General features: G+C 43.4%; 1 protein-coding gene and 1 pseudogene across 2 annotated transcripts; one reads left to right on the top strand and one right to left on the bottom strand.

Moving 5' to 3' along the window:
• Positions 1-4,507: 4,507 nt before the first annotated feature.
• Positions 4,508-43,105, bottom strand: IL36G (interleukin 36 gamma). Of its 2 annotated transcripts, none has more exons than XM_039231745.1 (5): positions 43,039-43,105; positions 39,416-39,478; positions 9,718-9,822; positions 8,900-9,039; positions 4,508-5,283 (listed from the first exon to the last, which is right to left on the bottom strand). In XM_039231745.1, exons 2-5 carry the CDS (start codon positions 39,447-39,449, stop codon positions 5,074-5,076), a joined length of 489 nt encoding a protein of 162 aa, XP_039087676.1. In that variant the 5' UTR covers positions 39,450-39,478; positions 43,039-43,105; the 3' UTR covers positions 4,508-5,073. The 2 variants fall into 2 exon arrangements, with proteins under 2 accessions (XP_039087676.1, XP_039087675.1); XM_039231744.1 differs by lacking the exons at positions 39,416-39,478; positions 43,039-43,105 and adding exons at positions 10,280-10,347; positions 10,867-10,926.
• Positions 43,106-50,850: 7,745 nt separating this feature from the next.
• LOC120231613 lies at positions 50,851-50,967 on the top strand (annotated as a pseudogene).
• Positions 50,968-65,103: the final 14,136 nt, after the last annotated feature.

The raw sequence follows: 65,103 nt of genomic DNA, 5'->3' as shown, positions 1-65,103 counted from the left end.
GCTTTCCCTTCCAAAGCCAGCCTGCAAAGATTGAAAGAAGTGCCTACTTCCTTAAAGGCACAGTCACCAAGAAAGGCCACAAGGATCACAAAGAATCCAAGAAACATGACATCACCAAAGAAAGTTAATATAGTTCCAATGACTGACCCTAAAGAAATGGAGAAAAATGAACTGACAAAGAAGTCTGAATAATCCTCTTAAAGAAATTCAGTGAACTGCAAGAACACACAAGTAGACAAAACAAAATACAAAATGTCCCCAAAAAACAAAACAAAACAACACAAAATGTCCCTAAAGAACAATACCTATAGACTCTTGGGCAATGGTCATGCATGACTCGCTGATCAGAAGACTAAAAGATAAGGAGATATGGAGTACAGACATGTGGTTGGACATATGGGAAGGGCACAAAATGCGAAGATGTGTATTTTTTGTTAAAATCCACCAGGAAACATCAATCACAGAAGAGTCCCTGGATACTCAAGCTAATAAAACCGCTCTGCTAGGTGACATTAGTCAGGTTTTGCCTTCAGTTGCCCTATAGGCAGGTGAACAGTGGGAGTGCATTCTATTCCCTAAGGTCATTAGTAAAATATTGATTCTTGGGCTCTAAACCTACTAAGTTGGAATTTTGCAGGGAATGGGTTTTAATTTACTAGGTCCAGAGTGAGCCCAAACACCTGACTTCTAGCTCAGACCCGCAGATGATTCTGATATTCCTTCAAGTTTGAGAAATATAGGTACCCAATCTATTTCAGCACTTACACCATTACATAACAATGTTTAAGTGGCCAAGAATGTTCCGCCCTGGGTGGGTCATCTGCTAACATCCTAGGTAAGGATGGCCCCAGTGATGGGAACGAGGTGGATCATGCCTTGCTCTGCTGTCTTGCTTGCTCTGGGTAATTGTTGCTGATTTTTCAAACAGTGCTTCATCACACTCCAACACCAGGAGACGGAAATTGAAATCAAGAGTATCACATTTCCAAACCTACTACTAAATGTCAGTGCAAGTCACATCCACTCCATGTAGTTACCCCCGCTTTCCTTACCCCTAAAAAGAAAAGGCTGAAGGAAAATGATATCATTCAGAGAAGTTACCCAAATCCTGAGAAAGGCAAAAGGATTATGGTGTGCTATTCCAATGTCATACTAGACAATGGTCTAAGAGGACCACCCAAAGGTCATTTGACTCTCTATAAATATAATTTTGTTTGACTTGCTACTTCTATTAACTTGTAGCAATAGATAAAGAGCACATAATTTTCGTACAGTAGGGATACAAATGCCATCTGTTAGAATGGCATCTGATAGAAAAGATATTGTCTCAGGGTGCCTGGGTGGCTCAGTTGGTTGAGCATCTGACTTTGACTCAGGTCATGATCTCTCATTTCAGGGCCTCAAGCCCTTCATTGGGCTCTGTGCTGACAGCTCAGAGCCTGGAGCCTGCTTTGGGTACTGTGTCTCTCTCCCTCTCTGCTCTTCTCCCACTTGTGCTCGCTGTCTCTCTCAAAAATAAATAAAAACTTAAAAAAAAAAAAAGATAATGTCTAAATTTGGTAGTTCAAGAAATAGCAGTAAAACATATACTTAGACACATGGAGGAAAAAGAGCTGAAAATGTTAGCAGTTGCCTCATGGAAATATGATCAGGGCAGAAGAATACCGCTTTCAATCATAGACATGTATTGCTTTGGTAAGAATCTTCTTTTTAACAACTCTTTAAAGGCTAGAAATAAGAAGTAATGTTTTATTGACATGAAGGATTATTAATTACAGCCACTGTTCTCAGCATTCCGGGGACAGCATATTTAGTCCCCGTGCCCAATCATTCATGAGTTCAGGGACAATATCTTCAAGTCCAGCTTCAGGAAGTGGTCTTTGCCCTTCAGCCATCCTGGCCTTGGAAGATGCCCCAAAGCAGCTCAACAGAAAAGCATCCCACTCAACTGTTTTCACTGCAATTGTGATTTAGGTGGCAAGATTCTTAATTCCTTCCTGGAATCCAAAAATCCCCTCTCTCAGTGAAGTCTCTTAGATTGCCTTTTCAGAAGCTTTCCCGTGTAATCTGAAATCAGTCCTCATATGTGGAGGTCAGGATTGAGACCAAAGAAAAAGACAATTCACCCCAAATCAGTAGGTGGCAAGTTTAATAAGCAAGGAAACATATATGATGCTTGTTTGGGGCAGCTGCAAGACAAGTACATTTCCATACCCGCCCACTAGAATATTAAAAATTTATAAAGAGGGTTTAACTGGGTTCAGCCACACATACTGTCCAGATGTCTCAACATCACATCGCTACCTCAGGGCTATGTCCTCAGGGCAGCTTCTGGGAGCTGGGAAGGTAAGCAGAGCACACACTGCAAGGACAGGGGAGGGGGTGAGGATCCTCTAGCTGCCAGAGTCCAGCTCATGGGTCAGCTGGTGGTCACATCCTCTCCATCACCTCCCCCAACACAGTGTATCAAGCCCTTTATACCAATGATAAAGAAAACCAAATCCTTCAGTGAGTGTTGGCCTGGAGCTCATGGAACTCAAATGCAAGAGCAGTGGATATTCAGATGTGTGAAACCCACGTGTTCACTTAAAAATGAGGACATCAGAACTCACAGGAGTCTTCCATGATTTCACATGCTGGGGTCTTTCTCAAACGTGATGGATAGGCTGGGGGGGTGGGGTCTGGAGGTCTGCTCTCCAGGCTCCCCAAGCTAGAGATTGCTATATTTTCATTTTGATTCCACTCTAAATGTTATCAGAACCTCCTCTGGACCATCAGGATAACCAGTTACATGACACCAGGACTCATATTTGAGCTTGTTTGAGCTCAAATCTGTGCCAAGTGACAACACAAAGTGTCATAGTGCTTGCATGCACAGTTTCGTGGTAAAGAGAGGGGACAATGGAATCACCACACAGCCTGTTGTAGAAGGGAGATGCTGTAACTCAGACCATAATCGTGTCACAAGCAAATGTGTTATTGGGTCCCAGTTGTCAGATGTAATAACTGACAATGTAACAATGTAAACTGTCAGGTATAAGAAGCTGTCACCACTTATGAGCAGTGTGTATAGTGGTAAATATTCAATAACCAATTCTCCAATTTAATATCACAGAACCAATTAGCTCAGTGCCCATTTTAATGTTTTTTAATAAAGCTGCAATGCTAAAACTACATTTAATAGAGGAAGAAAACTTTAAAGAATCAAGAGATGTTACATTAAGTCGGGGCTTACTGATTGCTTACTGGCCTGCTTAGTAGAGTATGTGGTCTGATTGTCCAAAAGTAGGAAAAAAAAATGTAAGGGACTGGTGCTATTTTGGAAGTTGTATTTAAGAATTTTCTGTGTTTGTAGTATCAGAGCCAAAATAAGAAATCTATAATATACAGAACCAGATCTTAGCTGCATCTTTCTACAATTATACCCACAGTGATTTAATGTCATCAGAATACATCATCTGAAGCCTGGCTGGTGGGAAAGCTAGGCTCTCTGTTCCAAGAAAAGGTACCTTCGATGAAGTTTCAGGGTGATGGTGGGGTTTGGAGGGTTTGGAGCTGACAGCCAAAAAGAATTCTTGAAGACGCCTTTGATGCAGAAAGGTGATATTATTACAGCACATACGGGGACAGGACCATGGGCAGGAAGAACTGCACTAGGGTTGTGAAGAGTGGGTGGTTATACACCGTGGAATTGGGGGAGGCAAAGACAAAAGCCTCCAGAGGGGCTCTGATATGCTAAAAAGAACTCCTAAGTTACCTGAAGCCTTGCTAAGGAGAAGCTAAGGGTGTTTTCCCTCTAGTAAGGCATTAGCATTAGGATGGTAGGGGGTTCCTAGAACAATGTTGTACTCAGTATTTGCCTCCAGTATTTGTCATTGGGCTGCAGGTTATAAGGAAATGTAATTTTCCCTGCCATTTCCTCGTTGCCTTTGTTCCTCACATCATTACAGAGGGGTGATGCTGGGGCACCAGGAAACTGAGTCTACAGATTTCTGGAGATTAGGCTGTTGTTAAGATTGCCCTTTTCTTGTAATTTACTAAGATATTTGCAAGCTGATGGAGACTCTTGTCCTGCATGACTGTTGATCTCTATAAGTTAGCCTTTTGTTTTCTTTCCCATCCTTTGTCCCTGGGCAGCCGGGAGTGCCTGAGGAATGTCACACAAAGCCCACCTGGGGGAGAGGGACAGTGTGCTAGCTTGTAGTTCGCCTCAGCCTGCCTTAGGCTCTCTTATCACATTTACTTGTGGAAGGTGAATATGCCTAAAAGGAAAAGTCTAGAAGAGGCAAAGAAATCAAGGCTGTGAGACTGTACAGAAAGTAGTCCTATAGTAGTACTCTTTTACATGCATTATCTCCACCCTGGCCTGTCACCGCTGATGGGGGTCCTCTCCCCAGCTAAACCCGTGTGCTATCCTCAGTCAATAGTGCACGGGGGTCAATCCTCTTGCTAATTTCAGTTTACTATGTTTTCTATTTCATTTTATAGTTTAGTTTTAGCCTTTCAATTGTGTAAACACATGAAGTTTATATTTGGTTTTGTGTTTATATATTAGAACTAGGAAAAAAAACATAGTTTAAGAACTATTTACCTTTAAACGTTCGTTAACCCTTAAAAGGATACATTATACAACTTGAAATATACTGGCAACAAACAAAGCATGTGGAAAATGTAGTCCAAATAGGAAAGAAAACAAAGCGAAACAAAGCGATCAGTTCCACAGTAGTCACTGGATCCTGGGTAAGATTAATGACCTGTAAGTCTTCTCCGTATCCACCCACAGAGAAGGCGCTAATGTCTTGGGGTCAGGACACCCTCATACAGAAGGCTGTGGGATGGACAAGTTCAGCTTGACAAGAGAGTGTTACATGAGCCCTCCTCCCTGTGTCTGAGCTTACATTTTATGCCTTGGTTGCCATGAAGTCATTCACAAAGTGTGACGATAACAGGGTCCCAGCCACCTCTCTCTCAGCACAGAGGTGAAATGACACGGAGATAATATAAATGAAAGCACACTGGGAACTAGGAACTGTAACAAAGACCTCTGACCAAGCTGCCCCCTCCAGGCTGAGTTCAAGCATTGATATTTAAATTGAAGTTAACATTGTTCTTCCCCCCCAGGTCTGAAGTGAGGAAGAGCGGGTGGCGGATCTCAGAGGAGGCGATGAACCAGCCAGGGAAGGCCACGGACTCGAAGGTGGAGGTCCTGCCATCCTTTGAGTGGTAGAAGAGGAAGGGCTCCACGGGCCGCAATTCATTGTATAGATCCAGTATCTCCTCTTTCTGGAATGTGACAGAGAACGCCCAGCAGGAGAAGCAGAGGCTGTTAGCGGTTCAGAGGTACTTGCACACAATCAATAAATGTCCCAAAGTTCGAGAAAGCCTTTCTTCTGTTAAAGCAGGGCTAGAAAAACTACATTTCAAAGGAACAGCACAGTGAGCATGGAATCTTATGTAGGAATGACACAGAGGAAAGGCTAATGAACAAGTGGGCACTCTCGACTGATGCACTGGAACTCTCCTCACACAAGAGGCCGATGGGCCGGGGTGGGGGGTGGGGTAAGGAAGGAGCTGCAGATTTGCAGCAATAAACCAAGGACTTCCCTTACCAAAGCCACAGCAGTCTGGGCCGCCAGCCTGCAAAACTAGACCTCTAACGAAAGTTCTGGTATTAGCCTCTGACCAACTGCCAACATGTGAGGAAGGTCAGTGCCACGAAAAAGATACAAGAGGGTCTAACAAACCAAAGGATTTATATTTAAACAAACAAAGTAAACAGAGCAATCAGAAAATGCCTTCTATATCGTATATAGATGTATATTTTGTGTATTTATATACCGTGCATTTAAGTAAAATTAGTATTTCTTTTTTTTTTAAATTTTTTATATATAGTTTATTTATTTTTGAGACAGAGAGAGACAGAGCATGAGTGGGGGAGGGGCAGAGAGAGAGGGAGACACAGAATCTGAAACAGGCTCCAGGCTCTGAGCTGTCAGCACAGAGCCCGATGTGGCACTCGAACCCATGAACCATGAGATCTGACCTGAGCCGAAGTCGGACGCTTAACCGACTGAGCCACCCAGGCGCCCCTAAAATTAGTATTTCTAACTAAATTACGCACACACAAGATCTGCAGAGAGACACCACACAGAGTGGTCCATAATTTGTCCTCATAGGAGCTCCTCCCTAGGTCATTACCAGGCTATTTTCTTCATTAGTTCTGATGACCATCTGAACTTAGAATGTTTATCCATCAGTCATATAATTATTGCTAGACTTGTTCATCACTGAATTCCCTAACGCACAGAAAGTCAATAGAGACGCGTTGGCTGTTTAAGACATAAAAAGACACTGTCTCGTTTCAAACTCCAACCCCTCCTCCTCCATCCGCCCTTTCAACCTCCTGCCTGGGAAGGACTGGGGGCAAGTCCCACCTGCCCTCCCCAGTTTCCGGCTGTTCCTCTTCCAGCCACTCATTTTTGTGTTCCCTCCGTCATTCCCATTAGCATATTTGCTGTCATTCTGCCATCTTAAAAAATAACGATCTCACTTGCCCACCACCATTCCCAGCTCCCCTTTGCAGAAAACTCCCTGTAAACAGTTGTCTATACAGGCTGCCTCTAGTTTCTCTCCTCCTATTCCACTCTTAAACCCCCTGGGTCTGGGCATTCACTTCCAGCACTGCAGGAACACTGCTGTCCCCAGGGTCCCTAAGGACCCACATGTGGCAGAATGAAATGGTCAGTTCTCAATCCATCTAAAGCCACAGTAGGCAAAACCACAGTAGAAGCATGGCGTAGCGGATAGGACATAAGTGAAAATGTAATTCTCACTCCTCCTGCATCCTACCCGGCATTCACTCTGTCAGCAAGTCCTGTTGCCTCCATTTAAATGAACTATTTCCAGAGTCTGACTGGCTTCTCCCTACCTCCACGGCTACGCTCTCATCCACATCCGTCAAATCTCCCCAGGATCACCTCGAAGTCCCCCCACAGGACTTTTACCCTTGGCCCCCACAGTCTGCTTTCAACTGGCAGCCAAAATAATTATTTTCAAACCTATGTTCATGCATGTCACTCTTCTATTCAAAACGTTCTAATAACGCCCCATCTTACTCAGATGGAAAGGCAAAGTCCTTACAAATGCTGGCAAGGCCCTTTGTGATCTCTCTGAACTCCTCTCCACTTAGTTCACTCCTATCACACTGTTTTCTCCACTAACACCTGAACTTGCTCCCACTGACATCCTGTTGGCTAACTCGCTTGATGCCATGTACCGTCTGCTAAAATCTTATGATGCTGATTGTACTATTTTCTATGGCAGCCCAACTCCACCTGGGGCTGGCACTGCCAGCCCCTTTATTCTGCTCTAACTGTGCTTTCCCTGGGGACATCACACCCTTAAAGACATGACAAACTTACCTATTATACTTATTGTTTACCATTTCTCTCTTCCCGCTAGCATCCACACCTTCTGAGGGCAGAGCTCTGTGCCATTCTGGGCACCGATGTATCTCAAATGGCCACAACGGTGCTGTGCCCACTATAAACCTACACATTTTGGGGCACCTGGGTGTCTCAGTCAGTTAAGCATCCAATTCTTGGTTTTGGCTTGGGTCATGATCTCGTGAGTTCATGAGTTCGATCCCCACATCGGGCTACGTGCTAACAGTGCAGAGCCTGCTTAGGATCTTCTCTCTCCTTCTCTCTCTGCCCCTCCCCACTCATGCTGTCTCTGTCTCTCTCAAAAATAAGTAACTTTAAAAATATATTTTAAAAAACTTACGTATTTACTGAGCTGAATTGGATTTGATTAAATGAAAGTGAGTTGAATTAAACTGAAGTTTAAGAAACAAGAGGAAAGACTGAAATTTCAAGAAGCAGAATAGGAGAACGAGTAAGCAGACAGGACACACTTAAAATGTAATCATGACCTGGAAGATTGAACCAAGAAATTCTCCCAGGATGCAACAAGAAAAAAAACAAAAAACCAAAAACAGTGAAGGGATAGAAAGTAAGGAAAATGAGATGAGATACTGAAGAGAGATCTAGATGCTCCAATGACCAAGGAATATGAATTCCAAAAGGAAAGAGAAGGCAGAATGAAGGAGAGAATATACTTGAAACAATGGTAGACAATATCTTAAAATACAAGAATGACAAAGATCCTCGGGGGCCCCTGATGGCTCAGTTGGTTAAGCGTCCAACTTTGGCTCAGGTCATGATTTCGCGGTTCTGGGTTCAAGCCCCGCATCGGGCTCTGTGCTGACGGCAAGCTCAGAGTCTGGAGCCTGTTTCAGATTCTATATCTCCCTCTCTCTGACCCTCCCCTGTTCATTCTCTCTCTCTCTCTCTCTCTCTCTCTCTCTCTCTCAGAAAGAAATAAAACATTAAAAAGAATTAAAAAAAGATCCTCAACTAGTAATATGCATAACTCAACTGCATGCAGATAACTCAAAAATATCTAGGAATAAATATGTTTAAGAATGAAGAATATTTCTTTTTTTAATTCTGAAACTAGATTATCTACCAAATAAATATCTCATATAAGAAACTGGCCTTTTGGAGCACCTGGGTGGCTCAGTTGGTTAAGCGTCTGACTCCTGATTTTGGCTCAGGTCATGATCTCACAGCTCATGGGGTCAAGAGCCCCATGTCAGGCTCCTCACTGACCGCACAGAGCATGCTTGGATTCTCTCTCCCTCTCTCTCTGCCCCTCCCTGCTCTCTCTCTCTAAGAAAAGAAGAAAAGAAGGAAGGGAGGGAGGGAGGGAGGAAGAAAGGAAGGGAGGGGGAGGGAGGGAGGGAGGGAAGGAGGAAGGAAGGAAGGAAGGAAGGAAGGAAGGAAGGAAGGAAGAAGTTGGTATTTTTTTTAAAAAAACATTATTTTTGCTTACTCACCTTCAGTTGCAATGTGGGTTGCCCTCCAATGTCTTCACAAGAGAGACACATTTCTGGATTCTCTATCCCCATATAAATGGGAATCCCTCTGCCTTGCTCAAGATACTCTGGATACTTGCATGGGACAACAGTGACAGTGACTAAGAAGGACAAAAGGGGAGATGGTGTCAGTTTCCTCTTGAATCAGGACAAGACCAGCATCGTTCAGGTGGGGCAGGAAGAAACCTTGAATGTAATTCCTGCTACCCCAGGCCCACCAAAAGGCCAACCACCATACTTGTTCGTTCATTTATTCATTCATTCATTCATTCACACTATGTACCAGTCACTGCCCTAGGAAATGGAACAAACACAGAGTTAAACAAATGGCAGACCCTGCCTGACCACCTGGGGTTGGGAAGCTCCAACCCCAAGCAGCCCTTCTGCCCCTCTGCTCCTTGAAGAGTTCTGTCCATCAGCAAGTTTGGCCTCATGCAATGTTGAAATCTCCCTTCCTATGGTAGCCTTCCATTTAGTCCTTTTAGGACACCCGGAAGTCAGGCAGAATAAGATACTCCTCTTCCAAGTGACAGGCCATCAGGTCACTGAAAGCAGCTCTCCCACTCCCCAGGAGGCTGCTTTACTCTCTGCTTTCTTTATCCTGGTCCAGGCCAACTTCTCCCTGACACCCCTTCCCAGGCAGGTGTGACAGTCTCCTCCTTCCAGGTGGGCCCTGTTGTAAAGCCACCCTTGAAACTAAGGTCAGTGCCAGCATCCCTGGTGAGCTGACGTGACCCCTCCCTTGCCTCCAGGGCAGCAGCTGCAGGATGACCACTCACCTGGAGTTACACTGTCAGTCCGTGGAACTGTCACAATGGTCTGATCCTGCAGGATCCACACCTGCTGATTCAAATCAGAGACCTCCCCAGTCTGAGGTGTTCTCACTACGGTTTAAAAAGAAAAAAATAATGAGGAAACGTTATAATTAGGCCACTTTACTAGATGCTAGGCCCTTCAGGAAGGCAGGCTCAGAGTTTTCACACCAAAACTGACAGCACTGTCATGACCCTCAGCCCTTCTTTCCAGGAAAGCCATGGGTGGCGGTGAGGAGGGCCAGGCTGTGGCTGGTGTAAGAGGATAAGCTGTCCCACAGTACACGTGCATCAAGGCCCAGGTACTCCTTCTGATGTCTACTCTGTGTTTGGCTCGGTGCTGAGTCTGGAGCTAGGGCAGAGAATACACACCACTCCCCACCCTGTGGAAGCCCCACCGTCAGGGGAAGACGGACAACACTGGCTGGGAAGGGCCTTGCACAAAGAGGGGCAGAGAATGCTGGGGCACCCAGAAGAGACAGGCATGGTACAGGTGTGCCAGGCCTCCAGAGCCCCATCTCAACATCACCTGCTGAATAGGATTCTCCAGAGTTAGGGACTCCTCGAATGCATGTCATAATGGGGTTGTCTCAACACCTGCGGGGACAGCAATAGTAAATAGGAGTGTCAGTAGACATTTCCAAGACCCTTCCAGGACACTAGTTACTGAGGCCCCCGTTCTGGACAAGGAGCTGGGAAGCCTGGCCTGACACAAAGCCCTGGTCAGAAAATCTGAGCTATCTCCTGAGACAAAAACTTCAAGGTAGTGTCAGGGAGGGGATCATGGGCAGACTTTACTCCACCCAAAGATCCAGCCAGTGACCGTATCTCTCCCTACAAATCCTAAGTCAGGCATGACTTTTGACCTTAAATACCCACAGCCACCTGATGCCTGCATCTCCTCCTCCTTCCTCCCACTGGTGTCTGCTTCTGCCTGGGAGCAGAGGGGCGGCCCTAGGTCAGGGCAGCTCTGCCAAGGTCCTAGTAATTTCCTGGTAAGTGAGAAGTGAGAAACCGCTAGCCCTGCGCTGTACAAAACACAGAGCCTGGCATGGCCCCATGTCTTCCTTGAGCCCTAAAGCACAAAAAAAAAAAAAAAAAAGCTGGAGGACTTGCCCTCTATTAGCTGGCAAGGAAGGACTTTTGGCAGGGGACTGAATTGCAGCTCCAAAAGCTCCCAAGAGCAGTGACAGGCTCTGACTGAGACTGTCATTTATTTGGGAAGTATGGAGAGGCCCCACCTACCTGATTGGGGGTGGCAATCATATGCCACAAGATCCTGTGAGACTCAGATGAAGAAATCACAGCATCAGCATGAGTATGAACAGTCCGAGCTCCCTGAGAAGGAGGTACCGAACCACGCCCACAGGAAAATAGAGCTGATGACAGACCCCAGCCTGCTCAGCAAGGGGAGACTGTGGGATTTCCCCAGAGCTCAATTCTCCTGCCTTGTCACTTGGGCTACAACTGGAAATGCCAGGCCGTCCACAAGGAAGTCCATTCGCTGGGGCAGTCAAGCTTGCCCTCTGCAGTTTCACTAAGGGAGTCTTGTAATTGCAAAATTCGCTGTGTGTACTTTAGGGAGGGTCCTCACATGGCATTCCTGACCATCCAACCAGCCCTGAACCACCTCAGGCCACTCCTGAAAAAGGAAGGGTAAGCTGAAAGCATACTCTACTCTTTCAGCCCTTAAGAGATGCACTTCCTTTCCTTGGGAAGTCACAGGTACTGAGTGGTGTACCCGTAACTGAGGTAAGCCTGGTCCCTGGTGCCCCCAAAATGCGGTGGACTCCAGAACTGCCTAAGGACTAAAATGGTTGGCACTACTTTCTCTAACGACAGAGCCCAGATCGCAACTTCTGTCTTACCCTCTCTGTTCTAGAAATGCAGGACATTTGTAGGTTCTCAACTAATGGTAACAACTGTTATTGTTATTATTATCATCATCATGTTTTTTATGCCTCTACTCCCACCTCCACACCCCATCTGCTGAGATCAAGCATGAAAACTTTCTGAGGCACAAGTTAATTGAGGTGAATTTCAAAAGATAGAAAGGAAACAACTTCATATTTACCTGTCTAGCTACAGGGGGGTTGGGGGAAGGACTAAATAGAACCTTCTAGGCAAGCATTTCCATGAGCCCCTCTTCCCAGCCCTGAAAGGAGTCTTCTTGCTCAACCTCTCATACTTTTCACCCCCATATCCCCGTTGGCTTTGGAGGAACATGATCCTTTCCTTTTGAGGCATCAATCCCATCACTTTTGGCTTCCAGTGTATCTGTCACCCCAGGAGAGAGTGTGACAATGAATTCAGACACACTTGTGTTCAAAGCCAGGCTCAGCCAGTGTCACCTCTCATGGGTCCCCTCTGCCCAATTGAAGAGCCTCTCCATTATGCATCAGTCAACATACCTTTATGGGGAGGCTCACCACAAAATGGCATCTAAATAGTCCTATTATCTGAGCCCCAAATTCTTTAGGCTTCTGTTTCAATCAAGATCTATTGTGGAAAGCAGAATCCACACCAGGAATTTCAAACAAAGGGAATTGGTTAGAAAATATGTTAGAAGGCTAAAGAGTAACAAGGAGGTACTGAGGTATCCCAGATAGTTAATTGCAGGAAAGAAACCAGAGAGAACAAAAGAACCTAAGAGTTCAAAGGAAGGACCTTGTAGGACTGATGCCCAGACCTCAGGAGATGACCTTTTGCCAAACTGATGCTCAGACCCCTGAAAAGAGAGTGTAATCTGTTGGGTGCATGAGCCACAAATATGGAGAGGAGGCATGAACCCAAGAGATCCTCAGAGGGCCCAAGAGACACAACCCAGAAAGCTGTATTTTCAGTGATTCAAAAGCCATTGGATCTAGCTTGAATTTTCCATGCCCAAAAGAAGGTTGCAAAAATCTATGTCTTATGATGACATATGTCCTCCTTATTCCACTTGATCCTGACCTTTCCCTCACTTCTCAATATTCAGAGAATCCAGTACTTTCCAGAATTCCCAGCAATCAGTATTTATTATGAAGTTCCTGGTTTAAACTTTAGTATGAATGAGTATCAGAGAAATTAGAATAGGAGTGATGGTGATAATAGAGAAGAACGGAACCACTGGGGTAGATAATTGAGGAACAGAGACCCCATCTACTGAAGAAATGGACCAGAACTTTTGTCTTAGAGTAGAAGGGATGGATAATAAGATTACATGTTATCCTAGGTGTATTTGAGAGGACTATCAATATTTATGCTGGTTATAAAAAGTAAAGAATATGATTCTGTTATGTAAACATAACCCAGCTTGCCAGATTCTTTCTATTGATGTTTTGTTGTCACTTGCGACAATGAAAATTATGCACACCATTCACTGTGGCTTGAATTGAATTCAAGTAAGTACTCATAAAGCCAAAGATCCTAGACATGGAAATAATTTTTTGAGTTTACTAAGTCCAGATTCCAGTTTTTAAGCTCTAAGATATTATCATCCATGCTTGTTTGGTAACAAGCAAGCCCTGCTAGTTTGTTCACTTAACATGCCCATGATCTTTTTTGTATCTTAAATTCCACATGTGGTGAAATTATATGATATTTGTTTTTTTCTGACTAATTTCACTTAGCATAATACACTCTAGTTCCATCAATGTTGTTGCAAACAGCAAGATTTCATTCTTTTTGATTGCTAACTAATATTCTGTGTATGTGTGTGTATGTATGTATATATATATGTATATGTATATATATACACACACCACATCTTCTTTTTTTTTTTTTTACAAATAGTTTATTGTCAAATTAGTTTCCACATAACACCCAGTGCTCATTCCCACAAGTGTCCTCCTCCATGCCCATCCCCCCTCCCCCCCACATCCATCAGTCCTCAGTTTTTGTCAGCATTCAAGAGTCTCTCATGGTTTGCCTCTCTCCCTTTCCCCCACCATTTCCCCCCTTCTTCTCCCCCTTGTTCCTCAGTTAAGTTCCTCCTAATCCTTCTATACATGCAAACATAGGACATATGTCCTTCTCTGCCTGACTTATTTCGCTCAGCATAACACCCTCAAGGTCCATCCATGTTGCTACACATGGCCAGATTTCATTGTTTCTCATTGCCATGTAGTATTCCATGGTATAGATAAACCACATCTTCTTGATCCATTCATCCGTTGATGGACACTTAGGCTCTTTCCATGTTTTAGCTATTGTTGAGAGTGCTGCTATGAACATTGGGGTACATGTGCTCCTATGCCTCAGCATTTCTGTATCCCTTGGGTAAATTCCTAGCAGTGCTACTGCTGGGTCATAGGGGAGTTCTATTGTTAGTTTCCTGAGGAACCTCCACACTGTTTTCCAGAGGGGCTGTACCAGTTTACATTCCCACCAACAGTGTAGGAGGGTGCCCGTTTCTCCACATCCTCGCCAGCATCTTTTGTTCTCTGATTTGCTCATTTTAGCCACTCTGACTGGCGTGAGGTGGTATCTCAGTGTGGTTTTGATTTGTATTTCCTTCATGAGGAGGGATGCTGAGCATCGTTTCATGTGTCTGTTGGCCATCTGGATGTCCTCTTTGGAGAAGTGTCTGTTCATATCTTCTGCCCATTTCTTCACTGGGTTGTTTGTTTTTCGGGTGTGGAGTACACCACATCTTCTTTATCCATTCATCAGTTGATGGACATTTGACATTTGAGCTCTTTCCATACTTTGGCTATTGTCAATAGCACTGCTATAAACATTGGGGAGCATGTGCCTCTTCGAAATAGCACACCTGTTTATCCTTTGGATAAATACCTAGGAGTGCAATTTCTGGGTTGTAGGGAAGGCCTATTTTTAATTTTTTGAGAAACTTCCATACTATTTTCCAGAGTGACTGCACCAATTTGCATTCCCATCAGCAATGCAAAAGGGTTCCTCTTTCTCTGTATCCTCTCCAGCATCTGTTGTTGCCTGAGTTGTTAATGTTAGCCACTCTGACAGGTGTGAGGTGGTATCTCATTGTCCTTTTTATTTGTATATCCCTGATGCTTTGTGATGTTGAGCATTATTTCATGTGTCTGTTAGCCATCTGGATGTCTTCTTTGGAAAAGTGTCTATTCATGTCTTTTTCTCATTTCTTTACTGGATTATTTGTTTTTGTTTTTTGGGTGTTGAGTTTGATAAGTTCTTTATAGATTTCTATGCATTGATTTTATATCCTGTGACTTTGCTGAATTCATGGATCAGTTCTAGCAGTTTTTTGGTGGAATTTAAGATACAAAACAGATGAACATAAGGGAAGAGAAGCGAAAATAATATAAAAACAGGGTGGGGAACAAAACATAAGAGATTCTCAAATATGGAGAACAAACTAGGGTTGCTGGAGGGGATTTGAGTGGGCTAAATGGGCAAGGAGCATTAAGGAGGACACTTGTTGGGATGAGCACTGGGTGTTATACGTAGGGGACGAATCACTGGATTCTACTCCTGAACTCATTATTGCATTCTATGCTAACTAACTTGGAGGTAAATTTATAAACAAACAAACAAAGTAGCAAACATGCCCATGATCTTGATAAGTGGAGGGAACACCAATGGGCACAGGTAGGGTGAGAGAGCTTGGTCATTCAACACCACTAGAATCTCCATAATCTCTTCACAGATGCACAATCTCCATAAAAACTTATTCACATAGGCAAGCTGACATTCACAATGAATAAAGCAGAAGGGACTAAGAAGTGGTAGAGAGTAGAGGTTATCTGGCTCCCACAGTCAACAAATACACAGAATCAAATTAGAAGTAGAACTGGGCTTGGCATCTATAACTCCCAACTTCTTAATACAGGGCTCTCTGCTACCAAGCTCACCAGCTCCCTTGGGACTCCTGAAATGACCAGGGCCACTGTAGCTCACGTCCCATCAAGGGCTACTTATAAGCAGGCCTGGTAGTCTGGCCTGGACCCTGCTACTGGCACTCACCTTGGTTGAACAAATGGGGCTACATGATATGTACCATGGACCACAGGCCATTTGTACTTGAGTAGATTTGAGAAAATGGGAAAATGTCAAGGAAATTTCCAGGGTGACCTTTGCAGTACAGCTTTTACCAAATGTGTGTGGGATGATGTAGTTGAACTTGCCCAAACCTCTGCTCCTCTAAGCAGAGAAGCCCATTATCTAAGACTTATTCCCTTGTGGGCTGACCCATCATCACATCTTCCTGGAACGGGGTCCTCCATGAAAACCCAGACTTTAGGTTGTGGGCCAACAGCTGCCTCTCCTCCACATAAAAATGAAAGATGAACTACCAGAAATTACACCTACACTCCTCACCAAATAATAAATAGAAATATTAAAGGCATCAAGACAAAAGAACCCAACTATATAGGACCAACATCAAGGTATATTTCTCTGCATTTAAAACATCTGTTGACCAAATTGTATATTCATGTGCAATGAAAAAATAAAAAACAAACAGCTCAAGCCCTCATCAGACAGCTTGTGGTAAAACATTTATGGAAAAGTTTAGGTTAAATGCCTAAAGTTTGAAATTTCTGGACAAAGAGCCAAATGACAGAGAACTTTTAGCCCAATGGTCCACATCACACAAAATGCAAAAGCCATGAAAGAAATGATGGTAAATTGAAGGTCATCAAACTTGACAAAATACAGCATAGGTGAAAGTTAAAGAAAAAGTATGTGGGAGAAAATTTTTACGACACATCTAAGAAGCTAATACCTAATATTCAAAGTTTTTAAACAGTTCCTGCTAATCAATTTTAAAATGCAAGTAATTTTTATAGAAAAACAAGCAATAGATGTAAAAAGCATTTCACTGAGAAGAAAATATAAGTATCCAGCAAATAGAAGTAATTATAGTTAACCATACTAGCAATTAGTAAAATGCAAATCAAAGCAACAAAGAAATTCCATTTCCACCCATCAGGAAGGTACAAATTAAAAAGATGGTAGGTGGGGCACCAGGGTGGCTCAGTCAGTTAAGTGTCTGATTGTTGATTTTGGCTCAGGCAATGATCTCATGGTTGATGGGATCGAGCCTCACATCAGGCTCACATCGAGTGACTGCATAGATCTTGCTTGTAATTCTCTCTCTCTCTCTCTCTCTCTCTCTCTCTGCCCCTTTCCCACTCATGCATGTGCTCACTCTCTTGCTCTCTCTCTTTCAGGATAAATAAATAAATATTTTTTTAAAAAAAGATGGTAGGCAATGGTGGTGAAGATTCACTCACTGTATGGATGTATGTGAGAATTAGCATAGCCTTTTTGGAAAGCAATTTTGCAGGAGCTATGAAAAAAACTAAATGTGTATACCCCTTGACTCCTCAATTCTACTTACAAGAACTAATCAGTTAAGTTTACTTTCAGCTTCAAAAGCTAGAAAAATCCAATTCGAAGTGATCAAAATATTTACTAGATCCCATCATTGGAAGTCTACACGTAGTGTAGGATGAGAATGGCCAATATAATTATTCCACAATGTCAGCAAGGATCAGCATGTATTTCGTTCTCTCTGAACTGACATTCATTACTTAGGGCCAGGTTCCTTCATGTCTGTAAGATAATCTTCTGTGAGAATCAGAACTGCATGCTCAGTCATTTACATCTTTGCAAGAAAGAGAATGTCTCATCCACATCCAAGTCTTTCAAGTCTGCTTGGGTGAACTTGGGAGGCATGCTGAGCCAATCAGGTCCTAACAAGAAACAGATGACACATTCAGAATTGGGCAATTTGAGTTAAATGTGATAAAGGAGCTATTTATAAAGATATGGGCAGAGTGTAGGGAAATCCCAAGGCATAGTGCCTGACCCCAGGGCTAGTAACAACAGGATATGCCCCTTACTACCCATGGGCCTGATGGACAAGAGGAGGAAATGGTTACCAGAACCCACAGAGACAGCTTTGTGGAAATGACAGCGTTATAGGAGCCATGACCCTCCTCAAGAAAAATAGCCTGAGGTGACCCTAGAGAGAAGGAACCAGGAATACCCTGAACTCACTCTCTTCCCATCCCCCAATTTCTTCTCAGTGGATCTTGAAGGGTCATTGGAAGTTATCCAGCATAGTCTAAGCCTTTTGCCCCTCAGGTCCATGCTCTTCCTCCATGGGTGAGAACTCTCTACTCCCTATCCCAAGCAAAATATAAAAAGATAGTAGCTTCTGAATTATCCCAAGTTAGGTTAATGTGGTCATAATACCAAGTGACACTTTGTACAAGTCATTCCCAGCTGTCACTCAGGTGACGTGGTTAGAGGAAAAGGTAGGAGTAAGGAGGAAACAGTTAAAAAGTTAATTGATACGCTACTTGATTCTATAGCTCTTTACAAGGTCTAGTTTGATAATCATAGCTGCCTTCTTCCACTATTCCCCCCATATTCCCTTTGCCTTCTTCGGTTACCTCAGTGTAATGCTCTTCTTCTTCACTTTGAGTGTGAATCAAATCTTTGTTTCTAAGAACTCTAAGTCCTTGGAGCTTTTCAGACAGTTTTCAATTGTCTGAAACTACCGGGCAGAGGAATAGTAAGACCTGCTCCAGGGAATCCCTTGGGCTTCAGACACAGTCCTGTTTGCCTCCATTGAGTAGCAACAACCTAGTTTTCCCTGAATAATCAGAATGAATCACCCCCACCAGTACGATGACTCCTTTCGACCTGTTTATTCAATGTCATGCGGGGCCAGATGGCTATCAGGCAATCTCAACTCCAATTCTTCAAATCCTTGACTATATTCCCTAAGGGAAGCATTTCATTCCTGGGCATTAGAACCTCCTTTCCATGGAGCTAAGGTCACAGAAGAAGAAAAAGCCCCTGCAGTATGTCATTTGGTTTAAGAGTAAGAGGGGCTCTCCCCCATTCCCTGAACCTCTGCATTCCTGTCATGAGGAAGACAGAAACATTTACAAACCAGTGGTTTAAGGAATACACTGCTTTCAGCAAGACAGAACTCTTGAGTGTTGTGTTTGACTCCTCAAAGACCATTCCACTATTCTATCAACACAGCTGCACATGGTAAACCCAATGAATTATTATTATGTGAAGGTGAGCTTGTTGCCACAGTTCCTTTACTGAAAAATGTCACCCCTGGTCAGAAGTGATGCTGTATGGGACATCTTAGATAAAGTCATTCAGTAAGTCTGCAAATGGCATTCCTGGCAGAACTACCATGAGTTGAGAAGACAAACCAATAGACAATACGCGTATGTATTCAAGAAGAAAGCTTTGAGTTCATAATGGAACAGTCCAATATAACCAATCTGCCAACAGGGCACTGGCTGGTTTCACCAGGAAATGGTGTCATATCAGGAGTTTTCTGTTGATCTCTGCTGTTGGTGGTTTGGGCACTCTTCATTGGCAATAACCAAATTGAACTTGTTGAAAGGAAATTAAGCTGCTGAGTCCATGCATAATTTCCATATCTGCCACCATGGTCACTTTGTACATGAACTCATTGAGTAGGCAAGTGCTGGGGAAAGACTGACATCCACAGGTTGGGATACCTCAACCTCTCATTTATTGAGAACCTCCTCTGTAGCAGATTTCCTCTGGTAGGCTCTTATCTGGAACAAAAATACCTTCATATTCCATGTCCATTCTGAGAGGTTCATCTGCATGCCACTCTCAGCCAGCTTTCTAATCTTTTTCTTTCCAAGTCCCTGCCCAGCTAGCCAACTCACTGGCCCGCAGATTAGTGTAGATCTGTATCACATCTCCTCCGACCTGAAATGAATAACCAAATATGCTACCTCAAGTTCTGCCCCATGGGAGGATTTCTCTTCATCATTATTTTTTAGGGCAACTCGAAGGGGCTATAGTGAAATGACAGTAGCCCTCTATTTCCAGCTGGGGCCAGCATACTATGCAGACTCATACATACATCCAATCAGGCCTACACTTTTTCTCCTTTATTTTTAGATTTCCCATGAGATTCTGCTGTGAACTAAGAAAGAGTTGGAAAAGCTGTAGCAGCAGATACCATGGGAGTCTGAGCTACTACTTTATGAAATTTACTTCTGCCTTTCACATATTCTTGGGCCTGGTCTCCTATATACTATTTTTTTAAAAATAGAATATTGCTGTGCCTGTCCAATTTTATGGTTTGGTAGATCAGGTCATTCCAAACTCATGGTGGGCAGTTAAGTTAGTCATTTCATGTCTCACAGTTAGGAATTAAGACTCTGTAATAAACAAATAGCAGTTCAGAAGCTGATTTTTCAGCAAAGCAGAAGAGGAATTGGCCTTACTCTACAACCCTATGGATGTTCCCTGTCATTCTTCAGCCTGGGGCTTTTAAGAGCTCCATGCAGCACCTCTATCTGCCACAAACTTCTGATTGTAATAAGTCCATTTTCATTCATAATTTTGTCTATTTGGGTGCTCTCTCTTTTCTTTTTGATAAGCCTGGCTAGAGGTTTGTCAATTTTGTTTACTTTTTCAAAAAACCAACTCTTGGTTTCATTGATCTGTTCAATTGTTTCTTTGGTCTCTATGTTGTTTATTTCTGCTCTAATTTTTACTATTTCTCTTCTTCTACTGGGTTTAGGGCGTTCTTGTTGCTCTGCCTCTAGCTCCTTTAGGTGAGCTGTTAGATTTTGGACTTGTGCTTTTTCTAATCTCTTGAAATAGGCCTGGAGAGCAATGTACTTTCCTCTTAGGACTGCCTTGGCCGCATCCCATAGATTTTGAATTGTTGTGTTTTCATTTTCATTTGTTTCCATATATTTTTTAATTTCCTCTCTAATTGCCTGATTGGCCCATTCATTCTTTAGAAGGGTGTTCTTTAACCTCCATGTTTTTGGCGGTTTTCCAGACTTCTTCCTGTAATTGATTTCAAGTTTCAAAGCATTGTGATCTGACAGTGTGCATGGTATGATCTCTATTCTTTTATATTTATTGAGGGCTGCTTTATGTCCCAGTATGTGATCTATCTTGGAGAATGTGCCATGCGCACTTGAGAAGAAAGTAAATTCCCTGGCCTCAGGATGTAAAGTTCTAAATATATCCGTCAGATCCATCTGGTCCAATGTGTCTTTCAAGTCCATTATTTCTTTAGTGATTTTCTGTCTGGTTGACCTATCCATTGCTGTAAGCGGAGTATTAAAGTCCCCTGCTATTAGCACATTCTTATCTATAAGCTTGTTTCTGTTTGTGATTAATTGTTTTAGATATTTAGGTGCTCCCATATTCGGTGCGTAGACATTTATGATTGTTAGTTCTTCCTGATGGATGGACCCTGTAATTATTATGTAGTGCCCTTCTTCATCTCTTGTGATTGTCTTTAATTTAAAGTCCAGTTTGTCTGATATAAGTATCGCTACTCCGGCTTTCTTTTGATTTCCTGTAGCATGATATATATTTCTCCATCCCCTTACTTTTAATCTGAAGGTATCTTCCCGTCTAAAATGAGTTTCTTGTAGACAGCATATTGATGGATTTTGTTTTTTAATCCATTCTGCTACCCTATGTCTTTTGATTGGAGCATTCAGCCCATTTACATTCAGTGTTATTATTGAAATATGTGGGTTTAGAGTCTTTGTATCTTTTGTAGGGTTCATGTTTGTGGTGGTGTCTCTGGTATCTTTGTTCCTTGCAACCTTTCCTTCAGAGCATCCCCCTCAGGATTTCTTGTAGGGCTGGCTTCGTGGTGACAAATTCTTTCAATTTCTGTTTATTTGGAAAGGTTTTTATCTCTCCTTCTATTTTGAATGACAGGCTTGCTGGATAGAGGATTCTTGGCTGCATATTTTTACTGTTCATCACATTGAAGATTTCCTGCCATTCCTTTCTAGCCTGCCAAGTTTCAGTAGATAGGTCTGTCACCACTCTGATAGGTTTCCCTTTGTATGTTAGGGCCCTTTTCTCCCTAGCTGCTTTCAAAATTCTCTCTTTGTCCTTGTATTTGGCCATTTTCACTATGATATGTCGTGCAGAAGATCGATTCAGGTTACGTCTGAGGGGAGTCCTCTGAGCCTCTTGTACTTCCACATTTACTTCCTTCCCCAGGTCGGGGAAGTTCTCTGCTATAATTTGTTCCAGGACTCCTTCAGCACCTTTCCCTCTCTCTTCCTCTTCTGGGATTCCTATGATACGGATATTGTTGCGTTTGACCGTATCGCTGAGCTCTCGAATTCTTCTTTCCTGTTCCTGGATCAGTTTGTCTCTTTTTTTGTCAGCTTCTTGTTTTTCTATAATGGTGTCTTCTAAATCACTTATTCTCCTTTCTGCCTCTTCAATCCGTGCATTGGAGGCCTCTAATTTATTATGGATCTCATTTATCGCATTTTTTAATTCTTCATGCCTATTTTTATTTTCCATTCTGTCTGTAGCCATAGTTTCTTTGATGTCCCCTATGTTTTTTTCAAGCCCAGCTATTAATTTTACCATTATTATTCTAAAATCTTGTTCAGTGATGCTGCTGATATCTGTTTTGAGCAGTTCATTAGCTGTCATTTCTTCTTGGAGTTTCTTTGGAGGAGAGGTCTTTCGTTTCGTCATTTTAGTTAGCTTTCCGGCTCTTGTTGGTTTTAAAGACCTATTATTCTCTCTGTTTCTATGAGCACTGCTATATCCAAGAAGGCTCTTTGACTTTCCAGGGCCTACCCTTTCAGAGAGTGTTTTTTGAATGGTATCCCCTGGTCTCTCTTGTTGGGACCTTGGTTATTTTATTTTCCTATTCGTAGTGATATTTGGGACTCTCCACCTTGTGCACTCTAGCTTGTTTCTTGAGGTAGCCCTCTCAGGCAGGGATGGGCGTGCCACAAACTTCTGAAACCAGTGGGTCTGTTAATTTTTTTTTTTAGTTTATTTTACTTATTTTGAGAGAGAGAGAGAGAGAGAGCGCACAGGAGGGGCAGAGGGAAAGGGAGAGAGAGAGAATCCCAAGCAGGTTCCACACTGTTAGCAAAGAGTCTGATGTGGGTCTCAACCCCGTGAATGGTGAGATCACAACCTGAGCCAAAATCAAGAGTTGGATGCATAACCAACTGAGCCACCCAGATGCCCCTGGGCTTTGTTAATTCTTAAGGCCTAAGGGGCAAATAAACTTATATCCCAGCCTGGACCTTTCGCCTAATCTTTTCTGGCTCTAGGACCCATCAAAACTAGCAGCTTTATGGGTTACTTGGTATGTGGACTGATACAACATGCCTAGACTAAGAATGTGTTAACTCTAAAATCCAAAGAGGCCCATTAAGCATTTGGGTTTTGTTTGTTTGTTTGTTTGTTTGTTTTCCTGCTGGGAAATGTAAGGTCCAACAATTTGTCTATGATTTTTTTAAGGGGCATTCTGAGATGTCTTAGCCTACGGGACTCCTGTGAATTTCATCAATATAGGAGACCTCTGAATGCATTTCACTAGCATGCATTTATCATTCTAAGGCATCGAGTGTGTTTGCTATTTCTTGCTTACCAGATGCAATTAATGTCATCAATATAATGGACTAGCACCTGGTCCCCGGTCTTACTATGATAAAGAATTGGAGAGTTGATCTAGATGTGAGGCCAAAAGTCTTGCATGTGACGGCAAATTGCTTCTGGTCATCTTTGCTCTTAGACATGGGGTTTAAAAGACATTTTCTACGTTACTACATTTCTACATTACTAAATTCAATGTATACTAGGTCTCAGGGGCTGTGTCTGTTCCAGTAAAGATATTACGTGCTGGTCTGCAGCTTCAATTGGCTTTACAAGCTGGTTAAGTTTATGATGAGCTACTGGCATTCTCTGCAACCTATGTAGTATTTGTATCAGCCAAAAAGGCAAATTAAATGGGAATTTGAAATTAATACCCTTGCATCTTTCAAGTCTTTGAATATGGCATTAATTCTAGTAATTCCCCCAGGTGTGTAGTACTGTTTTTGGGTTTTGCTTTATTATCTTGGCAGAGATGAGGAAGAATTCTTGGGGCTTCCCTTTTGCATTTTCTTCATAGTAACCTTCAGTCTATGAGAAGGAACCCAAAATGGGCATGCTGCCAATCACTAAATGTATTGATTTCAATGAGATAAATTCTAAGCCTGAGCAAATAATCTAAGGCTGGGTCTTCAGACAGACACAGGTCCAAAGTCCCTCTGTCTCCTGACTTTTATAATCTTCTACATGGCTTGATGGACCACAGTGGCATTTTGCATCTCTAGAGATCAACATCCGTATGGAGCCCTGGGGAGTCCTTCTGTCTTCCCAGCGTACAGTCCTCTGATAAATGGCCACAAGTGTCTCTGGGGAAGGCTTGGGGGAAGAGTCCTACTGTTTACCTGTCACCTTGTATGAATCTGCTCAGGCTGCCATAACAAAGTACCACACAGTAGATGGCTCAAAAACAAAAATTGACTTCTTACAGTGCTGGAGGCTGGAAGTCCAAGATCAAGGTTTGGGCAGCTTTGGTTCCTCCTGGGGCTTCTTTCTTTCTTGCTTGTGCCCTGTCATGGCCTTGCCTCTGTGCACTCGCATCCCTGTGCCTCTTCCTTTTCTTAGAAAGACAGCAGTCATATTCAGATTAGGGCCCTACTCTTAATGACTTCATTTAACCTTAACCACTCTTTTAAAAGCCTTATGTCCAAAAATAGTCACATTGGGAGTTAGAGATTGAACATATGAGTGGGGGTGGGATGAGAGCTATTCAGTCTATGATTCACTTTGCAAAATTCTTCTTCAAAGGGAACTGGCCTTTGCCTCAAAGGGCTTCAGGTCTGTGGTCTTCCTTAAATCTGGAAAGTGGGTAAGAATGAATATCACACCAAGATATTTTTTCTCATAGATGTGAAGCAGCACCTCAGAAGCATCTCCATCTATTTCATTTCTAGAAACCCTAGGGTGAATTAGTCCCTGCCCCAGTGTGCTGATGTTCTACGTACATATGGCGCCCAGGATGAGCCACTACTGTGCAGGAGGCTGGGGAAGATGGTGAGGGTGTTGGAATACATCTATTGTTTAACCTAGTTAGCTGCCCATTAATCTACTCCCCCCTCCTTCCCCGAGGATGACCCGAGGGACCAATAGCAAATGGGGTGGTGAGGGGCACTCTAGTCTCCAGAAGAACTCACTGGTAGCTAATCTCGCTGGGCTGGTGATGATGGTTATTCAAGTTGCTAACATTAGAGGAAGCTAGGTGAATGAAATGTGTAAATTCCCTGTACATTTTTTCAACATTTTCTATTATTCTTTCTAACAAAAAGTTAAAGAGAAAAGTAAAAAAATGCATGTATTATGGTAAACTGCTAGAGTGGCTGGTTTGGTATTGTTGATTCTTGGATAATTTTTCCATACAAATAAGGTGTTTAGACTAATGAAAAGTAGAATTAGCAGGTTGGGCAAATCCAAACTGAGGCGTTCGTTAGCACATTGCCTAACTGGTGATTTAAACTTAGTTTCTTGTTTGCACTTCCCCAAACAAAACAAACATTTGTCTTGTCAGTCTGAGACTTCTCACCTTTAATCAAAATTATTATGCTGGCCCAAAAAATGAAACTCCATAGAGTATTAATCTATTTATATATAAATACATAAAGGCCTTATGAGTCCAGAGAGTTAACTCTTAAAACTTTAGGTTACCCTTGTGTTTAGGGATGTTTCAAAACAAATAATGTGAAATACTTAATAAATTAAAATTTTGGTAATAGGGGTGCCTGGGTGGCTCAGTCAGTTAAGCATTCCACTCTTGATTTCAGCTCAAGTCATGATCTCTGGGTTCATGAGATCCAGCACGGGGCCTGCTTGGGATTCTCTCTCTCCCTCTCTCTCTCTGCCCCTTTCCCCCTCAAAATAAATAAATAAACCTTTAAAAAACTTGGTAACAAATTTGTTTTATTAAACAATTGAATTTCTAAAATATTCACAAGATAAAAATACAACATCTTGGTTAATACTGGGGGGTGGGATATGATATTCTGAAGCTCTAAAGGCTACTATAAACATTCAGGTGTAAATTTTGTGTGGAATGCAATTGCTGGATCATATGGTCAGACTGCATTTAGCTTTGTAGAAAAACAAAACAAAAAGCAAACTGCCAGACTGTCTTCCAAAGAGGCTGTACCACTGTGTATTCCCACCAGCAATGGTTCCTCCTGCTCCACATCCCCACCGGCATGTGGTGTTGTCAGTGTTCCAGATCTGGCCATTTCCATAGGTGTGGAACGCTGTCTCATTGTTGTTTTAGCTTGCAATCCCCTAATGACATATGGTGGTGGAACATCTTTTCATATACCTGTTTGCCACCTGTATGTCTTCTTTGTGAGGTGTCTGTTCAGATTTGGGGCCTATGTTTAAAAACATTTTTTTAATGTTTATTCATTTTGAGAGAGAGAGAGAGAGAGAGAGAGCGCATGAGCGGGGGGAGGGGCAGAGAGAGAGAGAGAGAGGGAGAGAGAAAATCCCAAGTAGGCTCCAGCTGTCAGCACAGAGCCTGATCTGACACGAGGCTAGATCTCAGGGACCATGAGATCATGACCTGAGCCAAAATCAAGGGTCAGACGCTTAACCGACTGAGTCATCCAGGCTTTTTTTTTTTTTTTTTTAATTTTTTTAATGTTTACTTATTATGAGAGAGAGAGAGAGAGAGATGGCCTATTTTTCATTGGGTTGTTTGTTCTCAGATTATTGAATGTTAAGAGATCTTTGCATATTTTCACCTATGTCTTTTTTACTTTTGTTAATATGGCTGCTAGAAAATTTTAAATTCCATATGTGGTCATATTTGTGGCTCACCATTCAGTATGTTTTGGTTGGACACTAGTCTAAAGATGCAGCTTGGGTGCCAGAAATACCGAGGTGCCGCAGCAATGAAGGGACAGCCACCTGGTCCAGCCCACGTGGAAGGGGCAGGGGCTGAGAGCCAAGCAAGGCAAAGCACAACATTTTGTTGTAATACTTTTGACATACTCATTTTTTCCAACCCAAAAAAACCCAAACATTAAATGTACAGGTTTTTAAAGTTGATTACCAAATAATCTAATGGCACAAACATCTAATGCCTCAGCTTCCCTCTCTCATTCCCAGACCCAACCACGTGGGGTTCAGGGGCTCCGTTTACCCGCGTCAAACCCTCACTGATTGGGAGGTCGGTCCTGCTCCCTTCAGACAGGTTCTCCCCAATACACATCTGCTCTTGCTACTGTCCTCTCTAAAACCCTCAATGACTCCCCATTGCCTAAACAATAAAGTTCAAGCTCTTTGGCATGGCTTGGGACCTGACAAGGGATAGAAGTAGACCCAGAAGGTGCACACCAGGGAGAATGTAAGCAAGGGGGTATTTAGAAAATTGCAGGCAGATTTAGAGAAAGCAACAGGAGACAGTGAATCACGGGGAGCGGGGGGAAAGGTGTGCCAACAGCTGGAACCCCCTATCCCCATGCCCCCAGGAGGAGAAGGGGCAGGGGGACCTGCCGGTGACTAGTATACCCAGAGCTGAAGTTGTAGCTTCTATATCAGGATGGAAAGCAGCTACTGAGAATTGTGGGGAAGGGGGGTTACTCTAACCAAACTCTCCCCCTCCCTCTAATCTTCCATTGCATCAGCCTAAGCAGGAGACAGAGGACAAGAGACCGCTGAAGCAGCCCACAAGGTCAGTTTTGCAGCCAGAACAGGTGGAGACGTGGGACACACCCACCTGGGTTCCTGCCTCAGCCCCTAACTGCCCACCCACCTCCAGGCTCTCCCGCTCCAGGCTGTCCACCTCACTGGTCAAGAAATCTCTCTCGGGGCGCCTGGGTGGCTCAGTTGGTTAAGTGTCCAACTTTGACTCAGGTCATGATCTCACCATAATCATACATGTTTTATGGTAAACTGCTAGAGTGGTTAGTTTGGTACTGTTGATTCTTTGATAATTCTTCCACACAAATAAGGTGTTTAGACTAATGAAAAGGAGAATTATCAGGTTGGGCAGCACAGAGCCTTCTTTGGAATCTCTGTCTTCCCCTCTCTCTCTGTCCCTCCCCAGCTCTCTCTCTCTCAAAAATAAATAGACATTAAAAATCAATAAAATGTTTAAAAATCTCTCTAAAACTCAGACCCAATGACACCACTCCCCCTAATAAAACCCTCTTCACTCTCTACCCAGTAAGCTCTGTAGTGAGACCCCAAGACCTGTTATGAGCTGACTCAGCTCACTACCTTGCTCACCATAACTTCACGAATGCAAGTGTTTGGTTCATCACAACCACCTTCAAGCGACGTCCTCTGTCCCTGGGTGCTGCCACAGAGAGGGCCTGGCTGCCAAGGAACCCAAAGACCAACGTTTTGTCCCCCTAGAACACCTTCAAGAACTTGGAGCTAGGCTCTGCTTGAGCTGGCAGCTGTGCGTCCTGGGACCAGCAGAGGGCGCGTGATATCGAATGCCATCGAAAGCCATCGAATGGCCAAGCCTCTGGAGACCACATCCCGGGAGGGGGACTGCTGGAATGCTGAATTCAGCGTGGCGCCTGAAGGCAAGACCTTTGCAGAAAGCTTAGAATCCTGCTTCCAAACTTCTTTTTTACTGCAGTCCAGTTGGAAATACATTTTACTTTGCAACCCAGTTCATACATACGTGTAAATTTATTATCGACTTGCAATGTAAACTCACCAAAACCTGACTGATGGAATTTCAATAATGAAATGAATTTTCAAAAAATAAAAAATAATTTAACAAAATTAAATTTAGCTAATTAAAGCGGACTTTTGGTGTTTATACCTTCAGCAAATTAGTGTTTTAAATAATTTGCTTTTATATAACTGAAGGCTTTTTTGGCTAAATATTCAGATTTTTAGTTACTGAATACATGAAATTTACTACATCAGCATATCTTATTTTTCTTGTTGCATTTAATTTTTTGGGATTTTGAAACACTCTTTAAAATGTAGGTAACAGGGGCACCTGGGTGGCTCAGTTGGTCAAACTTACGACTCCTGATTTCGGCTCAGGTAATGATCTCACAGTTCATGACTTCAAGCCCCACATTGGGCTCTGCATTGACAATGCAGAGTCTGCTTGGGATTCTCTCTCTCCCTCTCTGCCCCTCCCCTGCTCCTGTTCTCTCTCTCTCTCTCTGTCTCCCTCTCTCTGAAAATCAATAAATACACTTTTTAAAAATGTAGGTAACATAAAATATTAAGACAATTTGACTGTGTAAGGTCATAAAGGCCTACAGCCTCCTTAAAATGAAACACCAGATTTTCATGAGTTATTTATTTTCTGGGGAAAAGGGAGTGTGACATTTTAATTAAAACTAGAAAGGTATCTGATTTATGAGTCATTCAGATAAAAATGACTGTAGGGATTTGTAGGAGTAAAACTGTCATCAACTCTGCAACATGTTAAAAGATAAATTAAGGCATATTGAAATTTTTAAGAATTTATTTGAGCAGAAATTACTTCGAATCAAGCAGCATCCGATCCAGCAGATAGAGAGGAGCCCCGAGGAGCTGTGCAAAATGAGAATTTCAGAGGCAGAAGGCAATGGAAACAAGGAAGTCAAAGTTGGCAGGAAATGGGTGGGTTATTGATTCTTGCAAGGTTACTTTCCCATAGGGGACATCAGGGGTCTCAGGCAGATTAGCTACCTAATGTTGATCAGGTGACTCCTGACTCACTGGGTTTTTTTTACCACAGGTTTCAGATTCCATTTCATAGAGAGCTGAGACTGTAATTGAGCCTCAGTTTGGTGACCTGCGGCTTAGCATGAACAACTCCATTTTGGGCCTATATCTTGTTTTATAGGAGACATAATAACAATTATGTCATATTTGGATTCATGCTCCAAATAATTATCTTCCTTAGTTTAAACATCTTGTTTGCATGAAAGAGATACCACCAGGAGCAGGAAACAAACTGTAGGGACACCTTGTAAGGTGAATGGAGATTCCCAAAGTGTCCACAAATGTAAAATAAGAAACAATGATTTTGTGAGCTTGGTTACAACCAGAGCTTGTCACAAAATGATGCAGTTAACTATTTAGGGCAAATCCCTCATGCAGCGGTAGAATTAGTCCCTTAACCAGCCTATATGAAAACTGTTACTGTTGGAGACCGATGGAGCAAAAAGAAAAGGTTCCATTTTCAAATAACAACTACTAATAGAATATTAAGCTAAAATGTTCATTTCAGACTGGGGCGCCTAGGTGGCTCAGTCAGTTAAGCATCCAACTTCAGCTCAGGTCATGATCTCGTGGTTCGTGAGTTTGAGCCCCGTATCAGGCTCCATGCTAACAGCTCAGAGCCTAGAGCCTGTTTCGGGTTCTGTGTCTCCCTCTATCTCTTCCCCTCCCCTGCTCATGCTCTGTCTCTCTCAAAAATAAACATTAAAAAAAATAAAATAAAAAGGCACACATGATCCCAGAGTTAGGAACAGACTGTGTCCCATGGGCCCATTTCTAAGTCAATGGTGCAGAACCACAAGTCTCACATATCCCATACTGTGACTGTGTGGGCTTCCTTACAGAATGGCAGCTGGGGTCCAAGATCAAGTATTCTGATCTCTAGTAGAGTGGAAGGACGGTGGAAGTTGCTAGTCTTTGAAGGCCTGGACCCAGAAACTGGCAATACTTTGTTTCTGTCATATTCTATTGATCAATCACAGAACCTGCACTGACTCAAGAAGAGTACACATAAATGCAATCTTTCCGTGAAAGAAATGTCAAGGAATTTGCACTGATTTTTAATCTATCCTAGTCTGCCTTGTTTCTCTTCCTCACTTATGCAAAATACACTTATATCCACCCAAGGGTTCCCAAAGTCTCATCCAGTTAAGGCATCAGCTTGATGTCCATCAGCTTGATGATGACCTCATCATCTCAATCAGGGAAACTATGGCCTGCCCAAGCATTTACACATTGTGTATGCCTGCATTTGTGCTACGGTGGCATAGCTGAGTCGCCAAGACAGGGACTGTATGGCCTGGGAAACAAGAAAGATTTACTGTCTGGCCCTTTATGGAACAAGTTGCCCATCCCTGGTCTAAATCATCTCCCAATGAGATTTCCAAGAAATCTGGAGTTAGGATAGTAAGAGAAAAACACAAGTTCAGGAAAGTAGTTCTTCTGCTGATACACACTTGTAAACATGATCATCTTGTATCAGAAAATCTAGGAGGGGAGCTTACCTACTATCAGAAACTGTATTGCCTGATCATGCAAATTGTTTCTAATTAGGAGCCCAACCCTATAGCACAATGACTCTTCATGCTGGCCATACATTAAAATCACTTGGGAGCTTTCAAAAAATACCAATGCCTGAGCACTACCCCCAAACCAATTGAGGCAGTCACTGGGGATGGGACCCAGATCTATAATTTTGAAACTCCTCAGGTGATCTAAGGTCAGTAGGTAACATGGATGAAGACACACACCATAGATTCCTGCTAAAGGTGTCATGTTCATGGAGTCAGAAAAAAGGCTATGTTTGTTTATGTTTATGTATAATTATATAGTATAAATCCTAATCTACAAGATAATGTATTACATCAATCACATTTTATATGTGTTGCTTGAAGTAGACTCAATCATCAGTCCTATATGTGGGCTCATACCCTCCCCCATGCAAAGCCTGAATTCAACTACTGATATTTGGTCACCTTCCAATCAGAGGTGGCATAGGGAAAAGTTCCTTGTCTAGAACTGTCCGGCACCCCCCATTTCTCAGAAGCAGGGCTGATCTACTGAATCCCTAACTGCGCCCCCACCCCATAATCAGGCAGATCCCTGGCCAATGCTGTGTCTGGTTCTCCTCACTCAGACAGGCTCCACTGGGGTGGGCACAACCCCTCTGCATTTTCCTCAAGACTCCTGCCCTCTCCAGACCCTTCCTGACACAAAGCTGCTGCTCCTGGGTGCTTCCTGCCTCACCCCATGACCCACACCCTTTCACTGTCCTCACCATCAGTCCAGCTGGTGCCCAACACAGCAGAGACCCATGCCACCTGGGCATTGCTGATGTCATGGGCCCATCAGTGAAAGGGTGCAGAAGAGAGGGTTATCAATACTACTACTACTACTACTACTGACAATAATGAACTTTCATGTAGATGTTATCAATATGATTACTAATAATGATTTGATGGATGATGAACTTCCATTGGATGTTGTCAGTACTACTACTACTACCAATGAACTCTCATGAATCCCTTCTTATTCCTCACATCAATCCTATGTAAGATAGCTTTTATTATCCCCATTTTACTGGTGGGCAAAATGAAATTTGGAGAAGTTTAGTGACTTGTTCAAATTGCAAGTGACTGAATAGAGATTTGGCTCCAACTGAGTCTGACTCCAGAGTGGTGTGGTTAGTTACTACAGTTCCCTTAAGAATGGGTTAATGAGTTGGGGTAAAATAAAAACCAATAAGAGGAATACATACTTCCTGAGCCCAGTGGGCAAAGTGGGGATCCAAAGCTGGTGAACTGAGGCATGTTCACTGTTCACAATCTCTGGCATTGTTTTTCAGGAATAAAAATAAAATCCATAACCTTAGAGATGCATACCATTCGAGACCCGAACCAGCAAGTTCTGCTTCTAGAAGTCTGGGTCCTCAAAGCAGTTCCAGACAAAAGCACCACAATCCCAGGTGACTCTCCACCTTGTTTTATTCAGCAGAAATGGTTCTTGTTCTCTCTCACTTCCCACCTGGCCTGTATAGAGCCCCTCTCCCCATGCAGCCCTCACCCTCTGTCTTCTCTGGAATGGGCAAAGGGCTGTCTCCTGGGGAACAGCCTCAAAGACCAGCTGGTAGTGGGCAACAGCGATGGCCCCAAGGGGGTTCTGGATCTAAAAAAAGTTTACCTGGAAGAGTTGGAAGAAAGAAGGAGCCAGAGGGAGGAGGAAATTCCAAGAATGGGGATATTCTTGGCTCCTGGGCCAACCCAGGTGTAAGAATTTGACGATGGTGATAAAGGAAAGAGGGCGTTGGACCAGAAATGTCAAGAGAAAAAAAAATCGGGGCACCTGGGTGGCTCAGTCGGTTAAGCGTCCGACTTCGGCTCAGGTCATGATCTTACAGTTTGTGGGTTCAAGCCCCGCGTCGGGCTCTGTGCTGACTTCCAGCTCAGAGCCTGGAGCCTGTTTCGGATTCTGTGTCTCCCTCTCTCTCTGACCCTCCCCTGTTCATGCTGTTCATCCTCTCTCAGAAATAAATAAAAAATATTTTTAAAAAATCATTTTTCTACTACTATGGCTGACCCAGTTTTCTGACTTTTTCCAGAGACCTTTTATATATCAACTTCACACTTCAGAAAAGCTCATACCAAGAAAGATCACATTTTTTTGGCTGTCTCTAAAGTAGAGCCCTGTCCTTCCTGTGATAGAGTCAAGGACCTAAAGCATCTCTCATTGTAACTGAAGGTAAGAGATCTGGGGCTCTGGGTAACAGATCTGTCCCCTGTCCTCCCAATTCAGGGAGGGGGGAAGCCTCACTGCTAAGGCTGAAAACCCAGACTTGAGCAAAGATTGCCTGGTCTTTCCTTCTTTCCTTCACAATGTAGCCTGACCACCGAATAAATTCTCCATCGTATTTCAGAAAAAGAACACCAAAGAACTGAACTCACTGAACAGTGAAGATCCCTTCGCCTTCCAAAAGGAAGAGTTTGTGGTTCCTATTTCACTTTGGAGTCAGCTGTGCATCCCAGATACTTCATCTATACCTCCAACACACACTGACAAACTGTGGGAGCGAGGAAAGCTCTAGTATAAGAAAAAAGCACTCAATTCAAATGTGAAAACACTGTGTGACTCTCAATACAGGAGGAGACTGAATATGCAAACGGAAATGGCCAGCCCACCTGTGACACCAGAGCTCTAACCCTCCGCTTCTGTAGCAACTGGCCCAGAGTCAGACATGTTCAGCGACTCCCAGCTTTTCTATGTCTGTCTTCACTTCCAACTCAGGGCCAACCAGAGAAAGCCAAGTATGCTCTTCAAACCAAGCACCTAGGATGCCCCAACTCCAGCTTCCCACCCAGCAACTCCTGTCAATTGACACCTTTTTCACCATAAAGCTTACCCACTCCTCTGTCTGCCTTTGAATCACTGCCAAGTGCAAGTGATGAAGGCTAGACTCCTTTGCTACAGCAAATTCTGAATCAATAGCTGCTGCATGTTCTCCCTTGAGTGGCCTTCATGATGAGACCCTCTCTAAAGTCCTGATATACACAGGAAGCCATTTTAGCTTTCTTTCTAAGTCAGCATGACTGTACATAAACTTTGTTTCAACCAAAAGCCTGATTTATGGCCCACCAAATATACATTGTACACCTGCCTGTAAATATGTAGCCCAAAGGAAACCACCTTGTCCTTAAGATCTCCATCTCCCTGCATTCTTTGACATTGAAACTTGTGATTCCTGCCTATACGTTAATCTGTTATCTTTTGAGCTTTTTCAAGCTGTAAATAAGAATATAACCCTATAAAAAACCGTTCGGGGTGCCTGGGTGGCTCAGTCGGTTAAGCATCCAACTTCGGCTCAGGTCATGATCTCACGGTTTGTGGGTTCAAGCCCCGCATCGGGCTCTGTGCTGATGGCTAGCTCAGAGCCTGGAGCCTGCTTCAGATTCTGTACCTCCCTCTCTCTCTGACCCTCCCCTGCTCAAGCTGTCTCTCTCTCTCAGAAGTAAATAAAAAACATTTAAAAAATCTAAAATAAAAAGAATATAACCCTGTAAAAACTGTTCATCCTCCAGAGTACATTTTTCCCTACAAGAGGGTGTTTCCCGGGCAACTGTCCTAACTTGGGCTCAAATAAAATTCTCTTTCTTTTAGAGATTCTGAAAGGTTTGCTCATTTTGTGTCAACATTTGTTTATTCTATCGACAATAGCAATTAAGAACATATCTTCTCCCATAACATGTTGTCTTCAGCCAGTAAGCATGTGGGCTTTGCTCTCAGTGTCATTTGTCCCTTTATTTATCTTTTAATTTATTTATTTAAATTCAAGTGAGTTAACATACAGTGTAGTATTGATTTCAGAAATAGAACACAGTGCTTCAGCACTTACATATGACACCCAGTGTTCATCCCAACAAGTGCCCTCCTCAATGCCTGTCACCCATTTGGTCCATCCCCCTACCTCACACCCCTCCACCAACACTCAGGGTGTTCTCGTATTTAAGAGCCTTTGACAGTTTGCCTCCCTCTCTGTTTATATCTTATTTTTCCTTCCCTTCCCTTACGTTTATCTGCTTTGTTTCTTAAATTCCACATATGAGTGAAAGCATATGGTATTTGTCTTTCTCTGACTGACTTATTTCGCTTAGCATAACACACTCTAGTTCCATCCATACTGTTGCAAATGGCAAGATTTCATTCATTTTGGTCATTGAGTAATATTCCATTGTGTGTATATATATATATATATATATATATATATATACCACATCTTCTTTGTCCATTGTCAGTCAATGGGCTTTTGGGCTTTTTCTATACTTTGGCTATTGTTGATAGTGCTGCTGTAAATACTAGGGTGCATGCACCCCTTTGAATCAGCATTTTTGTAAAGTGTATGTCATTTGGGCTATAAAAAGTAGACTGTGGTTAATTACAAAGTTCTAGGTATAATAAATTTCTGGGAAGTGATGATCTCAGTGCCTGTGGGTTTGCTGCTTTCCTAAACATGCCCAATCTCATGCAGGGTCTTCTGTTTCTCAAGACGCAGCCAGGCTATACTGGTTATCTCCTCCAGGAGGCCAGCCTGGATGATGCAACCTCTGTAATAGGTGATAGCATAGATGCTGGATGAACTCTAGGAAAGCTGGTCCAGCTGCAGGTGCATTGAGAGAGGTGCAGTGGGGTCCAGAGTCCAAGGGGTATGGCAAGGTACTGTCCATGAGTCCTCGTGGAGGAGGACGGGGCAGCGGGTGTTAACAGGTAGGAGGAACCCATAACAAAGAACCCGGAGAAGCTGCATCTGGGAAACCTGAAGGCAGGCACAGGGCCCTCGTGACTCATCTGGGTTTAGGTCCAAAGCAAGGCAAGGTCCAGATGCTAAAGTGGGGTCAGGCTGTCAGGTAGGCAATCAGGATAGAAACTCAGGAGCCAGGTACAAATTTGGAGGTGGGGGGAGTTGGAGGCTTATATGGGTTTGGTTTTTTCTAGGCTGCATGTAACAGATCTAATGGTTAAATTCTGGGTGATCCTTACCTGCTCAGAAATTGTGATCTGCACTGGGAAAACCTAGTGAAAATTTGGGGTCTGGAGGTTGATGACTCCTTTTGTTCTGTTGTTGATCTTTCACCTCATATCCTTTAGAAAGACAAACCTTGTTTGTGTCATCTTAAGACCAAAGTCACCAGTTTACTGAAACACTATGCCTTTTCTTTATAATTCAGTGAGCTACACAATTACTGTCTAACTGAAAATCTTGGTCCTTACACAATTAGCTTACTCATTTGATTTATCTGTTGATATAGAGTCCAAAACAACATGACTAATATCTAAAAATAAAGTGACTTGATGAACAGCAATATTTACCAATTCAGCTAACTTTTTTCTTTGACTACAACTCGAAGAGAATGTATAATCAAAGTTACTTTGTAGTTAACAATATTTTCAAAAATTCTCCACTTTGATGATTGCATAAGTACTTAACTAATATTTAATGTGTTTTGTTTGCATTTATTTTCAATTTGGGAGTTCTAACGACTGACACCTCTTGTTTGGCAGTGGCATCAAGCCACTGATGTGTGTTGTGAGAGGTCCTTCAATTTCATTATGTGGCCTTGAGATAATTCAGAATGGGCTCAGATGAGACCATAAATTTCCTTAGTCTGATACTGGCTGGCAGACCAACCGGACCTAACTCTTATGGGACCATACTTGATACATTGGAATAAATATACCTATAAATTTATTCTTCAAGGACCACGCTTCATATAGATATGGGGCCCCAATCCTATCTACTATGAAAGCTGCCACTTTGCAGCTTCTATGCCCCATGTATAAGCAGTTGGCTTTCTCGGCCTTGCAGAGATCCCAAAAATAACTAAATAAAATTTAAAAAAAAGAAAGAAAAGGGGCACCTGGGTGGCTTAGTCGGTTAAGCGTCCAACTTTCGCTTAGGTCATGATCTTGCGGTTCGTGGGTTCAAGCCCCGCGTCGGGCTCTGTGCTGACTGCCAGCTCAGAGCCTGGAGCCTGTTTCAGAGTCTGTGTTTCCCTCTCTCTCTGACCCTCCCCTGCTCACGCTGTCTCTCTCTCTCTCCTAGAAATAAATAAAAATATTTAAAAAAAAAAAAAAAAAGAAAGAAAGAAAAAAAAAAAGAGGTGGGGGTGATTTGCAATGAACTAGACTGCAGGCAGCAGACCAGCCCCCTTCCTTAGCAGAGCAGTGTTTTCCTGCCATCTTTGTTTGCCATCCGGTGAGTGCTGGTCTGAGTCCATCTTTCTCTTAAAGGATTTTGCTGACTGAGCCAGGAAGGAATTAGCACATACTAACATTATGAAATTTGCCTTGCTTTTCCTCTCCTCTGCAGTCTTTGGTAATATGTAGGCTATGGCTACAGTTTCAGAAAGCGGATCAGGGGCCTGGTTCTGCTTTGGGGCCATGTAAAGAATGAAGCAGTTTCTCTTCCCAAATGTCCAAGGAAGTGTTCCCTCTCACTCCCACCCAACCCCAGAGAACTGGTTGCCAAACTCTTGCCAGTACTTCGTTAGGTGCGGGTCTGTTGGGATGGGGGGGGAGCGCTGCCCTTGGGAGAGCCAGAGAATCCACTGGAATGGGGGAAGAAACCACTAAAAGCCAGTTCCTATTTTATTTAGTTTTTGTGAACTTTCTACATTTGCATAAGTTTCTTAATGGACTAATGCCCACATTTCAAAGATGTGTCCTCAGTTTTGCTTAATAGACTGGGGTAACTGGGATCCAAAATGCTTGGAGCACACCACTCCTAAGGCTATTATCTCTGTGCAGGTAACTCATTGCCAAGCAGAATACGGGACAGTTAAGAGTCTTCTCCTTCTACTCCCAAAACACCTTCCTCTTTGCCTCACCTGACTCACCCTACCCAGGATCTTGGATGGGGGCAGGAGGAGTGACCAGCTATGAAAGGAATCTCTGGTTAGGGTGTTCCTGTTCTTGCTACAGATTACATTCCGAGATTGCCCTTTCATAGGCAATCCTTTCTAGCCCACATGCGAGGGTCCCAGCCCCAGCCCTCCCCTTTCCTGTGGTCTCAAACATCACAGACCATTCAAGCTTTCTCCCACTCCCAGGCTTTCCACCTTGCTCTGGACAAGCAGCTTAGCATGAACGTAAGCACATGGGTTATCCATTTTCACAGATAGGTTCCATCCAAGTTCCTATCGCTTACCGCTTTAGGACCTAGGAAACATTACTAAATCTCTCTAAACTTCCTCATCTGTGAGAAGGGTGTAATAACAGCACCTACCTGGAGTGGGTATTGGGAAGATTAAAAGGCTTATTCAAGCGAGTAGCACTTTGCCAGGTATCTGAGCTGCATAAAAGACTCAGAACACGTTGACCTTTATTCTTCTTAATGCTCTTTCCTGTAGCCTATCACTGGGGGCATCATGCTGTCAGCAAAGCCTGGGTGAGACAGACCTTTGGAGGGCCCATGGAAAAGTAAGGAGGGCAGTGAGAAACTAGGTAGGAAGTACTTAGGAGCCAAGTACCATACACAGGAAACCATTTGATAGGTGACATTTTATGGCCATGGATGCCTGGTCCCCACTGCCTTGAAGTTCTGGTTGGTTCTGGGGCGACACCCACACATGCTGTGTAAGTTGCATTTCCAGCCTTAGCTTTGGGATGTCTGCCTCTTAAATATTTCCCAAACCTGTCCTTCTTTTACTCCTGTTTCCCTCCCATCACACCCCGACTGGCTTGTGCCAGATCCTCCTAACTGGTGTTCACGCACATCATTCCTGATCCCACGTGCGCTCCTCAGACTGCCTTCTCAAGGCCATAGCAGAGGTCTCCGTGTTCAACGTGCTGGTAACCATCTCCTCTGGGGAGTCCGTCCTCACAACAGCGGGAGCAACAGCAGCCATGGCAGCAGCCAGGAGTGCCTGACGCAACCTCCCTCACAGAGTGGCGGGGGGCTTGCCGTGCCCCTGTGTGCACTCGCTGCCAGTTTGCCAGGGAGGAAGTCACCCGCAGTAGACCTGGGGCTCAGGCTGAGGCCTCCTGACTCTGCCTGTGCAAAGGGTGGTGATGGAGGAGCCTTAAACCTGACTTGGGCAGAGAGCTGTTACCGTACCTTTAAATTCCAGCATCTGTCACCGGTACCACCTGTGTCCCCTGGGGCAGGCAGCCTCCCTCACTCCTTCAGTTTCTGCACTTGAATTTTCTTAAGGTTATTGTCAGGTTCAGGCTGGAGCCTGTGATCCAGATCAGAGAGGGCTGCCAAGGCACCCTCCAAGGGGAGGGTTTCGTGTGCGCCCTCTGCTGGCCAAGTTTCTGGTTTTTGCAAATCACTTGAGGTCAGGCTTGCCAGCCTTATGGCAAAGGTCAGAAGGACAAGGAAGATTCCCAGGCTCAAAACCTTTCCTCTCCTGGGCCACTCAGTAGCTGAGCCCTCTCCCCTCCACCCAGGGTTCATCTTTCTTATTGACGCTCTGGAGATCCGTTTCCACAAGGAAAAGCTTCGGCCTCATCCCAGCACCCTTAGGTACCCTCAGCCTTCAACCCTCTGACTCCCTTAGGAGAACATTGTGGCGCCAGCCTCGTGCCCACCCTCATCCGTTGCCACCCTCATTGGTTCACCCAAGGGCCTTACTTGAATATGGAAAGCTTTTTGAGGTGTAGCTCATGTCTGGATCCTGGGGGCTTCGGTCTGAGTCTGGAATCAGAGACAGTGAGGTTAGCCCATGGTAATTGGGATTTCCCAGGGATTTAGGAACATCAGGGGCCATTTAATGTTTCACTTCTTTTTGTTTTGTTTTGTTTTTAATTTTTAAATGTTTATTTCTTTTTGTGACAGAGACAGAGCATGAGCAGGGGAGGTGCAGAGAGAGGGAGACACAGAATCCGAAGCAGGCTCCAGGCTCTGAGCTATCAGCACAGAGCCTGATGCGGGGCTGGAGCGCACAAACTGTGAGATGGTGACCAGAGCAGAAGTTGGGTGCTTAACCGACTGAGCCACTCAGGCACCCCTGTTTCACTTCTTTTTGTATGTTTTGAGAAACACTAAAGACAGTAATGACATAAAAAATAGCCTTCCTGGTCAAAAATGGTAGAAATGGAGATGAAATAGAACTTAGTTTCTGAATGCAGAACTAGAAGCCATAACTATTAAAAACACATGCATTGTATTAATTCAGGGGCTATAGGATACATTGCTCACAGTACTCTGAGAGTAATCTGGAAGCTTCTATCTGATAAAACATCAAGTTTGAGAAATGCCTGAATGAGATCCTCGGTCACAATCCAACAGCCTTTGCACATGGAGAGTACATAGCACCTAGGAAAGAAGAAAACCCAAATGCTGTGCTCTGTTATGAAGGCAGTCTTGGCCTTGCTCACTACTTGGCTGTAGTGACTTCACTTGTAGTGTACTTGACTGTCTATCACTGCTCTGAGCCCTCCCTTCCCTGTCTGTCCTTCCAGCTCTGATAGTCGATGCTTCTAAGAAGCAGGAAGACTGCACCTTGGTGAGAAAAGATGGCAGAAGATGGGAGACCCCAGGCTCAGTTCAGAAAGAGACTCTCAAGGACTGTGTTGGAAGCCAGAGGAAGCCTTTTCCACTTCCACACATGCCACTAACAACGAGACAGAGTTAGGAGTTGATATCACCGTTTGGAGTTCCCCAAGGTTGCATGTAATTACAGTATCTGGTGCTTGGGCCTTCCTGGTGTCCACTCCTGCTGTCTAAGGGACAGAAGGTACATGGTGGCCACCACACGGCCCATGTTCCAAGAGCAGGAGCAGGCTTTCCAAACCTCTCTGTTGGCTGGCCTGCATTTGTCAGACAAATGTCTTATTTTTAGTTTGGGAATTCTGATTGCCATGTGTGAGTTGAAGTCCCATGTCATGGGCCTCTCCCTTCAGACTCCATGCACTAGACAGTCATTTGGGTCAAAAGCCTCCTCTTTTCATACCCCTTGAGCCAACACCAGAGTGCCTTTCTCCATGGGGTGGTCAAAAGTCCTGAGCCGGGGTCCTTTTCCCACCCAAGACCCAGATAACCCCTTCTACCGCAGGCCCTTCTCTCCCTGGGAAGGCTGGGAGGAAAAAGATACATTTGGAGGATTCAGAACCACCCAGCTGGTGAGTCAGGACTTCAAAGCCCCAGATCTTCAGGTGAAGGTGATCTGTTTCTCTACCTCATCAGATGCCTGATGCACCTACACCCACATGACAGAGCTTCACTTTCCCTTCTAGGACTTCTCTTGTCTAATGCATTTACCAGCATTTACCTTTGAGAAGTTCTCAAAGGTCACTTAACCTGCAAGGTCAACAGAGAGGAACCAGTCTGTGCACAGACCTACAAGGTCCTGCTTTAGGAGTTATCTTTTGGTCCCAGTATGGATGCTTGCAAGAATCTTACCTTCTGAGCAGCACTGGGACTCGTCTCCTTCCTGGTCTTCAGACTCCATTTTCACACTTGAGTCCTCCAAAAATGACATTTTGAACACAATGAAATGATTCAACAGGAGCCTGGGATGAAAGGCAGGAAAGAGATCAGTTATGACACTTCTGAACCCAGGAAACCTTGCTGGGCACTAGTGCCTAGTAGGCCATCAGCCTTTCTCTCAGCTCAGAAATGTTTGCCATGTCCAGAAAGGCCCCATAAGAATGGACCATGCTTCTATCACTCCTTCTTTGATTTTTGCCCCTCCAAAGCAACAGTTTCCAAGCTGTGGGTCACAATATCATTTTCATGGATCTTGACAACATTTGATAAAAATGGAACAGAAAGCTCAAAGTGTATTGCTCTACCCCTAGGATTACCAAACTAACTACAGACCACAGGCCAAATCTGTCCCACTACCTATTTTTTTAAACAAAGTTTTATTGGAACACAGCCATGTCCTTTTTTACATGTTGTTTATGGCTGCTTTCTAGCTTCAATAGCAGAGATGAATATTTGAAAGACAGATCATCTGGTCAGCCCCAACATATATGGAAAAAGTTTGCCAACCATCTATTGTAGTCTAATCTTTGCAAGGAAAGGCAGTTTCTTTGCAGCCTCTTGTCATAGAAAATGGAGCTTCCAAAGGTCCCAGGAGGATCAACTCCTAATGTCTTGGGGAAGGGATGACACAGGAGCTCTTCACTGGGAGGACTTTGAGAGGAGTTTCTAAACACCCCTCAGTTCTGCAAGTCACATCTCACTTCACAAAGAACTTTTCCCAACATTACTTCAGGACAACACAGAGAAGGAAGTGAGGCAACAACTGTTATCCCCATTTTGTAGATGAAAAACCCAAAGGTAAGTGAATTCTCAAAGGTCACACCACTTTTAGTTGGCAGAGATGGGCAGATTGTGTGGAGACCCAATCCCTTGAGAAGGGCTTAGGAGTGGGACAAAGGGCTAAATGGTTTTGCAAAAATAAAAAATGGTGAGGAATGGCTCTGGGGCTTGGCAGCAAGAACAGAGAATGATAGGGGAGGATGGCCACTAGGTGGCTCTAGGGAGTGGGGACACCTGACAGATCCTTAAGGGTGTGGATAGCCACTACTTGAGTTTAAGTTATTTGCTATTTGGCTGCATTCCCCACATCTACCAAGCACAAATCTCTTAGCAGTTTGGGGCTACATCAAGGGACACAGGGAATGGGTGGCACTTGAGAAGCTAGAGAATTTGGCATCCACATGACATCACAATAAGAAATGCCTACCACAAATGTAGGTACTAAAATACATGAAGACAATGGTAGTCCTGATGGGGGGCAGAATGATGCCCACAGGCTGACGTATTTGGGAAATCCCTGTGAGCTGCTACTGGAATTTGCCACCTGGGTCACCATAAATGCACGTGGCTTCCCCAGAGCTCCTGAGAAAAGCAGTGCATTTAGCCATCTGAGATCTATCCCCTTTCACTTGAGAACACTCAAAATATTGAGGGTTCCAAAGTCTCCTTTCTGAAATCCAGTAATTTCTAGATTCTTCTTCCCTAGACTCTGAAAGCGGAGAAGGCTGGCACTAGCAAGGCTGGCAAGTTTCCTAAGCACGGTGTGCGCATGGCCCTCCAGCAATGCCCTGCTGATGGGCAGAAGCCCTCTTGGAAGACTGTTTTGGGGGCTGAGAGCAAGGTGGTCTAGGCAGGTGTCAGAGATAACATTGAGAAAGTCGAGAAATCCATAGATGGGCATGCTTCAGTGGAAAAAAGCAAGGCAAGCTTATGCTATTCTGCATCTATGTCAATTGGCCTCATGAACCGGAGTCAGTACCACTTACCTGAGCCAAGGATCCCCACGCTCTGTGACTCCCGGAGCTCTGCTTGTCTTCTCCCTTCAGGACCTCTGAGGTGGAGGGGCCAGCTCTGGTCCTCATTTTGAAGGATCGGTTTGGGAGTGTATATGCAAATGTAACAGCGCATTCCTTCATCCAATAATAAGCAGCATCTTAGGTGTCGGTTATTACTCATGGCCTGCCATTTCCACCCAAGGGAATAAACAAATTCCTGTGGAGTAGTGTCACTCTGCCAAGGACCGTGCCACATCTATTCAACACGTTTCAGGGCACTTGAGACAGGCTGTGTGACTGCCAGTCCAGTCCAACAGCGAAGGTGTAGGAAAGGAAAGGGGAGATGTGGCATGCAGGCCGGACACTGAGCCTGGGAGGTGTGGGCAAGCCCCTGTCCTCATAGTGGTTCTTGACCCCAGTCACAGAGTTCAGCCAGCTGGGGCCCCATGTCCCAGAGAAAAGCAAGGTCCTTTCATCTCTCCTTAAAGAGCACTCCAGGACATCACTGACACCCCGTCCACAACTTCTGTTAGCTCTTCTTCAATGGTGACGTGCAACACATCTCAGGGGGCCTTCCTTGATCAAGCCACCAAGAATCGGCTTCTTCTTACAGCCTGTTGGCTATTTACTTGCTTTTTTTGCATTGCATTGCATTTGCTCTTGTCAGCTAATAAGTATGGTTGTGTTTTACAATGCTAAAAACAGCTGGTGCAGGCAGAGGAAGATCTACATGACCAAGCAAGGTCATAGCTGCTGGTCACCAGCAACAGCACAACACACAGGAGCAACAGTCATGGCCGCCGTGGCCCTCAGCGTGCTCTTCATACTCCAGGGCTGGGCTAAGCCCCCTGCATTCCTTACGGCCCCAAATCCTGTGCTGATCCTGGGGCTGGGGCTGTCCTCCCAGCTTCCACTGCGAAAGTCAGGGCAGTCTACAGAGGTTAAGCAATTTCCCGGAGATCACAGACCAAGTTCTGGGCAGCCCAGGCCTTTTGGAGAACGTTGCAGCTCCATCTTTTAAATGTGGGCACAGAGGCACCTGGGTGGCTGAGTTGGTTGAGCATCTGACTTCGGCTCAGGTCATGATCTCACGGTTTGTGAGTTTGGGCCCCACATCTGGCTCTGTGCTGACAGCTCGGAGCGTGGAGCCTGTTTCAGATTCTGTGTCTCCCTTTCTGTCTGCTCCCCTCCTCCTCTCAGTCTGTCTGTCTTTCTCTATGTAAAATAAATAAATATAAAAAAAAATTTTTTTTAATGTGGGTACAAACTAGGGTCTTATCTTCAGATCGTCTTCTATGCTCATAGCTACATAACCTGCAATGACAGAAATATGTCTGACAGATTATTTTCCTTTCCTATTTACAATGCATCCTGCCTTTCCTAGTCCTGATGATATCTCCAGTAGCACTTCATCTCATCATTACTTTTCTACATTATTTTTAATTGTCGCAGGGTATTTCATTATTGGTCTAAAGATCTGAAAAATGTTATTCCCTTGATAGCTGGAATAGAAATCTCTAATTTGTCTAGTAAATGCCTAATAAAGAGAGATCTTTGGAGAATTTCTTCATAAGCCTTTGAGATAGGGATGAGATTGTGAAGGAAAATATGAAATTAAAAAAAAAAAGGGAAACCCAAGCGAGTATAAATTCTGTCATCCAACAGTCAAAGGATTCTAATATTACTGAAATCAGCTTGATTCCCCCATCCTGCATCACCATAGGATGCTGGCACTTCTCACGGTTTTCCCAAGCCCATACAGCAGGAGAGGCAGTCAGGGGACTTCCCTGCTATAGAACTAGCCAGGCCTGTGGAGCGGGACAGTGCTAGAGGGACAGAGCCAACTGCAGATGTCCACAGGACATATTCAGCCTGCAGTCCAGGGCACAGTGGCCAAGGGAACATGGGAATGCACTGTGTCTGTAAGCATTTCGGGGGGAAGATGGGATGTTTTTCCCACCAATGTCTGTATATAAATGTTTGACATGTATTCTGGAGTTGTTATGTATGGACGGTAATTTACACATGACCATGAGGTCAGATGTATTCATTCTATTCAGCAGATGTTCTCTACCTTCACTGATATCTTTTGTTCTATCAGTTATGTAAGGGGGATATTAAGATTTCCTACTATGCCATAGATTTCTTATTTTGGTCTTGATTTTGGCATTTTGAAGCCATGTTAATTAGGTGCATACAAATGTATAATTTTTATATCTCTCTGGTGATCTGAGACTTTTATCTCTAGGGAGAAATCCTCTTTATCTCTAGGAATGGTTTTTGTCTTAAAGTCTACCTTGTCAGCTACAGAAGCCTTTTAATTAGTATTTGTGGTGTATCCTTTCTCATCCTTCTCCTTTCAATGCCCTCCACCCTTATGCTTTAGATGTATGTCTTGCAAACAGCATATAATTCAGTTCTCTCTGCTTTGCGTAATCAACATTATCGTAGAAACCACTTACGTCAACTCTAAAACATCATGGATTATAAGACACGCCAAAGTTTTATAGATCAATAAGAGAAGTGCCACCAATTAAACCATGACACAACATCTCAATGACAGCCCTATCAAGGGCACAGATCAATCATATCAAATTTTCTTTTAATTCCAAGGGATTTGGCATTTCTCTTGTTTTACATTGCACATATCTCAGAAACAAAATATAAAGAGCTCCATCTACTTGTGGGTAGCTTCTTTTTTGGGTCTCTGAAAGTTCTTGGTATTTTCCAAAAAAGAAAAATTGCTTCACTAAAATGACCTGTTTACCCCACTACTCAGTTTCCATGCCAAGTCAGAGGGCATCTTTCTGAAATGTTTTCAGCCGAAATTAAACTCATCACATGTAATAACAATGATCCACAAAACTCAACTGATGACCAAGAAAAAGAACTCTGACAAGTTAGCACAATCTGACAGAGCTCATATGACGCCACAGCCTGTCACATGCTTCCCAATTTCAGAAATGTAAAAATACGAGTACATGTGTGTCTTTCTTTAATGTTTATTTATCTATTTATTTAAAAATTTTTAATGTTTATTTTTTAGGAAGACAGACAGAGAGTGAGCAGGAGAAGGCAGAGGGAGAGGGAGACACAGAATCTGAAACAGGCTTCAGGCTCTAAGCTGTCAGCACAGAGCCCGATGCGGGGCTCGAACTCACTAACCATGAGATCTTGACCTGAGCCAAAGCCAGATGCTTAACCAACTGAGTCACCTAGGAACCCCTAATGTTTATTTATTTTTGGGAGAGAGAGAAGGACAGAGCACAAGCAGGGGAGGGACAGAGAAAGAGGGAGACACAGAATTTGAAGCAGGCTCCAGGCTCTGAGCTGTCCGCACAGAGGCTGACATGGGGCTTGAACTCTTGAACCATGAGATTCGAGAACTCATGAGCCGAAGTAGGATGCTCAACTGACTGAGACACTCAGGCACCCCTTGTATGTCTTGAAATCAATGAAATAGAGCATTTGGGTTTAAAAACCTACTGCTGTTATGGTGCTTTTTTCATTACTCCCTTTCTGTTTCTCCTCTCCCTTTTTGCTTTCTTTTGGCTTGAATATTTTTTATCATCCAATTTCTCTCTCTACTAGTGTGAAATGTATATACCTCTATACTTATTTCAACTCTTTTGGTGCTTATCCTAGAAGTACCCCATGTATCCTTAAGATTACTGCTGATGAATAACTTTATTCTCCTCTCAAACAATTCAAGGATGACAGAACACCTCCATTTACCTCAACTTTGCCCAATTTAAATTTTTTTTAAGTTTGTTTATTTATATTGAAAGAGATAGAGGTAGCACATGAGCAGGGAAAGGGCAGAGAGCAAGAGAGAGAGAGAGAGAGAGAATCCCAAGCAGGCTCTACACTCTCAACACAGAGGCTAACATGGGGTTCAAACTCACGAACTGTGAGATCATGACCTGAGCAGAAATCAAGAGTCATATGCTTAACCAACTGAGCCACCCACACATCCCAATTTTTCCCAATTTATATGCTTCTACTGTCATGTTTTAATTTCATATACTTTCAAAACTACATATTTTATTATCATTATTATTATTATTTCATAGCATGAGCATTAATTTCCTTTTGCCTATGTATTTAGTAATCTTCTTTGTTCTTCATTTCTTCTTATCTCTATATCTTCCACCTGGGATTATTTTCTTTATACCTGAAGATGTTTAGGACCACATTGTCTAATATGATAGTCACCAGCCACATGTGGTTATTTAAATATAAAGTAAGTAAAACTGAATAAAATTTAAAATTCAGTTCCTTGGCCTCATTAGAGGCACATTTCAAGTGTTCGGTAGCCACAAGTGGCTAATGGCTACAGCACAGCAAATATAGAGGACATTTTCTTCATCTCTGAAAGTTATATTGATAGCGCTTATCTCCAGTTTCCTTTCCTGCAGGCCGTACAGCAGTGAACACCCTCTGTTTTCCTTTAGCTGGAAATACGCTTATTTCGCCTTCATTCCCAAATTGCCAAGTTCATTATTACCAGAAGGAAAGCTCCGGCGTGTTCTCCGTCTGTGTCAAGATACTTCTGCAGGTCCCAATGTCCTACCATTTGCCTCAAGGAACATCCAGTCTCTGTCAAAAGGCAGTCTTTTTTTTTTTTTTTTAATAGTTTACTGTCAACTTTGTTTCCATATAACACCCAGTGCTCATCCCCACAAGTGCCCTCTTCCATGCCCATCACCTCCCTTCTACTCCCCCCACCCCCATCAGTCCTCAGTTTGTTCTCAGCATTCAAGAGTCTCTCATGGTTTGCCTCCCTCCCTCTCCCCAACTATTTTTCCCCATCTTCTCCCCCATAGTCCTCCGTTAAATTCCTCCTAATCCTCCTATACGTGCAAACATATGGTATCTGTCCTTCTCTGTCTGACTTATTTCGCTCAGCATAACACCCAAAAAACAAACAATCCAGTGAAGAAATGGGCAGAAGATATGAACAGACACTTCTCCAAAGAGGACATCCAGATGGCCAACAGACACATGAAACGATGCTCAGCATCCCTCCTCATCAGGGAAATACAAATCAAAACCATACTGAGATACCACGCCGGTCAGAGTGGCTAAAATGAGCAAATCAGAGAACTCTAGATGCTGGTGAGGATGTGGAGAAACGGGCACCCTCCTACACTATTGGTGGGAATGTAAGCTGGTAAAGCCCCTCTGGAAAACAGTGTGGAGGTTCCTCAAAAAATTAACAATAGAACTCCCCTAGGACCCAGCAGTAGCACTGCTAGGAATTTATTCAAGGGATACAGGAGTGCTGATGCATGGGGCACATGGACCCCAATGTTCATAGCAGCGCTCTCAACAATTGTCAAAAGGCAGTCTTAAAAACTCATGTGGAATTTGGATTTTTCCTCCCAGAGAAATAGTCTTCTCCATGGAGTTGGAGTTAAATGCCACTATTGCAGCTGGGAATAAATAAGGAAGTGAGTGGGATTTTGTGGGTGAGACTGGGAAGCCAATCATCATGTATTAAATTTTTTTTCTTGTCAGAAAATGCATCTTACATTCCAAACTCACTCACATAGGAGCTTTTGGAAACTTCAGGGAGCCTGTAGCCCTTGTTCCCTAAGAGGGGCCCACACACACAGCAGGTAGATGGGAAGAAACTGTTAGAATGTCTAATTATATAACAGTAAGAAAGTACCAAATCTATACAACTTAAAAAAAAGCAAGCATTAAAAAATGTGTGCTCAAAAATTTAACTGCTTGAGTGGCGATGATTTCAAAGCTGTACGTCTTTTTATATTGGAGGGGGTTAAAGTATAAAATTAAATAAATATAAAATTAAATTTATCAAACAAAATTTAAATATAAAAATATTTAAATTAATTAAACTTATTTTATTTATTTCACTTTATATTTTAGGTCCCAGGTTGGAATGCGCACTGTAGTAAAAAGAATCCAAGTGTATTAGGAAGGTATGAAATAACGTCACTGAATGGAGTGATTGAGAAAGCGGCTGGTCTGAGGCAACTCTGGAAATGAGTGAAGTGTGTAAGACCAAAGGCAAAGAAACTGTGCACGGGCCCTGCACGCAGATGGTAAAGTATTCCATGGAGTATGGAACACAAGTGAACAGCCTTGAAACCATTATACATGTGACATGACCCCGAACATGGAGAACAACAGCATCAGGGAGGAATCCAATACTAAAAACAAAACCAAACAACAACACAAAAAACCGTAGTTGCATTTTCACTACTGCTAAAGTCATTCATTCACACATTCATTCATTTCATTTTCAAAAACTTATTTGCATGAGGCACCGAGCTAACTGCTGGAAATAAAGATGGTGACACATGCAGGCACCACCCCTACCCCTGGGGGAATTGTAGTCAACGTTCCACCCAGGCAAATGAACAACTCCTGGGACAAGTGCTGTGAGGGAGAAGGGCCCAGCTTACCATAGGGATTTTAGGCCAGGGGAGAGACGCTTCTCTGAGCAAGCGACTCTTGAACTGAGATCTAAAGAGGACACAGGGTTTAGCCAGCCCAAGAGAGGAGGTAGCAACTCTCTGGGGGGTCATAATGTTCACTGTGAATGTTAGAATAAGCAAAAGCAGAGCAAAGGCAGAGAAATGAGGACCTTGAGAACCACTGCATCTGTGTATCTGGCAGGTTAGCATGTCTTACTGACACCTCTTCTGTGTGCCTTTAATCACCATGCTCTCCTTCCACATAGAGGCAAAGGATTGCTGCCCCAGAGACAGAGCTCGTGGCGCCTACCTTCTTTCCTCCCCCACTCCATTCTCTGGCATCCATAAAGCCAGCTCCCTGACAGAAACTAAAATAAATCGTTCCTGAAGATCTATTTGCAAGGCAAGGCTTTGGGTACACCCAGAGCATTCTCTGCTCAGAGTTCAGCAAAAAGCATAAGGTTTCCTATTTCTCCCTTCATCAACTCATGAATTGTGCTCAGCTTGACATCGTCCATCAAGGTAGGAGCTGTGGGGTGGAGGTGTCATGATACTGAGTAGAGTCTTGCAAAATGTCAGGGAAAAATACATATTTTAACCAACCACATGAAGGCCTTTCAAGTGAATCCTGAGATCATATCTGTCTGTTTTGAGGTGGAATTGCATCAGCTTTGTGCTGTGTGGTCTGATGATCTTGTACCAAGCAGAAGTCATGACCGACCATTGTATGGTTTTAACACATGGTTTGAAACATAAGCTAATTATTGCTTCATAGTCTGTTTATAAAAATCTATCACAATATACTGTTGAGTTGGAGGAATAAAAGCATAATTCAACAAGTTTCAGTAGTGCAAAGACAGGGAACACGGATAAAGCAGGAAGAATTTGTTTTGAATCCTGGCTTCTGCTTCAGCTCTGTGAACTTACTCACCTCAGCTTTTCCAACCCAAACTTCTCCTGTTGTAAAGTAAGATCACGTTGGCCTCTCCAGGCAATTGTATCAGAGGTACAGCATGTAGCACAGGGCCTGAGCAATGGTGGACAGTTCGTAGGTGGAATGATGGTGATGATGATGATGATGATGATGATAATGATGATGTTGAGGATGATAATAACGATGACAGCAATGATGACGATGGTGATGGAAATACCAATGATGATGATGGTGGTGGTGGAAATAGTGATGATGATGATGGTGATGGTAATGGTAATGGTAATAGTAATAATGATGATGATGGGGAAGGGGGTGGGTGTGGGGATGGCAATAATGATAACTTCCCATCTACAGAGATTCTTGATCAATTGGTTTGAGATGAGTTTCAGGCAACCTAAAGTACTAATTTAAAGTACAAATTTAACCACTTCTCAGCTTTTTGGCTAAGATCAAGTGCAGTATCTCTTCTTATCAGTTTAAAGTACTGATTTTAAAGTTCCCCAGATGAGTCTAATACAGAGCCAGGGTTGACCAACCACTGCCCTAGACCAGCAGCCCTTAAACTCTTGAATCCCAAGACCTCTTTTTACAAATATTATTAAGATGATAAAGAATTGTTTTAAAACACAAAAACGTATATACACATCTTTCATTAGCCATCAGAGCAATGATCTCATCATACGTCATAGAGCCTCTGGAACACTTTCTGGACACACATTTAAAAATGAGAGGGAGAAAGGGTAACAATGTCTTAAATTGTTATAAAAATAGTTTTGACTTCATGGACCTCCTGATGCTGCCTTAGACTAAGCTTTCTACACCTAAGTATTGCCCTCTGCACCCCCCTTTCCCCAACATTGCATGCGCACATGCGTGCATGCGCGCGCGCACACACACACACACACACACACACACCCTGTCAGCCTCCATCCCTGGCTCTTCACCACATCTAGAAAAGGAACCACACTCATTGGCTCTCAGTCAATACAAGACAATCAAATTCCACACAGTCTGATAAATGGATCATTAGAAAGAGACTGGGCTAAAGCTTTCCTCAGCTCTGGCTGCTTAAAACAAAACATGAAAGATTCGCAAAGTAAATGAACAGCATAAACAAGACTGCAAGATCTGCATGGGCAAATAAACTGTTTCTACGCACCCTCAGACTCTTTGGAAACAGACTAGACACTGAGCACATAATTGCTCGACCAATCACACATTCCCTTCACGGCTGGCAATACAAACAAAACACTGTCCGCTGACCCAGATGAGTAGCAAAGGTTGCAAATTGGCCGCCCTTGGGAAAGATTAGAGTCACAGACAAGTTCATCTGGCCCACCCAGATGAAATATGGAGTGATTCCCACGTTCAAAGCCAAGAGGGTTCACATTTTTAAAAATCTAGATTTTTGGCTATCTTTTTAAAAATCTGGCAATACTAAGGCTTTGTTTCCACAGAGGGCTAGAGCAGAGTGGTAAATACCCCCTTCAGATGGTGCTTGGGTTTCTTTCTTATTCCAACCCACTTCTTTCAATTATATCACCAGTCATGCCTACCAGGTGCTGTATTTGTATAACAATGTTATAGCCCCCTCCCCTGTTTATAACCTATGGCCAGTACATAAAGAACTAGGAGATTAGAACACTGCACACAGCAAGCTAGCTTCACCCTTGCAAGGTAAGTTTCTCAAGAACTACACCAAAAAGGCAGGAAGCCAGAGGGTAGCACAATAACTGTGCTGTCTGCCTCTGTAGCCTACTTGCCTTATAGGCAATATTTGTATCTTAGAGAAACAGGTCCTAGTCATGCAGAAGCCTGGGAACCTAGTCCCAGCCTGATAAGCTCAAGAATATAAGCTCTCCCCTGCTGCTACTCGGGGCTGCTTGATTTGGGTGCTCCCCAAGCATGCCCAGCACTGAATAAAGAAATGTATATGACCCCAATCTGTGTTCCTGTATTCTGTTCACTGATCTCGGCCTGGGTGGCTACAACAGCCTTTGTTTAGAAAGTTCATGGATCCTAAAGGCCTCTCCTTTGGTTTAAGCTATTTTACTAAGGTTAAAGTCACTCCATTTACACACAGGTCAGGATTACTATAACCTCTACTATCCAGAAGATCCTCTAAGACCTGATAGGCATGGAAAAGGCCTCCAAGAAGCCAAGAGAACGGACATAAAGTCCATGCAACCTCCTCCAGCTAAAGGCATCACACTTGGCCAATTTACTTCTATTTCACACACACAGTTCTATAAGCTTTTATCCCAATCAGATTTTCTTGTTCAGGGATGAAAATAATTTGGAGGAAAAAAACTAGTTTGTGAACATAAGAATGGAATCTCTTTCCCCAAACCTCCCCCTACCAAAAAAACAAATAAACAAACAAAACCAAACCCAAAAAACAAAACAACAACAACAACAAAACTGCCACACAGTCCAAGGAATTTTTCTGATCATGATTAATGGTAGAAATAGGAGGAAACACTCTTCCCAATGTTAAAGCCACTATAATGCCACAGTGATTAAGGCAATGTGGAATTTGTAGAGGGACAGACACATAGATAAATGAAACAGAATAGAGAACTCAGAAATGGATCCACACAAGAATGTCCAATTAGTTTTTGATAAAGTAGGAGAAGTAATTCAGTGGAGAAAAGATACTCTTTTCAATAAATGGTGCTGGACAATTAGACATCCAAAGGCAAAAAATTAAACTCAACCTAAACCTTAACCATATGTAAAAATTAACTCAGGGCACCTGGGTGGCTCAGTCAGTTAAGTATCTGACTTCAGCTCAGGTCACTATCTCACAGTGTGTGAGTTCAAGCCCCCTGTTGGGCTCTGTGCTGACAGCTCAGAGCCTGGAGCCTGCTTCAGATTCAGTGTCTCCCTCTCTCTCTCTGCCCCTCCCCAACTCATGCTCTGCCTCTCTCTCTCAAAAATAAATAAATATTTTAAAAATAAATGAACATTTTAAAAATTTATAATTAACTCAAAATGGATCATGGACTTAAAGAGAAAATATAAATCTATAAAATTTCTAGAAAAAAAATGGAGAACATCTTTGGTACCTAGAACTATACAAAGAATTTTTAGACTTGACACCAAGAACATGATCCACAAAAGGAAAACCTGGTCATTTGGTACTCATCGAAATTAAAATATTTTATCTGCAAATGATCCTGTTAAAAGGATGAAAAACAAATTGCAGCCTGGGAGAAAATATTTGCAAATCACATATCTGATAAAGAACTTTTGTATCTGGAATCTACAAAAAAACTCTCAAAGCTCACCATTTAAAATATGAACCATGCAATTAGAAAGTGGGCAAAGGGAGTGCCTGGTGGCTCAGCTCCTTAAGTGTTCAACTCTTGATTTCAGCTCAGGTCGTGATCTTACAGTTTGTGGGTTTGAGCCTTGCTTTGGGTTCCACGCTGAGAGCACAGAGCCTGCTTGGGATTCTCTCTTTCTCTCTGCCTCTCCCCTGCTCACATGCACACACATGCTCTCTCTCTCTCTCTCTCTCTTTAAAACACATAAACTTAAGAAAGAAAAAGAGAGAGAGAGAAAGAAGAAAGAAAGAAAGAAAGAAAGAAAGAAAGAAAGAAAGAAAGAAAGAAAGAAAGAAAGAAAATGAGCAAAAGACATGGACAGACATTCCACCAAAGGTAACATGCAGATGACAAGTTAACACATGAAATATATATTCAACATCATTAGCCCCTAAACCTCTGGCCAATGACTGAGACCCAGTTTCCAACCAGATGGCCTAAAATGAGTCCTCAGCACCACGCCACCATGGTCTGGGGGACCCTTAAGATCTCCCAGCCCTCTGTAGCTTGTCATTCAGGTCCCAGCTCACATGTTGGGTTTTCGAGGAAGGCTGTCCTCATTATGCCCCCACAGGGCTCCTCCCTGAGAATGTGCTCAGTACCCACCACATCCCTGGATACCACACCTCAGGGAGGAGAAGTTACTAATCAGGAGCACTGACATCCACTGGGGTGCCTTTGACCAGGGAGTGAACTAATGGCCCATGGTTATGCCCATGTCCACTCATTCCCTGAACAGGCCAAGAGGGCCATATTGCCATCCCAGAGTACTGTGAGGAAGGCCATGGTTCCTATGACAGAGTCTAGCCATACTCTCCCTCAAGAGAGAAGGTCCAACCATCCTCCTTTCTTCTTTCTGTTTCCTCTCCCAGGTAGTAAATGGACCTGGTCAGAGACTTCTAGAAGGAAGCCCAGCTGTCCATCACACTTTCTCCATAACAACTCTGATCTGTGTGGCTGGCTTGTATTACTTCACCCATCGAACCACCTAGATTCAGAGGGAGGAAATTTGAGTGAGGCTCTTCTCCAGCCTTGAGCCAATCCATGGGCCTCTCCAGCACAGAGAGCCCTGTATCAAGTGCCATCGGATGCTTGTCCAATCATTTACAGAATTAGTCCTTTGTTCTCTGTCAAGCTATTATAAATGCACATACAGATTCCTTTACAGGAAACACAAGAGGGAAGGAGAGACATACAGTAGAGTTCAGCCACCAAATCCTACCCCAGAAGCTTCACTAAATAAAGTGTGTAGTACATGGTAGTTACTCAACATGTATCCATTGATTGAATTCCAGTAGACAGGACACCATAACCTAAGATCTTAGGGGTAAGAAGATTCCAGGCTTGGGTGGGGAGACCAGAATTGGGCTGCATGGCTGCCGTTCCACCCAGCACCCTAGTGACAAAGAAAGTCACCCCCAGAAATGTAGAGATTTCTAGAGGTTGCTGTTTCATCACACTCTCCTGCAGGCTGACTCCGCCTCCTCCACATGCTGTTATGAAGAGCTTTCTCTCCTTTCTGGCCTGTGTGTAGGAATCCCAGCCACAATCAGTGCACAGGAGCTCTGCTCTCGCCTCCCCCCACCCCCCACTGTAGTCCAGGTGTGTGGCTAGTTTGAACACTCCCAAAGTTTGCTTGTCTGCTAACTTGCCTTTCGGGTTCACTTGGGAAATGTAACCCCATCTCTGGCCTTTTTCCAAACATCAGCTTCCTCATTTCCTTCATCCCTTATGAGTTAATAGCACCTCTTGTCAGTAACTTGCCACAAGGCCCAAATCCAGTGTTAATTAAAATGATTCTTTTGTAAATTTTCACTCTTTAAGTTCTTATTTCACAATTCTCTTTAGCAAGAGCAACTCAGTAAAGATTATTATCATCTAAGAAAGGTTAAAACTCAAAGGTGTGACTGTGGTCTGAGGATTCCTGTTCAAATGGCTAGAAGGAAGAAATAATACAACAGTCTAGAAATATGTTAACAGTGGTTGCTTTTGAAAGTTGGGGTTGTGATTATTTTCTTTCATTTTTCCATACTTTCCAATCTCCACAAAGGCCTTATATTACTTTGATAACCAGGATCAAATCCAAATACTTAAAAAGACCAACATTCACAAACATGAAAATCAGGGCAGAAAAGAAACTTTTAAATTATTTAATTTTTTTAATGTTTATTTTAATTTTTTGAGAGAGAGAGAGAGAGAGAGAGAGAGCGCACGAGCATGAGTGGGGGAGGGGCAGAGGGAGAGGGAAACACAGAATCCAGAGCAGGCTCCAGGCTCTGAGCTGTCAGCACAGAGTCCGAGGGGCTCAAACTCACAAACCATGAGATCTTGACCTGAGCTGAAGTCAGATGCTTAACTAACAGGACTCCCAGGTGCCTCCAGAAAAGGCCAGAAATTATACTTAATGTGAGAAGACAGTAGGGGTTTGGGGGATGGACATTTTTTCCCCCTCTATGCTATGTTTCCAAATTTTCCCAATGTGTCTCATTGCTTTTAAGAAAAAAGAAACAAAGAAACATTACATTTATGAGAAATCAGACTCATGAAGAAGGGGAGAACATCTTCAAGGTATCTTGCCAGATGTTTCACTTCCATGAATTCATGTTAAAAGAAGATGGTGTCATAAGAGCAGAAAGACACACAATTGTTGCAAAATCAGGGAAATCCACGTCACATCACTTCTTGGCCTCCGAGGCCAAAACACACATCACGGTTGACTGTGTGTCACAAATTGGAGTGACATGGCAAGAAAAGACAAACAAAACCCTCTGATTAACAGCAGCCAACACAGGCCTGGGTGACTCCACAGTGTTGGTCTATAAAAAGCAAGGAGAAGCAGCTCTGTGACCACAACCGGAAGGATCATATGCCCTGAATGAATAATATATGCATTGTGTTGCCCCATTTGCAGCCCATTTTCCTGCTCATTATCTTATCTGACCAGTCCTATGGGGTGGCAAGACAGATCTTATTATATTTGACAACAGACTTGTATGCAAAATAGATAAAGAATAAAAAATAAATACAGAACTCTTTTGTGATGATTCTAAGACCCAGTGTAATCCTCCGCCAAGCAATATGCACTAAGCAAGTCTCTATAACACAAGCTGGGTGTCTTATAATTCAATTCGATTCTAGCACATCTCCCTGGAGATAATGTTGGATTCCACAGGTTAAGGCCTCAGACCCACAAGACTGCTCCTTTCAGATGCCTGTCACAAATAGTAGGTCCCCAGGTTACCCACAACTTCTATCTGACTTGGCTACAAGTCAGGGGTTCCCATGACCCCTCCTTGGGTTTGATTAATTTGCAAGAGTGGCTCACAGAACTCAGGGACACGCTTACTCAAATTTACCAGTTTACTAAAGGTTATGATGAAGGATACAGATGAATATCCAGATAAAGAGATAATAGGACAAGGTCTGGGAAGGTCCCGAGTGCAGGAGTTTCTGTCCCCAAGGAGTTGGGGTGCATCACTCTCCCAGTGTGGATGTGGTCACCCACCTGGAAGCTCTCAGAACCTTGAGCTATTGTGCTTTTATGGAGGCATCCTCACATAGGCATATCAGTTATGAACTCTGTTTCCAGCTCCTCTTCCCTCTCTCATGACAAGCCTTTCTAATGGCCAATCCTCATTTAGAAGTCCACCCAGAGTAGCCTCAATAGAACAAAAGATGTTCCTAGTTCTCTTATTTACAAGGAATTTTCAAGGGCTTTAGGAGCTGTGTACCAGGAATCAGGAGCAGAGACCAATATAAATATTTTTTATTACCTCGCATTTTCCAACACAATAAGACAAATCACCAAATTTTTTAAATAGATGAAAGATTTGAACAGAAACTTCAAAGAAGATACGTGAATGGCCAATAAGCACATGAAAAGATGCTCTACACCATTAGTCATCAGAGAAAAGAAAATTAGAACCACAATGAGACCTCTCTATATGCTGAATTTGATATCTAGCATTAAATAAAATAAAAAGTGTTGGCCAAGATATGGAGCAACTGGAACTCTCACACATCACTGGAGGGAATACAACAAGGTATAGCTGTACGAAGAACTCTACAGCAGTTTGTTACCAAGTTAAACATATACTTATTATATGACCTGGCAATTCTGGTCCTAGCTACTTAACCAAGAGAAATGAACACATCCATCCACACAAAGACTTGTACATGAATTTTCGTCATAGCTCTATTCATAATTGTTAAAAGCTGGAAACAAACCAACTCCCATCAATAGCTGAGTGAACATGCAAATTATGGTATATCTGTAAAATGAAAAACTACTCAGCAATAGAAAGAAATGAACTATTTTTTAAAAAATTTTAATGCTTATTTATTTTTGAGAGAGAGAGACAGAGTACAAGTGGGCCGGAGCAGAGAGAGGGAGACACAGAATCCAAAGCAGGCTCCAGGCTCAGAGCTGTCAGCACAGAGCTTGACACAGGGCTCGAACTCATGAACCATGAGCCCATGACCTGAGATGACGTCGGACACTCAATCGACTGAGCCACCCAGATGCCCCAGAAAGAAATGAACTATTAACAAACAAACAAACAAACAAACAAAAACAGACACATCTAAGAAACAACCTGAGCAAAAGAAGCCAGACACGAAAGACTACAAAATATATGGTTTCATTTCTGTGAAACCGTAGAAGGGACAACTGAGACCTGCAGTGGCCAAGTAGACAAGTCCACTTGGGGATGGCGTAGGAGGCCGGCCGCAAAGGGCCATAAGGGAACTTTAGGGGCTGATAGAAATATTCTATGACTTGGCTGAGATATTAGTTTCATAAGTTTTTCATTTATCAAAAGTCACCAAACTGTACATTTAAAAATGGGTGTTTTCAGGGCATCAGAGCGACTTAGTTGAGTGGCAACTCTTGCATTCAGCTCAGGTCATGATCCCAGGGGCGTGGGACCCAGTCCTGTGTTGGGCATGGAGCCTGCTTAAGGTTTTCTCTGTCTTTTGCTCTCTCTCACTCTGCCCATCTCCCTCTGCCTCTAAAAAGTAAAAATAAATTGGGGGTGCCTGGGTGGCTGTCAGTTAAGCGTCCGACTTTGGCTCAGATGATGGTCTTGTGATCCATGAGTTCAAGATGAGTTGCCTCATCTCAGCAAATACACAAATAGTACATATGTGTGATGGATACACACAAAGAAAAGGTTTAACCTAGAAAGATGCCAACCAGCTGACACATAGTTATCCTAGCATCAGGGAGCTCATTTGGGAGTGAGGGTGTATAAAAGGGACTTGGAGCTTCTCTTCTGCAAATTCTGTGCTTCGTTTGAATTTTGTGGGGAAAAAAAACGCAACTTAGAAGAAGTAGGAGGGGATGGAACTGAAGTGATTTGCACAGGGAACTCCAGAGCAGATGGGATTGAAGTCGAAGTTTTCTAATTCCATGTGTGGGAATAACCCAAGTCCCAAGAGGGGGCGCAAAAGGAAGATGTTCTCCATCATCTGTTGCTCACTCTAACAACATGCAAAACCATGTCCAAATGCCACTTAGAAAATTCCCAAACATGAAAAACATTGCCAAACTTCAGTGGGAACACATTAATGCTGTGGTTTCTGATTTCAACTGTTAGATATGTATTTATGCCATTTTTATCATTAACTTCTCAGGAATAGGAAGGGCCGTCTCTCAGCATCGTCACCCACAGCTGTCGTTCTGGTATGGACAGTGCTCACAGACTCATCTGTCTTAACGCTCTCCCAAGTCCACTGGAGCTAAGGCTGCTGCTCAGCCCTTCCTCGCTCTACCAGGAATGGTTCTCTGAGCACTCTAGAATGCTATAATCTAGCCGTCAAAAAAACCCCTGATTTACCCCCAAAATAGGAATCATAGCAAATTTCATATCAGCCATCTTTTCATGCCCACAGACTGTGCACATCTAAAAATCTATTTCCATTTTAGAATAGTGCCTGGCATGTATAACTGCTATTTATGGAAGCAATAAGTTGATGTAAAGCTGAAACAGGAACGCCAATTTTCTCTTAAAATACTTTTGAGGTGGTGTGTGTGTGTGTGTGTGTGTGTGTGTGTGTGTCTGTGTGTGTGTGTGTGTGTGTGTGTATGTCTCCCATTACTTTACTGAGTTAAGCTTTTCTTTACTAAGGTCCATAACACTCTGGGCTGATGAACTCACCGAGGTACTCCCCAACTGGCACATGGAATGTGAGCACAGACCACTAGGTGGCGGAAGAGAGTCTTTTGCAGGGAGAGTGAACACTGAGCTCTGCCCGCTTGTGAGGTAAATCAAGGCTTTCAATAATTTAGAATCTGCTTGATAAAGCCTCCAGAACATGCCTATTTAATGATGAAAAGGCCATACTTCAGAAGAAAATCTTTAAAAAAAATTTTAAGGTTTATTTATTTTTGGAAGAGAGAGAAAGCATGAGCAGGAGAGGGGCAGAGAGAGAGGGAGACACAGAATCCAAAGCAGACTCCAGGCTCTGAGCTGTCGGCACAGACCCCAAAGCGGGGCTCAAACCCACAAACCATGAGATCATGACCTGAGCCGAAGTCAGACGCTTAACCGACTGAGCCACCCAGGTGCCCCTAGAAGAAAATCTTTAAGAGCCAGTTCATTTTCAAAGATGTTTCCAACTTAATGTCTGAACGCAGACACTTGCCAGCAGAGCAGTCATTTATCAGCCCTGGGGACCTTGCGTTGCTTTGCTTGCACACTTACTTTTCTTAAAGCAGACGAGGGCCGAGACAACATCGAGCTCACCCTCTAACCACTGTAACAATATGAAGGATTTGTCTCTGTCCCTGCTTCCTTTGGTTTACCTCCCTACAGGGAGAAAGGGCTGATGTAATGGCAACTAGCCCAAATTTGGGAATGGGAAGCTGGAAAGCCTTGGTGCCAAGGTAAAACTTGAGAACTTAACTAAGGATTGTCTCTACATACATCTGCTTACTTCTTTTGCCCTTCCTCAACCCCTCTCTACAACACCCTCCTCCCCAAACTGCCCCAAGAAAAACTGGTTTGTGGGCTTAAGAACAGCCAGGTGACAGTCTCAGTGTGATAACTGTCTCCTGGATTTCCAAGAGCAACTCTGATTCCATGTGAGAGCTGGCTTACCCCCAAACTACACCCTTCAAAGCTGTAGCCCTATGTGCAACAGCCAGACAACCCTGTCCCCTAGACTAAAATAGGCTGCCCTGATGCGGAGAGAGGGGGTTTTGGGAGGGAGAGGGCCTGGGGGGAGCCTGTCCTACGACTGCCTCCTTCTCCAAGTAGAGCCCTGCGACGGGTGGATCACACGCGCGCGCGCACACACACACAAAAATCGATTTGGACATCTAAGGGAACACAAGGAAGCTGCGGGCTTAACAGAAACTAGAAATAAACAATAACAGTAGCAAGAAAGGTCTGGACAGAAGCACAGAAACATGCAATTTCCTGTGGTCCTGGGAAAGTTCAAAAAAACTTCCGGGAGTTTAATAAGCTGCCCTTATTCTGTATCTCAGCAGTGAGAGAGGCCTGTGGGCCTGAAGTCTGGTGGTTGAGAACAGGGAGGACACAGAGTCTCCTGCAGTGGGAATTCTAGGGAGCAAGGTCAATGGCCAGAGGCCGAAAGAGCCAGACCGAGCCCAGTAGCTCCCAAGATCCACTACCAACTTGCTGGCCCCTCCCAGCCAGCTGCCCTGTGCTATGAAGGCCCCTCCACATCTTGAGTGTCCCCATGGGAGATGGGGGAGGGGGAGAAGGGTGAACCCTGACCTGGGAGAGTTTAAACCCAAAAAAACTACAAAATTACTGGTGCACCTGAATTTACCTGAGAGAAACAAAGAGTGAGGTCTTCAATCAGAGATGAAGGGGAATTATAGAAAATTCTAGAAAAATGAGGAAAGTGCCACTTGTGCTTCCCTGAATATGTGGCCGGTGAAATGTGTTCACTCCTTGGGAAATGGCCAAAATCTGAGCTCTGGTCAGAGGGACACAGACTGACTTGTGTCTCTAGACCTTGAACAAAGGGCAGGGAAATCAGTGTTTTGGGGCACGGGCTGCGAAGTTTGCAGAGAAGGAAGTGAGCCCCAGAAACAAGGTCGATGAAACAACATTTTCTACGCTGACATCTCTGTGAGACAGATGGTATGATCCTTATTTTGCAAATAAGGAAGCTGAGGCTCAGAGCCGTTGAACGACCTCTCCAAAGTTGCTTGGCTGGTGGGGAATGGAGTTCAAACATGAACCCAGCAGCACTACCCCTCAAACCTGCTCTCTTTTCATTGCATCTCACTCCTACTACAGTATGTGCACTGTGTGACTTCCTTAAATCAAAAAATAATGCTAGTAATAATTCAAGCATAACAACGACTATCTCACCTTACTTCTTGCCGATATTTTCAATACCCAACTCCGTAAGAGTTAGCCATGGCATTGACGTTCAACAACCATCCTTCCGGACATAGTTTTCCTGTTCTCTGTTTGGACACCTACCTGCACTGTCCATCAGAGCAGCCACTTGCCACATGTGGCTATTGAGCACCTGAAATATAAAGTATAATTTTTTAAATGTTTATTTATTTTTGAGAGACAGAAAGAGACAGTGTGAGTAGGGGAGGGGCAGAGAGAGGGAGATAGAATCCGAAGCAGGCTCCAGGCTCTGAGCTGTGTCTCGCACAGAGCCTGATATGGGACTCAAACTCACAAACTGTGAGATCATGACCTGAGCTGAAGTCGGACGCTTAGCCAACTGAGTCACCCATGTGCCCATGAAATGTAAAGTATAAAACACACACCAAATTTCAAAGACGTGGCACAAAATAAAGAATAATATCTCAGAGGCGCCTGGATGGCTCAGTCGGTTAACTGTCCAGCTTCAGCTCAGCTCATGATCTCATGGTTTGTAAGTTTGAGCCCCACATCGGGCTCACTTTGGATCCTCTGTCTCCCTCACTCTCTGCCCCTCCTCTGCTTCTGCTCTCTCTCTCTCTTTTTCTCTCTCTCTCTCTCTCAAAAATAAACATTAAAAAAAAGAGAATGATATCTCATTGATAATTTTTACATTGATTATGTGTTCAAATGATAATATTTGGGATATATTGTATAAAAATATATTAAAATTAATTCTACCAGGGTGCCAGGGTAGCTCAGTTGGTTAAGCATCCGACTCTTGATTTTGGCTTGGGTCACGATCTCATGATTTGTGAGTTTGAGCTCTGCATGAGGTCCCATGCTCACAGTGCAGAGCCTGCTTGGGATTCTTTCTCTCTCCCTTCCCTCCCCACAATCCCCACAACTCGTGCTCTCCCTCTCTCAGAATAAATAAATAAATTTAAAATTTTTAATTTTACCTATTTATTCTTACTTTTTTAATATGGATACTATAATATTTTAAATTATATGTACAGCTTATATTTGCAGCTTACAATTAAATTTCTATCAGACAGCACTGTTCCACAAAATTAACTTGACGTCTATTTTTATGTGATCCTTCATTGATTATTTTCCAAGGTCAGTGACTAAACAGAATCAAAAAAAAGTTTCCCATTACCAAGGTTTTGTTTAAGTTTATGTTTGCTTGTGGTATTGTTTTTTCCTTATGCTTTCATGTTGATGTGTTCCAGTGGTATTCCAGGAATACCAAAATTCAAATCTTGAGAAGGCAACATGGTGCAAAACTTTAAAGACACAGGGATGCCTGGGTGGCTGAGTTGGTTGGGCATCCAACTTCGGCTCAGATCATGATCTCATGGTCCATGGGTTCGAGCCCCGTTAGGCTCCGTGCTGACAGCTCAGAACCTGCAGCCTGCTTCCAATTCTGTGTCTCCCTCTCTGCCCCTCCCCTGTTCGCAGTCTCTCTCAAAAATAAAATAAAAACATTAAAAAAATTTAAAGACATAGACTCTGGTTCAAATTCTGGCCTACTACTTCCTACTTACAGGCACGGGGCAAGTTACTTAACTCCCCTAAACCTGGTTTTTACCCCTGTAAAGAGGAAAGGATATTAATAGCTGATGCTTACTGATGTTGTAAGGATAAAATGAAATAATAAATATAAGGTGGCTGGTAGCTACTTTTTATTTTACATAAAGCTCTGCCAGACTCCCTGACTGCCCCCATCTCATTTCGAGTTCACTCCTTACACAGTATTTAAAATTCACTTGGCAAAGGCAGTCAGTGTATATGGAGAAATGTGAAATGTAACGAAACTGTCAAGAAATACACAACTGTGGAGAGAGAAGGGAACTTCTACCTGATTTAGGAAAGTACAATAATTTGTTTCGGGTGCCTCGGTTTCCCCATGTGTGAAAGAAGGAGAAACTTATGTGGTAGTAACATTTGGAGGCCCTCAGGGTGGAGCCAGGTGGAGGTGCAGAGGAGGTGTACAGGGCTATACTGCCTGATCTGCTGTAGACCAGCAGATGGACATGACAGGGCTCTGATGGGGACTGGGTGCACGGTGTGCTGGTCACTTTAACTCAGGTTTCTCCCATTCTTTTCCTTTCTTTTCAGTTTCTGCAAGAACAGCCTTCAGCCCTTGGGTTTCCAGCATGCACCCCCACTTGTCACACAGATGTTCAATCTGTCATTGCCATTATTGTCTAGTTCACTTCAGAAACAACAATTTAGGGACGCCTGGGTGGCTCAGTGGGTTAAGTGTCTTACTTTGGCTGAGGTCAGGATCTCATGGTTTGTGGGTTCAAGCCCCATGTCTGGCTCTGTGCTGACAGCTCAGAGCCTGCAACCTGCTTTGGATTCTGTCTGTCTGTTTGTCTCTCTCTCTGTCCCTCCCCTGCTCATGCTCTGTCTCTTTCTCAAAATAAATAAATAAACAAATAATAAAACATTAAGAATTTTTGTAAAAAATAAAAGAAGTAACAATTCAGGGAGACCCTTACTGTGCCTGGAGTAGCATGCTGGAGGGAGTTGTGAGTTAGTTACAGGCTAAGTGAAAAGACTCATTGGAATAGAGTAGAATGTCTGTAACATTTTAAGGAGGCTTTAATGATAAGTTACCAACAGCTACAAAATGCGTGGATCAAAAGAGATAACGCATGTGTAAGACTGTAAGCAGGAAGGCATTGAGCAGAGTGGGCACTGTGGCTGGTGGTGGTGGTAAGTCTGGACCCCAGCTTCCATCAGTCCCTGGCCAAGTAGTCCAGGCAAATTAGTCCATCTCTCAGATACTCTTCCTCATCCTCAGGGATTGGATACCTGAGGCCCCTTCCAACACAGAAATCCTTTATTTCTGCACTTCAGAAATACCTACACTTTTTGTAATTAAAACAATCAAGTGGGGCGCCTGGGTGGCTCACTCAGTTAAGCATCCGACTTCAGCTTAGATCATGATCTCACAGTTCATGGGTTTGAGCCCTGCA

Source organism: Hyaena hyaena, unplaced genomic scaffold (genome assembly GCF_003009895.1).
Source record: "Hyaena hyaena isolate Hyena2069 unplaced genomic scaffold, ASM300989v1 scaffold_57, whole genome shotgun sequence".
In the NCBI taxonomy this organism is placed as follows: domain Eukaryota; kingdom Metazoa; phylum Chordata; class Mammalia; order Carnivora; family Hyaenidae; genus Hyaena; species Hyaena hyaena.
Note: the sequence above shows the minus strand (reverse complement) of the source record. Positions and strands in the feature narration are given on the sequence as shown.

Bases quoted from the DNA above. Each gene is read 5' to 3' on its own strand.
- IL36G (XM_039231744.1), bottom strand. From the start codon at position 10,328: ATGACATGCATTCGAGGAGTCCCTAACTCTGGAGAATCCTATTCAGCA. The intron at 9,040-9,717 runs GTGAGTGGTCAT...TGTCCTTCTTAG, and splicing joins GACTGACAGTGTAACTCCAG to TCACTGTCACTGTTGTCCCA. The intron at 5,284-8,899 runs GTGAGTAAGCAA...GTCACATTCCAG, and splicing joins AACCCACATTGCAACTGAAG to AAAGAGGAGATACTGGATCT.